This window comes from Sander vitreus, chromosome 2 (genome assembly GCF_031162955.1).
Source record: "Sander vitreus isolate 19-12246 chromosome 2, sanVit1, whole genome shotgun sequence".
Classification (NCBI taxonomy): domain Eukaryota; kingdom Metazoa; phylum Chordata; class Actinopteri; order Perciformes; family Percidae; genus Sander; species Sander vitreus.
In genome coordinates, this window is record NC_135856.1 from 26,571,889 (window position 1) to 26,643,977 (window position 72,089).

The following is a 72,089-nucleotide window of genomic DNA, read 5'->3' on the forward strand; positions in this document are numbered from 1 at the left end:
AGGACTTTTTATTAAATTTCTGACATACTATAATATGACATATTATACTATGACTTTTTATGACATACAATACTATTACTTTTTATTACCTTTTTGACATACAACACTGACTTTTTATATAACATACAATACCATGACTTTTTTGACATAAAATACTAATACTAAATCTTTTTATTACAATTTTTGACATACTATTTTTATGACTCTTTACGACATACTATACTATGACTTTTCATTACATTTTTTGACATACTATACTTTGACTTTTTATGACATACTACATATGTTTTAACATATTACATTTTTTGACATGACTTTTCATGACATTCTATGACTTTTTATCACATAGTATACTGTAACTTTTTTGACATGTAAAACTGACTTTTTATGACGTACTATACGATGACATACTTTACTATAACTTATTACATTTGACATACTATGCTATGACTTTTATGACATTTTGAGATACTTTGACTTTTTTTTACATAATATACTATGACTTCTTATCACATACTATGCTATGACTTTTCAAGGGCAAACTACACTTTTACTTTATACTTTTTATTTTAGTTGTGCTGTCTTACAGTAAATGTATGGTCAATTGCTGATGTAACTGGTAAGAATGTGAAGTGGCGATGAGTTCTTAAAATGTATGGAAAGGGTGTAAATGTATTACATTTAAGTTCAGGATTCCTGCACATACCCTGTAAATAAATTTTTGGGTTTTGTACATTTGAAGACATTACTTGCTATGGTAAATTGTGGTGTTTTTGCCTATTTACTGACATTTCATAGACAAAACAATTCATGGATTAATTGGGGAAAATAATCTGTCAATCAATAAAAAATTATTTCAGCTAAATTCAAAATATAACCAGCTTACATGGTAAAAATTACATCAGAAACACAAGTACAACTTTAATTTGTGAATCATTTTTATTAACCATCTTAAAAAAAAAAAAAAAGATGAGATCCATGAGGTACATTTGTCAGTATCAGTGTGTAAAATGGCCAGTGATCATGTGGTGAGACAGTAACTGTAACTAACCTAGTTCAACATTTTGACTTGGACCTGGATTCAAAAACAAAAACTAATAAAGCAGGGCTACAGTGTGTAGGCACTAAATGGTGAATGGATTTGAGAAATCTAACCATATTTTGCATTAATTGAATTACGCACACAAGCCTTTATCTCAGGGGTCCCTATGCCCATGTTGAGATCACTGATGGACTCATTTTGCAAATAACATTACAGCAAAAATAACTGAGGGAAAACATTTACAAGATTGATTCAATTTTGTACATTTTCCTAATGACAGAAAAAAAATAAGATTCAGTATTTTCATCAAAGCTTTTAAGTATTCCTGAATTGTCTGAAAACCAAAACATGAAATATCAAAACAAACTTTGGTTCATGTGATTTGATAGCAGTGCAAACTGTTAAAAAAGGAACAAAATCCACTTCTGTCCCAAGAGCAGCTGAGCTTGTCTTTATCATAGCTTCTCCATGCAGATAGGCATTTACAAACTGATCAGGGTTCAGTGGTTGGAGCGTTACCAGGGCATGCAGGGATTCGGGCAGTCGCGGATATACGACTCCAGTTTTCCCTCAGACACTTGCATCAGTGTTGTGTATGTGGTCAACTGTGAAAAACAGCAGGGAAACGTTATTTACACTGAACAAATCCAACTTGCTTTTAATAAATAAATACAAACGGCCATTGAAGGTTCACCTTGTTTAGCACTGGTTTGGTGGAGAGGACATCATACATGGTCTTCAGTGAGACATTCTGAAAAAAGAGAACAGATCAAAGATGTCTTACCACTTTGATAAAAACAGGAATGTAACTTGTCAGACTTGTATTTCAGACCTAAAAAAAAGAAAAAAATCAGATGACTGGCATTACGGAGCTATAACTACATCTGAAAACATTCACAACCTCTAAATCAGAGACAGATATTTGTCCAGTTATGTCCAGGAAGTGGACTGTCGTCAGCCAGCGATGGAATGCAACTACGCACTTTTAAAAAAAAAAAAAAGGTACTTTACTTGAGTATTTCCATTTTATTCTACTTCATACTTCTACTCCACAACAGAGAATCACATATTGTACTTTTTACTGCACTACATGTATCTGTCAGATGTAGCTACCAGTTAGGTTTTACATATTCAGATTAACACAAAATATAAACTAATATTTAACAACAATCAACAACTAAATGATGATGGATTATTATAGTTTATGGTACCTGACAGTGAAGTCATTAAAATTAGCTCCACCTTTACCAACTACAACATTAGTGATGCATACATATCAATGTGTCAATAAATATAATCCAAAAATAGAATATTTATTGTTCTGAAATGGGCCTTTCTGCACTATGAGAACTTTTACTTTTGGTATTTAGAAGTATATTTTAATGCAAATGTACTTTTACTTAAATACAATTGTGAATGTGAGACTTTTACTTGTAACAGAGTATTTATACAATGTGGTATTGCTACCTTTACTTAAGTAAAAGATCTGAATACTTATTCCACATCTGTCTTAGTACTTACCGCCTGTGTGGTCTGGTTCATGCACCTCATGGCAGGAGTTCTGCGATCATCCAGGAACAAAGGCTCCTTCCAGTGATCGTAGTTTGTCTCCAGGACATACCACCGGCCCAGCTTCAGGTCAATCCTGAAATAAAACAATTAAAGAAAAAACCTCAACATGTGACATTAATCACCTCATTTGTGAAATCTGCTGTTCAATCAGATGATCTGAAACTAAAGCTGTCATAAGTTCCTAGTTGAGCAAGTTATGTTTTATAAGGAAACACGAGAAAAGCTGTGTCATTGTGACACTAGCACAAAAAAAAAAAAAACTAGGTCAGTCAGGTACAACTCAACATATACAGTATCACTCCTACGTTTCATTGTAATTGTATAGGTATGGTGTCTGAGGTTTGCTCAGGACTGTCTAAGTTTGTAAGTTTAGTTGATTAGGACAATGCACATTAATCAACATTTCTGTAAATGCGCCAGTGTTAGCCAGTCGGCTAATTTTCAACTGTAGTCCTTATTACATGCACGCATATCTTTATGGTGGGAAGAAACCCACGCAAACACGGGGAGAACATGCAAACTCCACACAGAAAGGCCCGGAACGACCTGGATTCGAACCCAGAACCTTCTTGCTGTGAGGCAGAAGTGCTAACCACTGAGCCAGCGATATATCACCAATTTTTTTTTAGCGAAATATACGCGGTGATTAAGCATTCAAATACTCCTCCAGGAACGCAAAAACATACTGTATTGTTGACATTAAATGCTGAACAAGCTCTAGTACTTACTCCAAGAGATCGATGCTGAGCAGTCTGGACCGTGTGATGATGCAGCCCTGGCCTGTCTGGTTTCCTCCGAGGATGAAGTAAGCTGGAGCCAGCAGCTTGGTCTGAGCCAGGCGACTTTTGGCTTCCTCATAGCTGAGAACGGGACAAGACTCATTGTTGGTACAGAGACATCGTCGCTGGACACGGAGAGGCAGCATTCAGTAATTATGCACCACAAATTTGGATCCAGAAAAACTGAAGTCTGCTTCAACTCTCAGTTCTTTTAAATCAAAGCTGCAACATTCTGTTTGCTACTGCCTTTTCTTATTAAACGTGGGACTGTGTATTCATATATATTACATCGCAATGTCTGTACACTGATGTCTCTTTTTCAAATCATATTCATGTCTTTTTATATTGCCTTGTGTTTCTCAATAATGTTTTATGTCTCATGTAAACCATTTGAATCGCCTTGTTGAACTGTAATATACAAATTAAACGAAATTGAGAAGCATTTTATTTTTCAGGATGCTAAAACCCTGTGGAGCTTTCAATGTAATTAAAACATGACTTTTTTCTTCACATTTGTTTGTCAGCCAATTGCATCGTCTGAGTCCTTAATACCTGACAAACATGTTCAATGCATTTTCTAACCAATTAAAAACACATTTGCAAAGCTTTTTCTTAGTCTTTTGAAACCTGCATTCTGTACATTAGCTTATGGTCTTCTTCTCTCATACATCATTTTCAGCACATTACTGCCATCAGACAGATATACATGGCTGTCCTCAACAAAAATGTGCATCACATCATCACCGCGTTTGTGCTGTGTGTGCGTGTCCCCGTATGCATGCAGCTAGAACACAACATGCAAACAATACGGGGACCTGTTCACCAGTGGCAAACATCTCCACAATGTACCTTAAATATCGAAGAGGAATAAATACCTGGTTGCATTTTCTAGGACTGAGCGAGTGAGGAAGCTCATCCACATCCCATCTCTCTTCCCCAAGATCCACTCCAGGATTCCTGCATGTGAACAGAATTAGATGATGACAAGCAGTCACAAAACAGAGACCTCGACTCAAATGCCTGGGGAAATCGTGCTGAGCAAAAACTGTTAATCTCTCACCAATGTATCCTCCATCAAGACTGAAGCGCTCATTCATAGTCAGAGTGAATGTGTGCTACATGTAAGAAAGAAGAAAAAAAATCTTTAAAATCTTTCTTACGTCAAGAACTGTGCAAGAAGCATACACACCTCAACAGCCGTCACGGGTGTGAATGATAACTGAATTGAGTTATAATACGTAATGACTTACAGGCTTGATGCCAGTCAGCATGCCAACATATCCAGCAAAGTTTGTAGACTTGAAGACGGTCTGATTATTTCTCTTGAAGTCGAGGTTGACAACCAGAGGCTTCAGTTTCTCACTAATGATCCATGACTTGTTTTTCATATCCCAGCTGTGAAGAGGGACAAGTCCATCTCATGTTAGTTTATCGCATCCGAGTCAAGACTATCAAGCTTAAAAATGTGATTTTGAGGGGATTTCTTACCCCATAAATAATCCAAAATCCAGATTTCTACCATGAATGAGGTTACCTGTAAGTGTGCAAAGCCCAAAGGCATTTCAGTACTGATACAGAATTATTTTTGAAGTTAATTAAATCAATCAGATTCTGTTTGATGACCCACCCTTATTATCTTCTGCAACAACTGATGTGCACACAGTGAACACCTCATAGAAGATGTTGAACAAGACGACTTCACCTAGATTATAAAAGATGAAGAAAATAAACAAAACAAAAAAGGACCGGAGGTCAATGAAACTTTAAACAGTTACTATATAAGGAATTAGTGTTTTCTTACCAAGAGGAATCCCTGAAGCAGCTGCAATTCCTTTGATTTCATCACCGAAAGGGTTTGGGAGAGTGTCCACCATCAAAGGCTGCAGACCATTATAAAAACACACTGCAGTCATAAAGCTTTCAATGACAATACAAAAGATATGGCAGTTATTTTATGGAACACATATTTCAGAGAGAGAAATGACACCCACCAGCGTAATGTCAACAAGCTCAATCAGCCTTCCACTGGGCACAAACGCATTAGCCAAGTCTCGGATGGCTTGGATCATGTTGACCAGCTTCAAATAAAGAGATCATAGAGTAAAAAAAAACAAAAACGGGTGACATTTCTGTGAGACTAATTTAAAGAACTTGACAACGTTCTTACATCTGTTTTTTTGTCAGTGATTAGAGCTGTCCATCTCTTTCCGGGCGGTAGGTCGAGGTCCACTGTGTACCAACCGACAGCTCCTCTGAACCTGATTAGAAAGGGAAAGCTGTAAAACTGCTCAAGCATAACGATGCAAATGACAACATCCTATTCACAACATCACTGACTAGAAATGAGTTTAATTTATGCGTTTTGAATTAACTTGAAATGGAAAATTGCAGCAGCTGAGGCCATGCAGTCTATTTCAATCTCACGAGTACAGCCTAGTAAGTAGATAATAAATGAATCACCAACAAGTTTGATCATTTGAACCATTCATGAAGCAAAAATCCCCCAGATTGTCTGACTCCAGCTTCTTAGATGTGAAAGTGTCATGCTTTTCTCTATTTCATGTCAGAGAAGATTAGTGTTACATTATTTATTGACAGTTTACAGACTGAACAATGAATTGAAAAATCAAAAATAACTTAGAAGTTAAAATAAATGTTGCAGCACTAGTTATTTCGTAATAATAATTAGGGCATCAACAGAACAATGTGCTTAGAAACATATGCTGCCTTCAAGTGCTGTTGGAAATGTGAATATATGTCTTTTATGCAACATCCCAGAGAATATTTTCATTCATAAAATATGCCTCTAATACAGCCCACTTCATCTGATGCCTCACTTTCCTGTTTATTATTTCCTGTTGTTAACACAATTGCAGATTTTAAAAAAGGAAAACAAAAAAAACACAATTTATTATCATGGGACTTACACTTTGGGGGATGTGCAAGAGACAGATTAACAATGAATGGTCAAAAATCAGTGCAGCAGAGCAGAGGCCGATATATTCTGTTTTTTATTCCCTATTATGGGTCCCACTCCAAAAATACTAGATCCTACAATTTCCCTATAACTCAACAGCGCATTCTTGTTACACCCACAGCTTTTAAAATCAAAGCCCCCAGTTTGAAATATTTTTCTGTTACAGATCTGTTCTCATGAAGCCCATTAGGGCCACATCTAACAACTTTTATCAGTTTCCATTAAACTGCCAATTATATTTTAGAATATTTGTTTAGTATAATAGAAATAGTGAAAATGCCTGGGAAATTCTCAGTGCCCAAGTTGACATCTTAAAACAACTAACACTCCAAAGTTATTTAGTTTGTGACAGAGAAAAGGCAGTCAATCTTTACGTTTGACAAGCTGAAACACAGCATAGCTTTTATGTTTGATAAATGACTTAAATGATCAATTCATTACCAAGAGTTGCAGAAGACATTATGCAACTGTTGTCACAGACACCCTCGTGATGTGTTAATGTGCTCGATTAATTGTTCAACATCAGTTAATGAATCATGCCTACATGTCCATGTCTTTTCCAGCAGAGGCTTTGTGACATTTGTTTTTTGAGCCAACAAAAAAATATAGATGTCCATGTCCATTTCTTTCCAACAGACCAAACGCAGCATATATATATATATATATATATATATATATATATATATATATATATATATACACACATATATATATATATATATATATATATATATATATATATATATATATATATATATATATATATATATGCGCAGCATCTACTAACGGCAACTTGTGAATTTTAAGGTTAAAATGTACGAGAAGCAAGTGAAGGTTGCATAGTACAGTTACAAAACACATCATCATACACAACTAACTCGTTAAACAGGGACTTTTACAGACTAATGTTACTTACGTGGGACCCTTTGGTGGATACATTTCTGCCCGACATTCTTCTGTGTACTGTAAATGAATTAATTTAAAAGGTGTGTAACTTCAGAGTAAAAACATCAATACACCTCATTCCAGTTCGATAACACACTCGCACAGCTAAATGATTGGCAGGAATGTCACTTACCGGTGGGATAAACTGTGTCGATGCGACGGAAAACAAAGCCGTTAAAATGAGGAAAAAACAGTAACCCATTTTTGAAGGATTTCACCCAGACTGTTGCTGTACTGTGGCTCTTAATACACGAAGTTCACTGCGGAAGCTGCTACTGTTTACCTCGTGACAGTGACATGACTTTTATACAAGAGAGGGGAAACCGGAAGCTCTTAAAGGGACATAAAACACCTTGTGTACAAATAACACCAGTGATTAGTCACATACGTTTTCGACTACATTGAAAACTTAACAATTTCGTTGATTATGTTTGCCATAAAAGCTAGAGCTTCCAACAAAAAGAGTAATAAAGTGATACAAAACACCCCTCGAAAGTGATCGCCAGTGGTTGTTTCCATGCGGAAGTGAAAATGAATAACATGACCACCCATTTGGTTGAGTGCCATCAAAGAGGTTATAATTAGTAACCCTCTTTGTTGCAGTTGTTTTCCTACTGTGACACATCTATTAAAATACTGTCTAAATGCATTTTTTTTTTTTTTTTTACCGTCGTTTTGCTTCACAGAGTAACTTTACATTTGGTTAAATAACAAATCATACACTATGTAATCAAAAGATTTTACACAACAAATTGTTTACGCAGGGGAAAAACAATTAAATAATCTATAATTAAAGAAAGGATATATATATATATATATGAGAATGGTTGTAGACTAATCACAGACATTAACACTGGAGGTATGCTGTGTCATGCTGTGGTCAGCCAGATAAACTGTACTATATACTCACCTAAATAATTTATACAAACCAGTGTTGGAAACAGTGACTGTAAAAGGTTGGAAAGTAACTAAGTACATTTACCATAGGGCTGTACTTAACTTTATGCTTCTATTGCACATACATTTCAAAGGAAACTTTTTACTTTATATTTATTTTAAATTGTTTTGACAACTTGAGCTACAAGTTACTAATTATTTTCAGATTGAGGTGACAAAAAAGAACTGTGTCTAGTCAGGGACCCTGGTCACATTTAGATGTCTGAGTTTTCATGCTCTTGGTGGGGGGGGAATTGTTGTATGGTCTAGACCTAGTAAAGTATCCTGAGATAACTTCCGTTATGATTTGACAATAGAAATAAAATTTAATTGAACGTATCAGAAGGTTTCATTTCAATAACTGCTTTATGCTCAACTAGGTCAAATGATTCAATAGTTCACAAAAAGCACAAATCTGAGAAGAGAATACAAATTTGTGTAGCAGACTTTGTTTTTTCTTCTTCCTTCCCATTGATCATCCCACAACCCCTCAGATTTATCTTATGACCTTTGGAGGAGGTCCAACCTCTAGGTTGGGAACCACTGGACAAAACAACCAACACTGTATATAAAGTATACAGTATTAACAAACTAACAGTGTAATATATGATACATCAGTCACATGGGCATCAGTCTGCAGAATGAGTGCTTTTTCTTTTGATCCTTTAAGTTGTTTTGCTGATAATACTTCTGTACTTTTACTTCATTTTGAAGTGACTTGGGACATTCTATAAACCAAACTAAACAGTTGCTAAATAAACATGGTGGTTAATTATTTACACAGCATAGGCAAATGGGGTCATCTGAATTCTATACATGTCACCATTCAGATGAATTCAACTGGCTGCAAACACACAAACACCAACAAAACTGACTTGACCATGTCATTTTATTCAAAATATATACATTAAAAATAAAAGAAAACTACATTAAATGTCAGATCAAATGGCTATCTATAAAATCAAGACATTTACAAAGACATTGCAGTAATCTACAAAGTTGAGTCTTCACTTGCAATACCTGTCTGCTTTCATTTTGCTTCTCCTGCAAAGAAAAGAAAGACATGTTACATTCAGGGTTACAGTATGTCTGTGCAATCAATCTATTTTCTGTTATTAATTCAATGTCTACGCCCAGAATGTAAATATTTTGAATTAAAAAAATAAATTACAAAAAACAGCATGTTTCCTTTTATATAAATTCATTTTACTGTAGTGAAATAAATAAAATGATAATTGGGGTTCTAATACCTTGTTGCAGAGTCAGTAGATATGCAGCTACGTTTCTGTTAACGCTCACTGCAATTTATGTTGCCAGGTGTGAGATATAATAATGTGCATACATTATCACATCTCCTTGTTATTAGTGCTAAAATGAGATGATGTGAATATTTCTCAATCTGTTATAATGACAGCAGGAGGCTACCTCAACTACCTGCCTGTGAGCTTTCACTGGTACAAATAACACATCTAATGCTGCAAATTAAACATACAAAAAATGAATGGAGGCTGGTTCCATTGCAGTGGGAGTGTTATGCTTTTATGTAACATTTGTGTGGAGCTACACAAATCTCTCTCATATATATATATATATATATATATATATATATATATATATATATATATATATGTACAAAGGTGTGCATAAAAGGTAAACTATATAACAATAGCAGAAGCATAATTTAGAAATGTATTCAGCATTCGGTCTTCATCAGTTTTGAATTCAGCTATATACTCCGCATTTATAATTTTTTACTCAACCTTTCAGTTGTAGCTTAACATTTTAACTGTATGTTCTTTTCTTAAAACATTTGGAACCTTTTTCAAAAGCAACTATCCATAGGTATTTCAAGCTATTCCTTCTATATTTTCTTATGAAAACACAATAAAGTAACATTTGAGTGAACTGGAAGTCAATTAAAACATTGCAAAGTGTACCTCTTTGCTTTCACATGGTTTTTGTATCATGCGTAAATTTCCTTCACACATGAAGGAACAATTAAAACAAAAAATATAAATTGGGTGTAAATATCTAGTGAGCTTATTTCCACACCTGTCAAGCAAAGCTTCGTGAAACTTCCCGTCAGTTCTGGCTCTCTTTAGCGTGGACGAGTCTTCCTCGTTAACCCTGAGCCGACGATCTTGAAAACTCTGAAACTTCTTCCTGTAATTCACACAGCAACGTTAATACTGTAAGACTATTACAAAAGGATGTGCAAAGGCAAATGTCTCACACTCGCCCTACTATAATTACTGACATTTTCACAACGTATCGTCACACTGACACTCTAAGAAGCTAAATCTTTGGGGGAAGAAAATCCAAACAATGAGCCCAAGTATTAACTAAAGCAGAGAATATGAATATTATATATATTATATAAATATATATATATATATAAATGTTGACAGTGGCAGCTGAATGTCTAAGCCAACTAGCTGCCACAAATCAACATATACTGTACTATTGTTTGTATTCAGCGGAGGCTGGAAGTGGAATGTGTTAATGAGGGTGGAATATCCTTTTTATTAATCAAAATTTCAGTTTGAATCTATACATGCATCTAAATCTAAATAAGCTCTGCCGGAAATGTTGCAAGGTATGTGTCATAGGCAGTGAGGACTTTATCCTCCTCCTTCTGTCAGTGGGAACCTACATGAACATTTCCCCTTCTAAATGTGCATGGGCCAGTTTAAAATAATCAGTTATTTTAATGTAAGCTATCTTACCAATATGTTGAAATATCTAACACAGTAGCCACAAACAACCAAGGCATGTAGTCAGAAAATGCTTTCATATTTAGTCTCTCTTTGTTCTGCCTGTGTTTTATGATTCCCGAGCTGCACTCCATCCTGAAAGGCATTTTAGACACTAAACACTCCATCAAGACACAGGCTCAAGGGCAGCCATTATCAACATGTCAACATGATGAGTCCATTTCCCCAGCATTCATCTAAAACAAATAATAGAGCGGGAACACGAGCCAAAGCACGTCAAGCAAAAAACAGCTTCAGACATATGGCCTGGAACTTAATAGGCCACAGACGGGCCGTTTATAACACTTGCAGCATCGTAAGCCAAAATGTGGTGTTGTTGCTTTCTCATCCCACTCGAACAGCAGACCATCAATTGCATCGTTAAAGGCGCGGGACTGATGAGGCGATAGCTCAAAAGGCATCTTCTCAAATCCAGTGATTTTGTTGTCAAAATCTTGTCGTATAACACAGTACACAATGTGAAGATAATGGGGGGGGAAACCACCCTTAAATTCCTTCAATCAGAATAAAGTGCTTTAGCACTCAATTTAAAAGCTGAGATGCATACTGATTAACTACAAAACCTCAAGCTGTTGTGAGACACAAGTATAATTTTTGATACAATGTGTCAATAGCTTAAAAGGAAAAGAGCACTTAAAAAAAGTCACTTCCATGGTTTAAAACATGAGAAACAAGAAAGGCAAGAGACACGGTATGCGCTACACTGACAAAGAATTCAATGTTTCTGTAACCAATAACCAAAAATTATTTTCAGTGCATGTGCACATCATTTCACTACCACATGTAAATGGCTAGATGGATTACTGATGAGACATTTTAGTAAACCAATAAGGTTTGTATAAAGTATAAAAACTGTTATGACATGACTAAAATTACTTCGTAGGTCATGTGATAACAACTAAACCATCTCCATGACAACTAACAGCTCATCTTGTGACCAAGTGAATTAACAGAAAACAACAGTGACCAGAAAAATAGAAACCCCCTACACATCACAATCCAATACAGACTATTTAGTTTTTGTATTACTGTTTGTATGCATGCTTGTTTATACTGTTTGTATCTGTATGTATGCAACACTGTGTGGCTGTATTCTGTGGATACCTGTTGACTGGAGAGCTCTAGTGGCATTTTAATGCCGATGACAATACATTTGTTGAATCCTTGAACAAAAGTCGAGGAACAAACACTATGTTTGTAAAACCTTTAATGGTTATTGACACTCTATCAGAGGACGTGATAAGACTGGTAATTCTAGAGGATGTGGTGTTTTTGTACTGTGGAATGGTATGATGGTGCATTATATTGTGGGGCAATGGTTGCCAACCTTGAATATATGTTTTTTTTTTTTTTTTTATTGAGTTTATCATCTTACGAACCCTCAGATCTCTCTTGTCCCCTTGTGGATGTATTGTGTCTCTAACATTTTTAACAAATACTGTATTTATTACAGGACTGTTGGACTGGATTGCATTGCAATGTAGCAGGGTTTCTATTTGTCTGGTCACTCTTTAATTTACACACAGCCAACTCCTCCCACTGCCCTAATTTGAAAGTACTTGGCCGAAAGAATATCTGATTGGCTCTGAAATTTCACATTGAATGCAACACAAAAGGGTCTACTGGACCTACAGAGACATTTAATTTGAAAGTTATATGAGAGAAGCCAACTTGGGTTTGCTTCATTTGTTGTTGATTGGGCTGCTTGTGTATTAAGTCAGAACTGAAGTTGTACACAGTGGAGGTTACGTACACATAATTGACCTCGCAAGACTTCACGTTGCCCCGGTCCTCTTCTGCAATGTCATCTTTACGCTTGACCTCTCGTTCCGCACATGATCTGATCTGCTCATCATTCAGAGGGGAAAAAAGAAAAAGAAAAAAGTTTTGCATTAAATATCATTGCTGTGAACCCCCCTGAAGTGAGGTCACACCTTCCATCTCAACAGTGAGGACCCCACAGAGATTGCATGCTTAAAATGAAAGGATTAACATGTAACCTTGTGGAAGAACACCATTTACACATCACCTTCACTATCTCACCATCCCCTGCTGTCTTGCTCTTGGCCACGATGTCTCCACTGTCACTGTAGGAGATGAAACAGCTATTTGCTGCCAGGAGAGCCATTTTGCCCTGAGGCAGAACAGAAAGAAAAACAGTGGAGGAGGCAGTAGATTAGATAGAATTGCAGTGGGATTGGTTGTTGTGACAGGCATGAAAGGTTGCCTGATATGTGATGTAAAAGGGTCTCAAGGTTGTGCCAGGCAGGTTGTTTATAGGTTCAACAAAGCATCAAGGCGAGCAGTGCGCGACAGTGATAAGGCAGACGCGTTCTGCATAATGAATGAGTTGTTCATGACTACAGCTAAGTGTTATCTCTCATGGGCTAAACGCTATCAGCCATGAGGTGAGCTGTGAAAGGCGGGGACAGCGGTAAAAAAAACAAGGTCCCTTTTACATGATGTGCCACTACGGCAAAAAATATGTGCATTTATTTCAAATACTAATATTTGTTTTTATGGGCATTCATGGAAATATTTGTTTACTTACATACAATTCAAGAAGTATAGTTATTTTCTACATTATCTATACAGTATGTATTCCAGCATTCTTTGCACTGTCATGTAGTCTTGCACTATTTGTACCTACAGCTGAAACTCATTTTCATTGTCGATCAATCTGCAGTATTTTCTCAATTCTGGATTGCCTGGTCAAAAAACTGCCCGTCCCAATTTTCTAAAACCCAAGTTAATATATTCAAATGTGTTGTTTTATCTGACCAACAATCCAATACCAACATAATACAGTTAATTATCATACATTACAAACAAAAGCATTACATTTGAGAAGCTGGAACCAGTGACATGTTGGCATTTTTGCTTGAAGAATGACTAAAGTAGTTAATAGTTGCCGATTACGTTTCTGTTTATCAACTTATCGATTCATCAATGAATTGTTTCAGCTCTACTTGTATTGAAGAGAAGATGACTGCACACTAAGCCACAATCATTTTGTTGCTTAGGCTTACTGATAATACTTCAACATTTCTATCCGTATATCCATCTAGAATATTGACACAGAGAGACACACCATAAAAGACTATTCCTTTAATAGTGTGTCCCAAAAAAATTGCAGATGTCTCAATTACCTATATTAAAGATAACAATCTAAAAGGGCTACAAAGAAATTGGCACATGGGTCTGTGTGTGTGTGTGTGTGTGTGTGTGTGTGTGTGTGTGTATGTATGTATGTATATGTATATATATATATATACAGTGGTGTGAAAAAGTGTTTGCCCCCCTTCCTCATTTCCTGTTCCTTTGCATGTTTGTCACACTTAAGTGTTTCTGAACATCAAACCAATTTAAACAAAAGTCAAGGACAACACAAGTAAACACAAAATGCAATTTGTAAATGAAGATGTTTATTATTAAAGGAGAAAAAAAATCCAAAACCATCATGGCCCTGTGTGAAAAAGTGATTGCCCCCCTTGTTAAAACATACTATAACTATGGTTGTCCACACCTGAGTTCAATTTCTCTAGCCACACCCAGGCCTGATTATTGCCACACCTGTTCACAATCAAGGCATCACTTAAATAGGAGCTGCTTGACACAGTAAGGTCCACCAGAAGATCCTTAAAAGCTACACATCATGCCGAGACCCAAAGAAATTCAGGAACAATTGAGAAAGAAAGTAATTGAGATCTATCAGTCTGGAAAGGGTTATAAAGCCATTTCCAAAGCTTTGGGAATCCAGCGAACCACAGTGAGAGCCATTATCCACAAATGGCGAAGACATGGAACAGTGGTGAACCTTCCCAGGAGTGGCCGGCCGCCCAAAATTACCCCCAAGAGCGCAGCGACGACTCATCCAAGAGGTCACAAAAGACCCCACAACAACGTCCAAAGAACTGCAGGCCTCACTTGCCTCAGTTAAGGTCAGCGTTCATGCCTCCACCATCAGGGAAAAGACTGGGCAAAAATGGCCTGCATGGCAGAGTTCCAAGGAGGAAACCACTGCTGAGCAAAAAGAACATCAAAGCTCGTCTCAATTTCTCCAGAACACATCTTGATGATCCCCAAGACTTTTGGGACAACATTCTGTGGACCGATGAGACAAAAGTGGAACTCTTTGGAAGGTGTGTGTCCAAGTATATCTGGCGTAGAAGGAACACTGCATTTCATAAAAAGAACATTATACCAACTGTAAAATATGGTGGTGGTAGTGTGATGGTCTGGGGCTGTTTTGCTGCTTCAGGACCTGGAAGACTTGCCGTGATAAAAGGAACTATGAATTCTGCTGTCTACCAAGAGATCCTGAAGGAGAATGTCCGACCATCTGTTCGTGTACTCAAGCTGAAACGAACTTGGGTTCTGCAGCAGGACAATGATCCTAAACACACCAGCAAGTCCACCACCGAATGGCTGAAGAAAAACTAAATGAAAGACTTTGGAGTGGCCTAGCCAAAGTCCTGACCTGAATCCTATTGAGATGTTGTGGTATGACCTTAAAAAGGCCGTTCATGCTCGAAAACCCTCTAATGTAACTGAATTAGGACAATTCTGCAAAGATGAGTGGGCCAAAAATTCCTCCAGGACGCTGTAAAAGCCTCATTGCACGTTATCGCAAACGCTTGGTTGCAGTTGTTGCTGCTAAGGGTGGCCCAACCAGTTATTAGGTTTAGGGGGCAATCACTTTTTCACACAGGGCCATGATGGTTTGGATTTTTTTTCACCTTTAATAATTAACACCTTCATTTACAAATTGCATTTTTGTGTTTTACTTGTGTTGTCCTTGACTTTGTTTAAATTGGTCTGATGTTCGAAACACTTAAGTGTGACAAACATGCAAAGGAACAGGAAATGAGCAAGGGGGCAAACACTTTTTTCACACCACTGTATATATATATATATATATATCTCTCTCAGATGGAAAAAGAATGCATCTCCAGTATCACCCTCTTATTCAAATTGACCTGCTGGCCAACAGGGTTAAATAAACACATGTGCACCAAGATTAGAAGAAACTTTAGAAGATCCACTCACCTCCTGGAAGACTGTTTCCCACTGTTCCCTGGAGCCAATAGCATCAGAGCGCCCCACTACCAAACCCTCAGAGTTGATACCCAGGTACTTGCCATATCCAGACTTTAAGGCTATCCTGCAACAGCAAAAACAGCCAAACGGAATTCTACGATGGCAGAACACTCAAACAGTCTGCCTCAAAAAGACGGAACATAAAAAAGGCTAATCTTATGTTTACTGATGTTATTTATTTTTATGGCTTTCCAGAATATTCTGATTTAACAGGAAAGGTTTAATAATATTAGTAGAGAGTTAATCTGAGATCCACAACTGAAGAAATAGCTCCAGAATAGGCAGCACCTCCACAAGGAGTAAATTACTTTTGTACATTTAGACACTATGAGAAGTCCCTGCTGAAGCAGAGTATCAAATCTGTTGGAGGAGGATTCGCTGTTGATGCAAATACAAGGTGCAGTTTGTCTTTGCGTACTCACCTTGTGTCTGAGACCTTGATGGCAGTAAACTGTTCTGGAGGGTCAGGTCCTTCATCATCTGAAACATATAAAACAATGTTTACCTTTTAAAGATTTTATGGTTGTTAGTATCGCATATAGTATTACTCTGAAGGAGCTGATGGGATTACATTTAGCTCATGTGACAAATAAAATTGACATTGCTTTTCAAATGGCTTTATAATGGTTCACGTACAGAAGTTTTCATTCGTTTAGATTTTTTATTAATGAGTCTCCTCTCTACCTGTTAAAACAAAACGTTGCAGCAGGCCGACAGCCAAATTAAATTATTCAGTGATGCAAGCTGTAACCCAAAACCAAATTTTGGGCACTGATCTTTTAGTTTAGACAGAAAAAAGCTTTTGCCACACAAAAACAATCGTTTAATATTTGATTAATGAACGTGTAACAATTATGTGCCATTATTTAAATGTGCATTATTTCTTCTCACTGCAAGTTTATACTTGAGACCTGCTTCATGTTTTAGTAATGCATTTCTTGTAATTAATCATGCAAACCCTCTGGCAATGTAGTGCTGTGTTGATCTGGGTCCATTTCACCAGCACTGAGACATTTGGAATAAGATATGGAAAGGAACTGTCGCGTTGCATTTAAATGCTTTATTTTAAAATGAGGTCTCCTGAGTTCCTCATGATTTTATAAAGTGACCTGCCTGTGATTAGGTCACTCCCTGACCTTTACAATAAATCAAAGTTTTCGCACAATTTGTAGTGCGTCATACAGGCACCAGGTCAAGGTAGAGCACGGCCTGCCAGAAATTAGGTAAAAATGTGACAGAAGCTGCTTTTTCAAAAGGCTGATTATCTTTGGAATATGTCAGACGGTGACCTTTGGATTTGGCTAAAAGAACATCAGCATGTTTTCTCCGACCTGTAGATGAATGTGAACACCTTCTTGCAGTCTTTTAAAACGCTGTATCACCCACACAGTCTCTTTCTATACTGCTAGCTCACATCCTCTTTCATCTCCTAGAAATGAGCGTATGTGCATGCAGAGGATGAGGACCCACTAAGGGAATTGGGATGTTTCAGTCTCCCAGCCATTTTCACCGTTTCACACAAAACGTGGGCGGAATTAATTGTTAGTAGTGTCTCTTTCTCGGTCAGACTGTTTCCCTGAGAAAAACTCCCTCAGAAGTGCCTGGAGGCAGAACTAAGTGAAAACTCCGCCCATACCCTCAACTCAACCCTTGTTCAGCCTTTTCAGTCTGGTGTCTGGATTTACTACTTCAATGCTTAGTGCTTTGTGGACTGAAGGCAACCCGTTGTCGGGATGATTGGGGGGGAATCATCCCAACAACGCCTGGAGCCTACAGTAGATGTATGCTCAAAATTTGGTTTTTAGTTCTTTAAGTTTTTACAACTGTGGCATAAGTGAGCAGCATCTCCATCTTAAATGGAGACGAACTGAAATGCAGAACAGCTTACAAACATACATGCTATTTTTGCATCATAATCCTGCTTAGCCATTTCTCCCAGGTAAAGTCCCACTTTTTTCTTCCGTGCTGATGTAGATTCATCCTCCTGGGTATGGCTGGGTGATACGGACCAATAGATTCATAAAAGATTTTTTCAATATCCAAAAATGGCAAAAAATTGCATTTAATTAATCAAATGAATAGTTAGGTTCAATGAAATTGAATGTGTTCCTTCCTACGATAGATCTCTTCAAACTAGGGTCGCAGCTAACTATCATTTTCAATTTAATGAATCTGCCAATTGTCTTCTAAACTAATTGTTTTGTCTATAAAATGAAAATACTGAAAGATTCCCATCATAATTCCCCACAGGCCTAGGTGATATGGTGGTATTAACTTATTTTATTCTTCTCAGGCCCGGTTTAAGGGCAAAAATATTTTTTACTTACTAAAATCTGAATGGGTCAGGGGGACAACTGTTCCCCATGGACACCTGATAATAAGTATGGAGAGAAATGAGAGAAATCTGACCTGAAGCAATAGAAATGATTGCCATCATACTAGGCCTGCACAATATTGAAAAAACCTTACATTGCGATATTTTTTCTCCCTGCGATATATATTGCAATATGAAAAAAAGACTAATTTTACAAGAGGACATAAATAGCCCTATTTAGAAATACTAAAATCATTCTGAGTGCATCTACAAAGAAAATAAAAATGAAAAAGGAAATTTTCTTATGTGAACCAGTCTTTGTTGAACTTTAATGCTTTACAAAAACCAAAGCAAGTAAGCGCTGTGATTACTCTTCTGAAGTGATTTTGGAGAGGGAAATTAGGAAGAAATACACTGGTTGACTGACATGACACCATTGTATTCATATAATATCAATCCAGGCTAAAGTGAATAATATTAATAATGCATGCATGTTGCTTCCTCTAAATGTCAGGTTGTGGTCGACTAGCGGGGCCTGCTTTTGTTGTTTGATAAATTGATTAAAATACTGTGTATCCAAGAGCACTTAAATCAATGTAAATTACGTTATATCAGAACCAGACTGCTGTTGTAGATTAGTGTTACGTTTCCATAACGTTAGTTGGGACAGACGCCTTGTTTCTTTAGGCTAACTATGTTAGCTTTAGCCTGGCTAGTAGCAGCTTTCTGCGGTGAAAAATGGCCGGGAGACTTCGTGATTACGTGATTTAGTTTGTCAGCGAACATAAAACACTGACTACTGTAGCTTCACTACCCATGGAAAAGCATGTGCATCACTGTGTCAGCGGCAGCTGGCGCTTACGGTCCTTTTCTACACACGGGAGAGCCCCACTTCCCATAACAACCCCCCCCCCCCCATCGGACTAACGTTACGTCACACGACCACGTGTCTTAAAGGGGAAGGGTCGGCCGGTAACAATCATGGAAAAGGAGAACGGTGAAAGTTTACTTTTTTTAATCAAGCAGCAAAGAAGTTGTAGCGTCAACATCGCAACGTCCTGCGATGTGAATATCGCGCATGCGCACATCGCGATGTAGACAATGAAACAAAATATCGTGCAGCCCTACATCATACAGCCAGCAATAGCAGAAAATGCCAACTGAAAATAACTCAAACTTTGAAATCTTGGGTGTAAATTAGTACAAACTATTATTTCATGCCCATAAATAAATGCTTTAATGCTGAAAAGCAATTAAAGAGTACAGCTAAGTCAAATATACCGCCTCAATAAAGAAATATTCTACTGTGCTAAGAAGAACTGATCAAATTGAGTAAAAGTCACCAGAGCTGTTTGAATGACCTCACTCATGATGACCTCACTGTCACTCCACTGTGTTTTCTTACCTTTGTGTGGTGCACCGAGTGTGAAGAGCCCGCTATCCAGGGCATGGATGTAAGCGTTGTTCTGCATCTCTATGGCAACCGTTCCAGTGATTTCCCCAAAGCAGCTGACAGACCACCAACCAGCTGGTGAGCAGAAAGGCCTACGTCACAAGGTGTAACAACACATGGCAGCGCTGTGTGCTCGAAAGCCACAGCAATCTTAAGGTGCCTTATCCACTCAGGAGAATTTAAAAACTTTAGTTATACAACATACTAGGATTTTTTTTTACTTGGAATCAGCTGAAAAAATGTGTATGCAATGGATTCCAAACTCTGTGATATACTGTACGAGCAAACTTGCGACATTGCATTAGTACTGTAAGTTTGTCAGTGGATTAGATGTCGCAGGAGGTTCTTGTCCGTTGTATCGGTAAATGTATCATTTGTAACTTGACCACTACACGTTTTTTTAATCACTTTGAATAAATAAATAATTTCTTTTCAATTAAGTTCGTAAATATACCTTACATTTATGTGGTCACAAAAAAGAAAATTCAGATTGGGCCTCCAACGATTTTGATATGCAAATACCACAATGAAAAGATATTTGTACTCATTCTGCTGAACTTCTCGTGATCATTTCATCCCGCCATATTGCAAAGAGCATAAAACAGAACTTCTGTCGCCCTGATTGTCTCACCCATCTACAGTACATGCCACAAGAATATCCACTGCTTATGGAAAAATGAATGAGATATCGTCGAGATATGTCTTTGGTTGGCTTCTATAATTTAGAAATACAGTAGACCTACCAAAGAGTACTTACCAATTATATCAGCTTTTTGTTCTTCATCTCCTGCTTTTCTCTTCTTATCTTTATGCTTTCTCTTTTTCCTGTGAAAAAATATAATAAAATGTCAAAGAACGTGTTCATTAGTAATTAGCTCCCCAAATGTTTAATAACGCAGGTAGGCCTTGCAAGTCAGGCTGGCAGGTTCATTTCTGGAAAGTGAATACATTTTTCTTGATAACGCAACTGCAAGACTTTAGGGCTGGGTACAGAATTCAATACTTTTTAGGCACCGACCAAATTACCTCCTTAGTATAGAGTATCTAAACAATGCCTCGTCATTCAATACCAAATTTGAATACCTATAGGGCAAATCTCATCAGCGTCTGTGAGCCAATAAGCATGCAGCACGGTTCTACCAAGATCTAATAATGCTTGTGATTGGCTGTCTAACGTTACAAGTTGTAGAGGCAGGCAGTAAAAACTCTACGTTACGCACAGAGACGGGGCTCATGTAGTAGGAGCTGACAAATAAATAAAAAGATTTGTGGCGTAATGTGTAATGTTGTAATTTCTTTTTGTTTTATAAAGTTGGTATCGAAAAAAGTATCGTTCAGGAACCGGTATCAAAGTCACAGTATCGGTACCGGCATCAAAAATTTTTGAAAGATACCCATCCCTGCAAGACTGTTAAAGTCAAAAACTAATCACGGAGTTATCAGTGTTTTTTTTTTAATTTTTTTTTTTTTTTTTTATAAATGATGGTTCTAGGACACGGGCTGCAGGACCCTCAGAAGACATTCAACCTTGTTGACTAAGAGTAACCTAACACCAGGCGGAAAAGCAGAGTTTCACTGCACTCTCGGATTGAAAGTTTCAAGCCACGTCCAACAGTGATGTCACAGTTAGGGATGTAACGATTACCGGTGTAACGGTAAACCACGGTCAAAATGTTGACGGTAACAATTACCCTTTTCATTTAAAATATCCTTATATTCGCGGTGGATAACCACGGTGTGGAAACCCTGCGTTTAATCCTTCCCAGCCTCATCTGAGGCTCCTGAAGTTGCCGCGCAAGCGCACTGCGCTCAGACAGGAGGAGGGGGACAGAACGTAGCAGCATGTTAACGGACTTTTTTCTATGCCTTCAACATTTTTGGACTTGTTGACGTGACGTGGGTACCACAGAACGTAAGTTAAAACTATTCTGTAGCTTGCTAAACTGTCATGGGTTTTGCTGCCTCGTTATCTTCATTAAGTGTTCTGTTACGATGTGGAATTAGCCCGTGTTACGACGTGACATTTGGAGAGAGAGAGAGATTATTGCATTAATAATAATGCTGTTGCTGTGTTTCTTATTGCATAGCTAATAGATGTGCAGATTGTTTAATTATTACTTGTGCAGCCACATGTTGATATTCAGGTTGTGTTAGGGCAATTTGCTAGCAAGGTGCAATCACCAGTAAACAGACTAGCGCGGTGGAGCTACGTGCTTAGCTATTAAAGGTGTATTACACTGTTTGCTCCGTTATGGATATGTGTGCTGTAATATATGTGGCTTATTCTCAGTTTATGTTACTGAGCAATATGTTACATTTATGTTAATTATAACAGAGAAAAAGAATGAACTGTAATTCTTAGTATTGTTTCTTGTTATATGCTGGTGGCTATAACATTTAGTTTTGGTAAATAATGTTCATAGTAAGTCAGATGCTTATTAATGTGCATTATTATTTGCTTGTATTTCAGAACCACATCCAACTTCAAATGTAACGTCAAATACAACTTCATAGTTAACTTCATGTTGGAGTTGTAAATAAATCTTCCTGGATCTCAAAGTCAGACATCTCTGGTTCAAGTTCTTACCGGACACCCTAAAGCGGGTCAGTGTTTCAGTAGCCAGTGTTCAATAGTTTTTACAAGCCTATTACATATATTTTTGTAATATAATAAACACTATTACACTTTCTGAAACTATTTCAGCTTGTGTAGGCCTATCAGTGCTTTCGGAACATCCTGAACACACTTTTAAAAATACCGCGATAATACCGAAAACCGTGATAATTTTGGTCACTTTAACCGTGAGGTAAAATTTTCATACCGTTACATCCCTAGTCACAGTACACCTGTACATCACTCACTGTAGCCAGGTGAGAGATAAACCACTGGAGGCCAGCAAAAACAAGATGTTTAAAAGGAGTTATGTTACTCTTTAAATACATTTTGATGGCCTGCAACATCAATTAAAGACACATTTAGATGTTTTTTTTTTGTAGAAAGTATTCAAGAAAAACACCCCACAACAACAAAAAGAATAATGCTTTTAAGTTTATTTATTTGTAAATGATTACCTGTAAATATGAAACCCAGAATGCCTCAATATGAAAACAGGCTAAAGTTTCTGTATTTTGGTTTGTGTGGTTCGTAATTATTCTCTCTTTTGCTAATTCACAGTTTGCTTTATAACAAAGTAGTCCCTTATTATGTTTACATTACACAATGATTAGCCTTTAGTAATATTTTGTAGTGTTATCACTCTCTTTCTTGGAAGTTTTTTTCTCTGAACAATTTATTGTGTCTACTATGAGGTTTTCTACATCTAGGCCTACAATAAAATCAATAGTTTGCCATAGCTATACTCTTGAGAATTGTTGATACCATGTTGATTAGATTTGGAGTGGTTTTTTTCCTTAATCTTTGTCAGGGTTTTAGTTTGGGGTTGATCTCATGGTGTGGGTTTTGTAAATAATTTTGAGACTGTGACTATGTTGGATTTTAGTTTCAGAAATGAAAATATTTGTTTTCTCCATTGGGCGTGATTATAAACGGAATAACGTTGACGTTACTATGTGTATTTTCTTTTGCTCAGGCATCTCCACGACTTCACTTTGGCCTCTGGCATCTTGTAATAACGGTTGTATCTATCGTCATTTTTAACAGGCTATAGTTAAATAGTTAGATACCGTTAACAGTTAGTATTTCATGCACCTCCGCGCCAACTGTTTGAGCTGAGGTTATCTAACGTTTCTGCTGATGCTTAAACTAGCTAGCTAGCTACATTTGGACAAAAGAGTTTGTTTCAAATTGAACCACGGTTGATATGTTCAGCTAATAACGTCACCTATTAAAGGGGCTCACGTGTTTGTTGGCTAGCTAGTTGCAAACAGCCTATTAAGATGTAAGATATGCGGCAACCTTTGTCGCTATGCGGATAGTTAAAAGTGTAACGTTAAGCATGGCTTAATCTGAAATAAACAGTAGGATATTTCATGTAACGTTAACGCTGACGTTAGCTTACAATAACGTTTAGCATCAGCTAGCTTTAGCATAACGTTAGGTTACAGAAACCCAGTTAGCTAGCTAAATAACAATGACGTTAACTTACTAACTTAAAGAAACACTTACCCTTTGTTAAAACCTTTCAAAACCAGTTTGGTTGATTTTACGTGAGAATATTCAGCCATCGCTTTAGTTAGCTTGTAAAGTAGTTAGCACGGCTAACGTTATACAGTTTCCCTGTTTTACTGTCTATGGTTCGAAACAACAAGTACGGCGGCCGCGAAGGCGCATTCAAATTCTAGTCCCTTACAGCTTGCATCACTGACCTTCGCTGAGCCCCGCCCTCCTTAGTTACTGTTGCTACGCCTGTCAAGCTTTCGTACCTGGCACGTCTATTACAGTATGTATGCACCGGTGTCAGACATTCCCAAAGAGATAATTAGTATTTTTTGGCGAACAGGTGAAATATCTGAAAGAGCAAGACAAAAGGGACTGCAGTATGCATTCGAGGGATATATCCACGACATAATATGCAACCGATGAGAGAATAATTTCATCAAAATTTAAGCTAAAGCCTATAGGTCATGCAATAATGTGAGCCGCCTCATACTCTGACCATTCAAATGGGAAACACACAAATTGAGGAACAGCTATGTTCATGCACAGCAGGGTAAGTGACATTTGAAAATAATCTAATAATTATAAATCAAACAGCTTATCCATAAATCTTGTGGAATAAACACAAGACATTAGCTTGAACACTTTGCAGTGATAACATTCTCCTGCTTATATTTTTAGCGATTAACAAATGCTGAAATATATTTTTAAAGTATGTCAGTGAGCCTCCGTCTTGCCTTTAATCCTCTTAAGGATGGGTTAAGAACAGATGTGTACCCACTTGATTGCTCTCTGGGACATGTGCTAATCAAATGTGTTTGGAGCTTGAAACAAGCTAGCGCGGACCGCTGATTAGCTTACAACGCTAGTATTCGGGGCAGAAAGACAGTAGCTCCCAAGATGGCGGCCGCCTGTATACGAGAACGCGTCTTTATAATCTATCTTTTTAATAAACTCTCTGTACACTTACAAAGTTCTCAATGCTTCGGTTAACATTTAGGGACCCTCATTATGCTACCGTTGAAGTGTGGTGATATTTTGAGCCTTTTTAGTGGTATAAATAGCGATTTGTTTTTACTTTCCCTGTGCCCCGAATACTAGCGTTATAAGCTAATCAGTGGTCCGCGCTAGCTTGAAAACATGTCCCAGAGAGTGACAGAGTGGGTACACATCTGTTATTTAACCCCTAGGTTCGTTTTGCGCCAGAATTGTCTTTATTTTACGTTCGAAATATATGCATTATGAACAAAGAACCGTCATTATTTCCAAGCAATGCTGTGCTGAGTTAGCTAGCTAGCTAACATTAGCGTGTTCTTGCCTTGGAGCAAACGTATGTGTTTTTGTTAATACTGTCGACATTTAGCTAGTTGTGAATGGGGCCTCCCACACTGCTTGATCCACGCCCAGCCTTTCTCCCCTTGGGTTTTAGGTTTCGGGAAGGGAAAAATTCCACCCCCCTGTCCAAACTTTTAGGATACCGGGTATCGGATTTGCACAACGCTTCGGCGTACGGTGTTTCCCTCGCTCGAAAGCTTGACAGACCTCCCACGCCTAGTTACGGTTGCTAAGCCACGATTGGCCTGTGGCGGTTTTCGGGCGTGGCTTAGCGAAGGGTCAATTCCCACATCCATTTAGTCTATGCTTCCAACCTAAATCTATCTCACTACCTACTACCAGATTTTTAGGGTATCCTACACCGAGTGACAATATTAGTATAGTGTATAGCATAAATACATATGAAGTAGAATCAGGTTTATTGTCAAGTAGGTTTAATGGGTCCTTTATTGTCATTTCTCAGCACTAAGGCAACATATCACATACAAGGAATTTGCCTCGGTGCATAACAATAAACATAGTGAGAGAAAAGACATGGAAAAAAACAAGCACGGCAAATGTCAAGAATCATAAATAAAAAATTTGAAAAACATACAAAACATCTGAACAATAGACTGTATATCATTTTTTTTTTTTTTTTAAATATATCTGTTTTTAGAAAATGAAAAGAATTGTATAGCGTTTGAAACGAAAGAGATGGAATGTGCTGGAATGTGCAAAAAGATATCCTCATCAAAAACGTTTGTTGGTGTTAGGACTTTGTTAAAGTTAAAAAAAGAATATTGGTTGATATAATCCAATACAGGATTGGTTGGGCTTTAGTAGACAGAGAGGGTCGAAAAAAGCAGCAGAGCTTTGATGCTAAAATGTGAAATACACCTCATTGCGACTGTTGGGTGGAATAAGGTTGGCAAAAAAAAGGTGTTTCAGATTCAGACCTAAACCGGGTAGACACAGCACTTTTCATCAGACTCAACCAGGGTTAATTAAGTCTACTGCTAACTCGCCATAATACCCCCGTGAATCAAATCCCCTACTTCACCGTTAACTGTCAAGCCACTAAACCTGTATGGAAATTAACACCTCTCTCTCTCTCTGCGCGCACACACACACACACAGTCTGGTTCTGGTGGTTGATTAATGCAGATAGGTACTGTTTAGCTCTCATAACGGGCCAGGTGGGTAGCGCACTGCCATGAGTCCATGAGGCTAATGTCTGATTACTCCACATTTTTTTTTTTAAAGATTATTTTTTGGGGCTTTTCTGCCTTTATTTGACAGGACAGCTAGGTGAGAAAGGGGAGAAAGAGGGGGAAGACATGCAGGAAATCGTCACAGGTCGGATTCGAACCCTGGACCAGGCATAAACCTCTAATTATATGTGCGCCTGCTCTACCCACTGAGTCAACCCGGTCACATTACTCCACATTTTCATTGTGATATTTTGTGATTACATTCTGAATCTGCCATGTTCTCTGTCAGGTAAATCAGTAAGTTAGTAATAAGGTATACAGGGGAGTTGCATATGACGTGGTTGGGGTCCTTCTGTAAGTAATTCTGGGCTACAATTTTTTGTTTTGATGGTTTTGATGGTTTTGATGAATTCTACAAGCAGCAATACCACAGCCCAAGCAATCGGCCCGTTCCAAACAGACATTTTCAACGGGCACTGCACTAGTATATTATATATGTCAGGATTGAGGTCAGGGTATGAAGTAGTGGCATTTGTCTCTTTTTGCAACACATACACACACACACACACACACACACACACACACACACACACACACACACACACACACACACACACACAAGAAATGTTAAATGTTCTCAGAGTCAAACCCTCTGAGACCTCAACTGGTAAAGTAGGCAGAGGGGTGACCTCTAGGATGGTTTCCTCATATAACTGTTTACGCTAATGTTGCCTCATTTAACATCAGGAATGGCCCAATCAGGAGCCTGTGACAGGAGGTAATAAATCATCTGTGGACAGTGTCAAGAAGTAAAATAAATTAGACAGTGGCTTATGTTATCTGCTCAGTGCAGTAAAACTCAACTGGTAAGAACTCAATCATCCAATTGAAAAAAAGTGTCCAGACAGGAGAAAAACTAATGAGGGCTGCCCAAAACTCAGCCAGACTCACCATAATATTGGCACGAAACGTCCTAACTGATGCAGGAGAGAAACTACTGTAATACCTTCAAGTGAGACTCCTGGTGTTGCTGTGCTTGAGGAGAAGTTGGTTTAAAGTACAGAGATTAATCTGGTCGGAAAAGTCCTGTAGGCTTTAAGGAAGTTAGCCGGTGGGGTTTTCAGAAGTCATGAATCAACATTTTACCCTGCCTGAACTGAATCCCGCTTGTACTCCTTCTCTCATTTGTCAAATTCAATGGTACTTTGACAGCAATCCCTGTTGTTGATGGGATTAAACAGTCATAATTTATACTGAGAGAGCTGAGTGGTTAAACCCATGTACTTTAAAAGAGCTGAGGGAAGAGTGTCAAGCAAAATGGAGCTAGCACCTGATTCTGCAGACTATTGATATAAAGGTACCATCTCTAATACAATAATGCCTTAACTAATGTATTAATACATGTTTAATGAATATTAAACTAATCATCAGTTATAAGATCTTAATATGGGCAACACAAGAGTTGCCAGGTTGTGAAAACTATCCTTTTGATGGTGTTTATCCTTTCTAGTGGGTAATACATGTTTATACTTTACTCTCCATCAAATCTCTTGTCATAATTTTTAAAGTTACAATTATTGAGATTTCATTGAAATCAACCTGTTCTTTTATTCTATTTAGCAATAGTTATTCAATGTATTTATGTTCTGTAATTACCTCTCTTTATCATAGTTGTCAGTATTAGTGGCCAAAAGTGCCATTCCCACGCATGACTGCAATTGCCTGTTGCCTCAGGAAACTATGCATGCATGTAAGCCAGTGTTACTAATTTGAATTTTTATCTCACTCATATCAGCCTCACTGTTTAATGTTCACTCTCTTTCCTAACGCCTAAAACCACATCAGAGTTTTGTACTGTTGGTAGTTCACATAAAATGCATTTAACTGATGAAACACAGGGTGGCTTTTATTGTGAAATAGTCTGGGGGAATATATTTGTTAATAAGCAGCCACACAAGGACTGTATGCTGTAGTATTAAACCAAACTTGCTGTTACCACCAGTAAACATGGGTGTCACCAAAACAACCCGGACTGAAATCTTAAGTATTATAACTTTATAGCAAGCCTATGTAACTTTTGCTGTACAGCAGACACTGTTCCCACAAATACCAAAAAAGATATTGTAAATTACATAAAAAAATGTAAAATGTGGTGTAACAGTAGTCATTAAGATGGCAAACTGACTCAGTAATGTCAGTGATTCAGCAATATCTATCTTAAGTTTGCTAACATTAGCCACCATAAGCTACTTGTCATACTAGTCCAATTATTGCTGTAGTTGCCAACTCCTGAATGCATTGAATTAATTAAGTCTACATTCCAACTCATTTGAGAAATATATATATATATATATATATATATATATATATTTGGGCTGTGAGTGTTAACGCGTTAATCGCGATGCGAAGAAAACCTAATATTCTACAGCTTTTGCCAAACCTCTTGTTATCTGTGTATTTATTGCTTCACTGATACATCAATATACAACAACATCAGCGGTCATGGTTTGCCATCACAAAAGCGACCTTGACGGAGTACTGTAACTGAAAATCTGCCTCACAATATTTTATTTTAAGCAAAGAATGTAACTGTATATACCGCACCTCTCACAGTCTAAATGTTAGATCCGTCACATTATGAAGGATGAGTAAATTCAGGAACACTACTATGTCTTTTGTGTCTTTCGTGTCCTTGTTAAAGTGCCTTTTGTCTAACAAGTCTGCCTGGTCCATTAGCTGCCTTTCAACTGTGAAAAAGCACATTTATCATCCTTTATATATACTGTACAAAAGCCAAAACAGTACTGACAAGGAATTAACTCCTTATTGTCGAGGTGAACTACTCTTCTTAATTGTTTGTGTCCCTAAATCGGCATCACAAATTATGATAAAGTGCAGTTTTATTTTTTTCATTTGAGGTAACTCATTTTAAGCAAAAGGTTTTGTCGGTGAGTCGACCATCCACCACTTTGATCCAGACTGAAATATCTTTGACAATAAAGTATGGACTGCCATTAAAGTGTGTTCATGTTCATGCTCTCCTGACCTTTCCTCTTGTACCACCAAAAGTTTTGAATGATATATCTTGACAACTGTTGGATGGATTTCTATTAAATTATTATTTTATTTTTTATTATTTATTTTAATAAATCATCAAAAAAGAATCAGCCTGGCCAAATTATATGTCAAGCTCTAATTCTAATGATTTTAGTAAACCCTTGACATTCATCTAACGCACTAGCGGTTCAAAAATTTCAATTAACAACAAACATCTTCCTGAAGGATTGGCAGAAAAATATTTTAGGCATTTATGGTTCCCTGAGCATGTTTCCCAAAAAACTGGAAAATTGCTGGAAAATGTTGCTTCTACCTGGCTTAGCCGGTTACCACAGCGACGCGGGCCTGGAAAAGCAGCAGAAAATGGATGGATGGATGAATGGAAGGATGGATGAACAAATAAATGTGTGTTATTATATTGTAAAAATGAGGTCTCTCGGTTCAACACCCTCCTCACACATGCCTCTCTTAGCTCCTTCTCTTTCAGCTGTTTCTCTTTCAGCTTTCCATCCCTCTCCAACAAACTTTTACTTATGAAGTCACTTCCGTCAACCCACCTCCACCTCACCCTGTCACCCCCTGACAACAACCCCCCCCATGTCCTATATCTGTCACATATAATCCTCCAGTGGGGATTTAGGTGATAGAAGGTTAAGTTGCTGACAGTGTGGAGCAGGTGTTTTCATAAGTGGCAGCGTGCTGTTACATTGCACTATGGCCGCACTCTCACTTTGTCAATGTCACCGCTCCTTCACGATGCGTTTCCTCGGCTTTCACGGTGTGTGTTTGTACAGACTGACAAAGCTTATGATGTAGATGACATCTGAGAGAGGGAGACAGATGAAGATGAAACAAGTAGCTCAATGCCCCGTGGCTTCTTACTTAAAAATGTTTTAATGATGTAATTTCATGAGAATGACACTGGGGAGGAGAGTGATATGTTGGACAGGTGGAGAATTTAAATGTATGGCCTATTTAAGCTATTTAGTGTATGTAATGTGGTTATTTTCACTCTATATTTCATTAAATTTGATGACAATATTTAGGTAACAGAACATAAATGTACATGTAAGAGCCTAATTAATGACAGTTATTCAATCTTATTTATCATCCCATAATGGCAGTTTTTTAATAATACCATGACGTTTTCTGCAATGTATTCAGGCTTCCCTTGACTTAACCTGTCACACAGTAATTATGTAATGGAATTTACATATCAGGTTGTGATTGAACAGAGTGAAAAGGAAGGCTATTTGGAAAAGAAAGTGCCTAACAAGGATATTAATTCTTGCATTATTAATTGGAGGGCGCAAAAACATTTATCATCAAAAGACACATAAGAAAGGAGATTAACTTAAAAGTGCAAGGAAAGCTATTTATCCTCAGATGAATAGAGTGCCTGCCCTAATACTTTTCATGGTGGACTGGACTGCGGTATTATTTGACTTCATGGAGCTCTGGGTCTGGAAATTGACTATAGTCTACAGTCATTTAGAGGTCTTATGGCAATTTCGCTGCAGGTTATGGAAGAGAGGAGTTCAGCGAATTGATAAACACCTGTGACATTTCCTTTTAGGACTATGTTCAAGGTAACACTTTCCACACTTCCCTTTTCTTTCTCCTCTCTTGCTAGATTTTCATTGCCTACTTTCAGGGAAAATCTTTCCGTAGTGGATGTTATTTCATTATTTTAGTCTGTATAAATCATATGACATACTGCTTTTGACATTGGCTTAATTTGAAATGTGGACTTCCTGATATAACTGAATCACAGTTGACTGATATCGCACTACACAAATGTGATCTGAATCCATTCACATTTCCTAAGTTGCCATAACGTAATGCTAAAATGACAAACACGTAGTGTGTGCTGTCTAGGTGAAATTGTACGTTAAATAGTCCAAAAACATAAACTGCCATGCTATCAATGGCCTCTTTCAAACATAAGATATAAGAAATATAAAATAAAAGATGTTGAAAACTTTTACAGTCCGCTGCCCTTGAAGGGCCAGCGGACCAGGTTTTAAAAAAAGTACACTGGCTCCTGTCTAATTATAAACTTTCTGAAACCAGTCATTTTGTGAGCCACTGAAAATAAACTTTTTTTTTTTTTTTTACATTTTTCTGTGCGTGGATGCAGAATTGTTGCAGGCGTGTATTTTTCCAAGTTCAAAATAATGACCTGCACTCCCCTCTGTTCCCATTGACAAACGCTTTGGTTTTTACTCTGTATGGTTAGTGCTTGCTGTCTGTGCCTCAGCTCCGTTGGCTAACGCAGTCTTGTTTCTTGCTTCAGAGCACCCCAAATCCCTGCTTCCCTCCTTCTGTCACCCCCCACCCCTTGTCTTTTCAATCTATGCTCACCATCTACACAATCCTTTCAACCTCATCTTCACAGACCTTGAGATTGCCTTCCGTCAGTTGTGAATGTTAAAAGAGACTAACTTATTACCCAACCCGGGTCCCTCTGCAGCAGGGCCGAGAAGGCAGTCAGGCTGCAAGAATGACTCATCTGGGCGTGTAGTTTTGCACAATTTCACTTGGTGGCAGTATACACGCACGGCTCTGTGCATTCAGCACAAGCCACCTAAAGCCCAGCTTGGCATGCTCCCCACTGATTGCAATTTGCCAATGTGAATTTAGGCTGCATTCTATAATAAATCAAGATGAGATATTTTTGAGTCATGCATATATGTATGATTCAGATGAACAGAGAAGACAGTCGTAAGATTTTATTTTGTCTTTAGAGTGGGGTTCTTGGTTAACATGAAGTGGATCTTAGCCAAAAAGATTAAAGTAAAATTATATTAATTAATTTCTAGATAGTATACAGGATCATTTTATTTTATTAAAAAATTGTAAGAGTCACTTGCGGCCATTTTAAGGAGTACTTTTTACAGAATAGCACACAAGAAGAAGTTTAGCTGCATGGAGGCAAATTAATTGCCTTATTTACACACTCCATGGGTGGTATATTCTCTCCCCCTAATTATTCCACTGCTCTTAATAAACTAATAAACTAATTGCCCCCTTTCTGTTGAATTAAACTGCGCTGAAGGTTTTGTAGTTCTTGAACGCAAATGCAGTTTCACATCAAACATTTCACCTCTAATAGCTAACGTCACTGATGGTCTACTCGGCTATTTGCCACATTACACGCTGTGGCTGTGCAGCATCAAGTCAAAAAGCCTCTCACACTGTGTGAGGGGAGTGTCTGAATAATTCACAGTCTTGTGTATTTTTAAACTCATCCTTACATTTATAATGCAGAAAAATTTAAATCATATAACACTGACACGCTATTAATCTTTCAGTGACTGCACATCTCCGTAGGCTTTTATCTGTGAATCACTGGCAGTTAGTAAATACATGGGATGCACGCCTTACCACGACGATATGCAGATATCAGTTCAGAGATTACCCTAACCATAACCACTACTAGCTTTTTTCCTAATTGTAGAAGCCATCCCAAATTAACTGCTCTTGAATCTAAAATGTGTCCCCGAAGGTACCCTAAGTCAGGAACACACACACACACACACACCTGTACAAAGTTCGATTTGTAAGACAAAAGCACAGATGGTCTCTTGTTTTCTTCTCCTTTTTCTAAAAGAAAGGACTTACTCTATCTGACATAACCTGCTTCAAACTGGCAGGAGTCCATCAGTCGAATGTGGTCCAAAAATGACCAGTGCTGGGAAAAGATATTTTTCGTCATCATTCATCCTAAAAAATTTAGAAGCCTCAACGATTCAGTGTCTCTGTAATTGAAGACACCTCTGATTACTCGGCAGTGTACAGCACACGGTGGAGTGAGAGAAGATGGAATTAGATGGGACATGAATCACCAGCTGGATCTGAACCAGGTTTGAACCCACAGTCTCACAAGCATATGATAATCATGCAATAATGAACTGTTGTTTGCTGCGCTCTCTGCAAGGTATTCTCCCGAACATATTGCAAAGTGTCTGCTCATACCGTGGTGGCATTGGCACTCTCCAACACACACACACACACACACACACACACACACACACACACACACACACACAAATAATATTTTTATGGCATTGTATGCCTTTATTTGACATTGATAGTGCAGAAAAAGGAAATGTAGGGAAAGAGAGTAGGGTAATGACATGCAGCACATAAATTATTGTTTTAACAAATCATACTGAATCACATACAGATTCGATCGCACACAAGAAAGGGCAGGGTGCTGTTTGATGGCTTGCATCGCTCTATGAAAATGTTGGTGTTATTAAATACATTTGTCAATGCCAATGAATATGGAACTTCTTGTAGCACATTCAAATTACAATATGAAGCCTTTTGTGAAACTATACAGGTCTAAATGCATTGTGGAAAGTGTAATGCCTTTGTCCCATCAATATATAGACAAAAAAATCATTTTGAACACATAGACAAAACATTTTTGCAGATGCATTCATACTGACCATTTTTCTAACTAACCTGGCTTATAGTATGCTCTTATGGCAACTAAAGTATTATTAAAGTATTTATGAAAATCAACAAAGTAGGATTGCTTCTTAGATACCTTACCAGGTGCTGATGAGAATAGGACTAATATCAAAAGCAAAAGTGAATCGTGACACTCTGTGAGGCTGCGTGCCAGTATTCTACAGAAGTTCTTATTTCTAAAATCTCAAGTGCTGCTATATGACCAACTGGTTTCACCACAGGTGGCATTTATGGTTATGTTTAGGCAAGTGAATTTAGTTGAAGTTTGGTTAAGATTGTGTTCATGGTTAAATTTGGAAACTGAGTTGAGGTACCAGACAGGACATTAACCCAGGCTTTCAGTGTTGAAGCACTTTGTAAATCCATCTGTCACTCCACTCACTAGTTTCATATTGATGTCATTTTTAGGAGATGGGGTTGCATGAGAGGGATCTAAGATGCCATAAAACTGAGTTCTAGAGCATGTGGTGCTACTTATATTTGGTGTTGTGAGTTTTAAGGGCTATCTCACATAATCAGAAATGTCAAAGCAAAGGCAAAAAAGGTAAGTTGGGTAGTTCTTGTGTTTGTAATGCATTATGTAAATCACTTGACTTGATTTTATGTATGAAATGTAATTAAACTCCCCATTGCTTGCCTTACTTTACAGACTTTCACTTCAGTCATGACTGATGCCTGTTGAACTCAATGGTTAAATCAAGGCCACTGCATGTTTGTTAAACAGGACTTAAGTATTGATGAGAGCGGGCAGCTTCATGTTGTTCCCTGCAATCAGACGCACTGCTGTTAGAAAATAATCAGCCACACTGACATAGTTCAAGTAGAAAATCAATGCAGAATTCCTTGCAGAATTCTTGAACTTATTAAACGCCATTTTCTGTGCCAGTAGATGTGGGACTTACTATGCTAATAACTCAAATCATTGTGAAATACAATTTTACAATTTGCTCCAAGTGTTTTTTTTTCTAATTAGAACGTATATGGCACACTTGAATTGTTAAAATAATGTTCAGAAAATCATGGTGTGGGTTTTATCATCTCTGTGTTTGATCTTATATCAACACCACACACACTTAAAAGATAAAGTCTTCTGTACTACAGTATGTTTAGCTATGTGCTTGCAGTATGTTACTGATACTGTATTGGCAACCAGTCCTTTTCTTCTTGCCCCATCCTAATCCCATAGAAATGGTGTTAGGATTATGCACAAAGGGCACCTTTTAGACACAGATTTGCATGTTTGGATTAGTAAAGCCCTGTAATGGAGGCTTGCAGAAAGCCACCATCTTGTTCTGACACACATACAACCAAAGCCGCATAGTTTCTTTCCCTTTTAAGTACCACACATTACTCATCTGTCTGTCTGCCAGCTCAGATAATTTCTTGCAAGGAGAAATTTGTTCTGTTGCTTGTAAATGTGGGAAGCAGAGGGAAGAGTCTCCCTTTTTAAATTATCAACCTCAGTAGCCAATCTCTCCGGCTCTACAATGTCTTCTGAACAACAACCACTAGATCAAATACGCTCATTTGCATTTCAGGCATCCAGAAAATTGAGTGAGTGCAGCATGGTGTTCTGTATGCCTGTACCCCGTAGTGACACCCAACTCGTTTTTAATACATCTGAAAACAAAATTTGCATGAATATATGGAGGAAAAGACAAATTATAATGATAATTTAAACTTTTAGTTTGACAGTCAGCTCCTCAAGATCGTATCCTGGTTGTTTTTTTTTTAATACACTTGATAGGAAAGGCAGGTGTCCTCTGGGATTACTGTTAAATTTAAAGGCATTTTGTTAATCCACTGGAAGACACAACTGTAAACGTGTGAAAGCAACACATCTCAGTAACACTGAACAGAAAGACATTGCAGTCTCTCTTTGTCTGTCTCTTCCTTCTTTCAATCCATTTCAATTTAATTTATCCTTCAAAAATAACCATGAGTTATCATGGCTGTACCAGACAGTTAAGGTACAAATTGTATTTATAATAGATATACAACAGTTAATGTGTGAAAATATTAGCAATGCTTTTGCTTGTTACAGATAGCGTGAGTAAATTATTCTGCCTTTGACATAAATGAATTCTATATTGACTGTTACATTTTTTACAAATCTATGTAGTGTTTCGAGACTGTAGATACATTAGCTGTGATGTGCTGATCAGGGGAGCAAATCCGTGCTGTGAATGGCAGATGTTGAGAAGGTGATGTGGGTCAAGACACCATCAGCGTGTAGTGCCCTTAATTCTCTATGGGTTTATAACTACAAATAACCACCGTCATATAACGCACATTGATTTACTCCATTGTTAATATAACATATTGATTAGTGCAGCTTTAGAGACTAGTGTGATATGGATCAGGTGTTTATAGTTTTTACACTAATCAACACATAACTGGGGGGGGTTTAATTGCCTCCAGTGTGAGAAAGCTGCAGTACAGGAGGGAACTTCAGAATAACATATTCTGAGCTCAGAGAGACTTGCAAATTCACATAATGTTTAGTCTTGCTTAGTTTAGTACTATGGTTTAAAGCATCTCTGTGGGTACCAGCCACAGTGCATTTGTATTCATCACAGCACAACAAATGCACTAAGGGTTATGGGAATTCATAACGATGATGTTGTGTTTAATTTGTGTACAATGTGGCTCACTATCAGAAGAGAGATAAATAACCAGCATCTTTAAAATACGATATAATTGACTCATATTCAACATGAAATATTAATGGGTGCTTTAACAATAAATACACAGTGATGTATTGAAACATATTCATGGTTGGACGTACGCGCGCGTGCACACACACACACACACGCACGCACACACACACACACACACACACACACACACAATTAATTTCCTCCCATCAGCACACATTAATACCATAATTATACTAGAATTAACCAATAAACAAATACACATTACAAAGCAAACAAAATGAATAAAATGAGCTTTGAGTATTTTCCTCCAAACAATTAACCTACCATCACACAGGTGGTGTGACCATACCAGCTTGCCATTTTACCACCATTCACAACAATGGAAAAACACAAGCTTATTAAAAGGGTGGATTCACACGGGCATTGACAGGCTGACAGAGAGAGGAGCTGTGCAGAACCATATGGCTCTGTTTACACAGATCACTTCAGCAGCATGGTCTCGTTATATCACCAGTATCATGATGCTTTGAAAGTAATCTTGGTTGAAATAACTTTATACACACACACACACACACACACACACACACACACACACACACACACACACACACACACACGTTCCATTCATTCATCAGATATCTTCACTTCTTACGGGCTTCCACACCTGGCACCTTGGGTTCGTTTAGACAAATCAATGTAAGCCGCCTAGCTTTCAACCATACATGGTCATGAATATTCTCATCAGGTCCGGACTAGTGGCCGGTCAGGACCTTGCTCAGAGGACATCCACGGGGCCAGAGAGGAGGCAATCAAGCTTTAGCATGAGCGTCACTGGTGATTACGATGCAGGGCATATTTTTCATTACATCCGCTGAGGCGAGACAGCATGACACAGGCCACAGGTTGCTTACTCCTTCCTTACAGTTTCTCGCTCTTTACAATTTCAACTCTGCTGCATTGAAAAGGAAAGATTTTACCATGTGGAGGAGTGTAGCAAAATGTACATTAAAATGAAACGTTTTTTTGCAGCACAAGTGATTTTGAACCACATCTTTTAACTCTATCAGAGCTAAAATGCAGTGAGGAGTAACAACTAAAATCCTGTGAACATTTATTTTTCATGTACAGGAGATAAATTTAACAGCAAGTCAGGTGCTATAATTTGAAGAAAATTTAAACATTCAATTTATTTACTTTCTTTATTAGATTTACTGTAGATGAGAATATCAATACTTAGCCAATTAGCTTGACTTAGCATAAAGCCTGTAAACAAAGTGAACACCTCTACATGTAGCCTGAAAAGCAAATACATATCTTTCCCAAAATAGGTATGGACAAAGCCTGTCTATTGTACTGTCTATGTACCGAGTTTGGTTGCAGTTCCACCAGAGTTCCACTGGGGGTGATCGCGGTCCAGTGCCAAATGAATGGGACTCTATGGAGCTAGACGACTAAATTTGTCTCTTTCGCCTGATTGTCGTTGAGAAATCTCAGATTTGATTGTAGTTTTTGTAAGTTCAACATGGATTATAGGTCAAAAGTTGAATGAACGAGTACTTATGTCCTTTTGATTTCTTACAGGTTGAGTTGTTGTTGCCTATAACACGCTAGCATTCTGCTAATGAATGCTGATTGGTCAGTGAAGGACTGATTACGATCGGAGATCCCACTTGACGGCATCTAAACCAGAACTAGAATGTCAGAGTGAATATTTCGGCGTGGTCTTTAAAACATTAGCAAACCTCTTTCTAGCACGTGTATTAACAGGGAGAGCCTAACCTGTCAGCTGTGTTGTCGATGCCTCGAGAGAGAAAAGGAAGTGACTCAGAGTCCCGGTCCCAGTTGTCAGCGATTACATAGCCGACGTGGTCTTATTATAGCCCGACCATTAACTAAACCCATGTAGAAAGACTAATAAAGCGTCCAGCGTATGATTTTAACAATGTGTGTGTGTGTCAGTCAATCGTAGCGATCTGTGTCTGCATAATCTGTCCCTCCAGCGCTACAATGTATATTTGTAAACATTGTTGCAATGCCTCTTCCTATCTGTCTCGCGACCTTTTTTGAGATTGTTGCGGCCGAAAATGCCTGATTTTGCGGGAGCTGTCCTTAATTTAGGTCATTGTGTCGTCTCATCTCCGGTTTTCCTGCATCCACCGTGTGTGTGTGTGTGTGTGTGTGTGTGTGTGTGTGTGTGCGCGCGGCCCCGGCCGCTGCAGAGAGCCGACAGGATTGAAACAGCAGCAGCTTTCAGCGGCTTTAGAGTGAAAAAACGTAACAGCGTACATTGATATGAAATGTATGCAGGTTGCACAGTCTGAAATGTTTTGCACGGTCTTTCGCTGTACGTTTTGTTGGTAAATGTGAGATGTTCGGGTCACACACGTCTCATCTTCATATCAGAAACAAGGAAATGAGTTTGGCGACGTACGCAAATTCTGATTTGAACACAACTTACATAATGCTTTAGTTGATGTGTTGTTCATGCATGAGGCAGGGCTGGACTGGCCATCTGGCATACCGGGCATTTTCCCGGTGGGCCGACGCACTTCAGGTCTTCTTTTTTTGAACTCACAGCGGCCCATTGGTTAATTTTCTTTATTAGCACTGGCCTGACCCAATCAAATCCAGGAATTCCCTTCCCCACTCTGGGCCGCAAATTTACAAATCCCACTATGGCCACGCCTCCCGGCCCTGAGACACAAGCTATAATAGTTATGCTGGAAGTTTAGCATCTACGTTTAAATGGACAAACGACCACCAAAGCGCAAGGGAGGTGCAGAGAAATTACGGGAGAAAAAAATTAAGAATCTACAGGCGGATTCCTCAAAATGTGCCAAAATGTCAGACATGTTTGGGGCTGTAGTAGCTGCTTCAACATCAGCATTACCTGAAGCCGAGGAGGAGGAGAGGTGGCTGGCTATGCAGAGAAACAGAAACAACATCATGACAGGGAAGAAGCCGAAGAGGAGGAGAGTGACCATGACAGGGCCATGGGAGCGAGTGAGGAAAAGATGGAAGAGAGAGTAGATGACGATGAGGTAAGGAATAGGCAAATTAACAGGGACTCTCAGGAAGGGAGGGAAGCTGTGCGTGTGCGTGTGCGTGTGTGTGTGTGTGTGTGTGTGTGCGCGCCTCACGTCATAACGACAACAAGCAGTTTGGCTGTAACATTAAAGTTAGTGGCTGTCAGGTAACTTAACTGCTTAAGCTTACACTGAAAATGCTAGCAGTTGGCCTGTTGGGTAGCTGAAAAGTGTGTGTGATCTATAAAATCAGTGTTGATACAAGCATCAGTGTTCCTTGAATTGCTTAATTAGCTTATCTTGTATTGGTGCTCTTTTCCAGGGCATATACTACTCTCAGTTTTATTGTAGCTTTTGGGAAGGGTTATGGTTATTGTATTTAGCAGACACTTTTAGTCCAAAATGACAAAATATGAATCTTACAATAGTTAAAATTAACAGTAAACTGTTTTTAAAGTTGCTAAGGCAATATTAAGCAAAATAGTAATAATAACAATAATGGCAATACAATATCAAATATCAATAATAAAAAATAATAAAAATACCATAAATATACAAATCATAACTCTAAGAATGAATTAATTATTTAAGGGTAAGATCAACAGATAAGTCTTGAGACCCCTCTTGAAGGATCCAAAACAATCACATGAACGCAGAACACTAGGCAACTCATATCATAGAATGCACGCATATTTTAAGAGGACTGTCTGCAGGGAATGTGTCTGACCCATCACGGTGGGTGTGGGCCGCCTGGGCCAAAAATGCCAGGGCCAATTTGTTGTCCCAGTCCAGCCCTGGCATGAGGTCATGAATGAGAGGCTATGAACTCATGTCAATTCATTGATGATTCATAAGATATAAAGGAATGAAGTAGCCTAATGCACAAATCATGAATTCATTCATGCATGAATTCATAATTCATGTACCCTTACCGTTAAGTGTTACCATAACTTTAGTTCAAGCCTGTGGCAGCAGTTCCAAATAATTCGTTTTTTTTGCCATGCAATGAAAAATACCTTTTCACAAAGTTTTTCACAAGTTCAGTGGGTGCATTTTCCAAAAGAATACTTTAATTCTGAAAAATAAAGTTGGTCCCACTCGAAACTCACTCAATGTCTTTTAATATTATTTCTTAGACATGTAGGCTACATATCAAGAAAATTGATGAATATTAACTGAGATACCCAATTATGTTGTGAGCAGTAGGCCTACGTGTGCTGTTGGCAAAATTGTCTAATCTGTCTGTGTCTATGTCTGACCTGGGCTGGCATATGTTCACGTTAAAAAGCGTGTGCGTGCACGAGCACTACGGTCACGCGCAAAGTGTCCCGGTTTTAGTCCCGGGAAATCTGGTCACCCTACTCTAGCTTCATAACTTTCACACGGCAAGAAAGCAAAATAAGGCTCAGGAGGTTGAGTGGGGTTCTCTAATAAGCCTTTGAGCAAGACACTGAACCCCAAATTGCTCCTGATGGTTAAGCCAGCGCCTTGCATGATATAGTTTGCTGTTGTGCGCATGAAACACATAAGAAGCAAAAATCTGTACCTTAGTCTGAATCACTCTCTGATTTACCTCAATCACTTACCAATTATTAAACTCAATTTTGGGCTTAAATGTCTCGGAGGGCAGAGAATGTATTTTAGTAAATCCATTTATTGTTTGTCTCCACCTCCCTCGCCCATAAGCAAGCACAAAATGGCTCATTCATCATCCGTGAATGAATTAGCAACCAGGCTCCAGATGTCCTCTGCCTCTTTGTGTCTTCTGCGTCTCCCTGGATCTGTCTTGTCTTGTCTCCCACGTCTCTCTCAAAGCCCTCTCAGTATGCTGATGGTGCTGCTCTGATTGGCAAGGCATTAGACAGACACAGATGAGAGATGAGAGAGGGAGGAAAGAAGAAGCAGGAACGGTGACGGTGAGGGTAAGTAAAGAGGACAGAGATAAAGTATAAATGTGTTTGTAGTAAAGCACCAGAGAGAGATGATTGAGGATAGAAAGGGCTGAGAAGCGTAGAAAGAGGAAGAGAAGAGAAGAAAGTTTTACATTAGTAACTGAAAGAGTAAGCGCATGTGAACTCATGGGTGTATGAAATATTTGCCCTGTCCTCTCCTTCACTTGTTATTATCCCTCAAAGAGCCAGTTCTCGACTCGAGCCAGTGTTTTATCAACACGAAGCAGTGCTGGGCACCTTCCTTTTGAGGATGTGATGAACGTGCAGGTGCAAAGCCAAACAGCCCCACGTTGGGTCAAACATTACGCTCATGTGCCCACTCTTTTGGCCAAAAGGGAAGCTCTGAATTCATACCAGCGTTTGTACAATTTCAGGAAATGCATCTGAGCTACTGAAGCCCTATCTCATTGAAAATAATCCTTACAAATGGGATAATTGTTTTACTCTTACTCTTCTTAAAATGTGTACATTAGGGGGCAATAAAAACACAAAAAGAAGCTGAAAGAAACCCATTTTTTAGGTGCTTATCTGGGTCTGTGTCATGGTGGCAGCAGGCTAAGCAATGTCCAAACCTCCTTCTCCCCAGCTACATCCTCCAGCTCCTCCTGGAGGATCCTACGGTGTTTCCAGGCCTAAATGGGACATGTAATACCTCCAGCATGTTCTGGGTCTGCTCCGAGGTCTACTACCAAATGGATGTGCCTGGAAAACCTCTAAAGGGATGTGTCCTGGAGAGATCCTTATCAGATGCCTGAACCACCTCAACTGGCTCCTTTCAACAGGAAGTAACTCTGAGCTCCTTAAGCTATCTCAATAAACACACGCACCACCAAAACCAATAGAAATGTTAAAGGAACACGTAGACTTATTGGGACTTTAGCTTATTCACCGTATCCCCCAGAGTTAGATAGGTCCATGCATACCCTTCTCTTCTCCGTGCATGTTGTAACTCTGTCTGACGCACCCACCGCTAGCCTCGCTTAGCACAGATCCTGGAGGTAACCTGCTCCATCTAGCCTACTGCTCCCAATAGACAGTGGAGATGGTTGTGGACTTCAGAAAGAACCCAGCCCCACCTGCCCCCATCACCCTCTGTGGCTCCACAGGACCTATCATCTCCCAGGACCTCAAGTGGGAGCTGAACATCAGCTCCCTCGTCAAGAAAGCACAACAGAGGATGTACTTCCTGCGGCAGCTGAAGAAATTCAACCTGCCAAAGACAATGATGGTGCACTTCTACACAGCCATCATTGAGTCCATCCTCACATCCTCCATCACCATCTGGTACGCTGCTGCCACAGCCAAGGACAAGGGCAGACTGCAGCGTGTCATTCGGTCAGCTGAGAAGGTGATTGGCTGCAATCTGCCGCCGCTCCAGGACCTTTACGCCACCAGGACTCTGAAGCGTGCTGGAAAGATTGTGGCTGACCCCTCCCACCCCGGCAACAAACTCCCCTCTGGCAGGAGGCTGAGGTCCATCAGGACCAAAACCTCACGTCACAAGGACAGTTTTTTCCCCTCTGCCACTAGCCTTATCAACAAGGCCCGGAAACCACCCTGACTCTCTCCACACCCCCCCTCTGGCTCTACAAGCCACTGTACTTAATCTGCTCTTTTTTATCTTAACTATTACCCTCTTATTTTTTAATACATTCTGTGTGTGTGTGTGTGTGTGTGTGTGTGTGTGTGTGTGTGTGTGTGTATATATATATATATATATATATATATATATATTTATATTGTTTGTTCTGTTTAACCTGCTTGTTATTTTAGAGAATGTGTGACATGCACCTACAACACCAAAACAAATTCCTTGTATGTGTAAAAAACGTACTTGGCAATAAAGCTATTCTGATTCTGATAAGTGACAAAATAACGCCAACATTTTCCTATTTACATGTTGTGATTTGTATAGTCACAGTGTGTACAAATAGCAAGGTCACATGAGACACAGTCATCTTCTAACTGTATACAAACTGGGAACTATATTCTCAGAAGGCGAAGCACTGCTACACTCTCTGTTGCTTGGGTGGAGTGATTTGCTTCAGCACCTGAGAAGCGCCGTGGTGAGGAGCAGAGAGTAGTAGTGCTTCGCCTTTCTGAGAATATAGTTCCCAGTTTGTATACGGTTAGAAGATGGCTGCGTCTCATGTGACCTTATTTGTACACGCTGTGACTATACTAATCACAACATGTAAATAGGAAAATGTTGGCGTGTGTGTATAATGGTGTATATGTGTGGATAGTCATATAATTGCAACAAAAAAGGCTGGAATGCTAAGAGAAAAAGAAGTGAAACACGCTCAAAACAGTAGTTGAGGCTTTTGACTGAATGAGGGCCGAATGGAGAAAGTGAACTTATAAACAACATAAATTTGGACCTTTGAACATTTTCCTTAACTTATCCATCCTTTAGCAAAACACTATGGTTGTGTCAAATTACCTTCTCCCACACACAGACACACACTTGAACACACTCCACATTCAAAGAGAGAAAACTATGCTGCAGGTACAGCCATTAGGGAACAACACCAACTGAACAAGCACTTCATTTTGAGTGTTCCCAGGAGAGTGAATAAGCCTCTGGTGTTGTTGAGAGATGCAACATAATTGATGATTGCTAACAGTTTGCTATGGTGCTCTGTAATGTGACTGTACCGGTATCAAAATGCTATGACGGTCGACTCCCTGCAGAGAGAGGCCAGTCACTATTTCTGTCAACAAAACAAAACCCCTCTTTGTTATTTTCTTCCCTGCTGGCTGAAAATAACAAGGAAAATATTCCCTTACTTGTACCTTACAGCAAGTAAAAAAAAAAAAACTTTTCTCACACTCCTGCTCTAGACAGAAAAATAATGCCAATAGGGGAATATTGAACTGGCTAACGTACTATGACAGTGTTGCTTCAGTAAAGTGTGAATGACATTAGAGAGGAGGCAAGTGTATTGGTGGAAAAGTAAATTTGAATCTGGTATGCAGAACAATCCTACAGACGCAGAGTGAATAATTTGGACTCTTTGATCGGGAGGAGTCATTTCTCATTGTGGGAGAAGGAAGAGCGCGGAGGTGAGCGTTGCCTGTAAGTGGGTTATATGAGTAGGAACTTTTGAATGACTGTCTTTGTATTTTTCCATAACATGATATGTTAGCACAGGCTAACAGGCCATTGCAGTCAGGGAATCTGCCAGCCTGTCAGAGCCGTGCACAAAGTCTGAAAATAACTGGATGACATATAAAACATCCATCATGGCTCATTATTTGATTGCTTTGTCCATCTGCTAGTGCTCTGCAGATGGGCTGAGTGATAAAATCTTAATCATTCAGTCCATCCACAGAAAATGAGTGATAGAGGGCTACGAGGTAATGAGAAATACTGGAACATTTTGTAAATTTTAAGAGCCTACAGAGTTCATTCTCACACAGAGTGGATGAGTGTTTCTGCTCATTTAAACGTACAATACTTAATTTTCTGCCGCTAGGGGTCTCTCAATCCAAACCATGGACGTAAACACAGACTTTTGATGACATTGTGAAGTTGCGTGGGATGATGGGAGTTGTTGACCTTGAGAGTGAACTTGAGACTTGGTGACTTGGACTCGAGCCAACTTGAGTCACCGTTTTGATGACTTCCGACTTGACAAAAAAGTAAATGACTTGAGACCCGACTTGGACTTGTAAATTAATAACTTGAGACTTGAATTGAGGCATAATGACTCAGATTACTTGCCTGTATTCATAATATAAAATAATTTAGTGTTGTCACGTTACTGTCTAACTATCAAGTATGCTATGCAGCCGCTGCAGCGCAGGTAGTGTCTGGGCCCCTTTACACAAGCTTTAAATAGCTTACCAGGGTGTCCCATTTCACATATCTGCATTATGTCTAATGATTGTACTCGTCTTTTAACTTTTGTAAATAAATTGTGAATGAATTGAATAAAAAAAACAAAAAAAACAACTGTGATTCATGATTGGACGACTCAAAAAGCTCCCCAGTAAATGATTGTCATGATTGGATGACTGGCTGTCAGTCAAACTCCTTGCTATGGCAACACGTATCATCAAAGACCCCTGAAGATACTACAAGTAAGAGTGCTTTATCATGGGTTTATAAAAAGCGACTTGATTTGGGACTTGACTTGTCTTAACTAAAAGGACTTGACTCCCAAAAAATAACTCAGGACTTGCTTGAGATTTGAACCAAATGACTTGAGATTTACTTGGGACTTGAGCAAAGATGACTTGGTCTCAACACTGTTAACCACCATTGCAGATTAAAATGTACAGTATATGTTCATGGACGAGTTAATCTATTGAAGTTTTAATCATGTTACGTTTATTCATGTCATTCTAATGAAATAGCTACAGTTTCCCCACATAATTACTTAGATTTTTAGAATTTTGTCTGCTCTCATCCCCATTGAAATCTCTTGGCACCTCTCAGGCTCCCAGGCCTCTGATAAAGGACCCAAGGTTGGAGGAAGAAAAAGACAGCCCAGTTTGAGGCGAGTGGGGGCTTAAAAAAAGAAAAAAAAGAACAAACATCTCTATACGGCTCATGAATTAACGTCGGACACGTCTAAGTGTAAAGAGATGATGGCATTTACAATATGATCAAAACAAATGGACCGAAACACTCTGTAATGACTCCCAACGTATAGAGTAAGATTGATGGAAGAGGTTAGAGAAGTGAAGTGACTAATCTCCACACACAGCAGTATTTCTCTTAATTAAAATAGGTGTTCATATAAAAAGGGCAAGATCCTTGGCTTGATGTTACGCAAAAGAGTGCTAATTAATGGCATACTGGGCATGTGGAGCAGGGGACACATGCCACCCTGATTTATCACCAGAATCTATTTCCTGATTGCTTCCTGTATGGATGCCAAGCAACACAATATTTTTTTCAAGCGGATTGAACTTGAACAAATAACTAATTACCACCTATCCAATGTTAATACTAATTAGCATTTAGTTGAAGGTTATGTTGATGGCTGTTCTGTTTGATGAAACGCAGAACACTTGAGAGAGACAATGTTACATTGTCTTTGTTGTATTATTGTAACGTTTTATTTATTGTTACCAGGCTGAATTCAAGGCTGTAGGGATGAGTCTAAATCCCTTCAATGCTCCAAACAAACAAACAAACAAACAAAGCATTGTTCTCCTGACCTGGAATCTTTCATCATAAACTGTAAGCCTTTTTATTCACCCCGTGAGTTCCATTCATTCATTCTGGTCGGTGTTTACATGCCGCTGCAGGCCAACGTGCAGGACGCACAGCGCATGCTCGCCGACCAGATACTGTGTGTGGAGCGGACCAACCCGGACTCCCTAGTTATTGTCCTTGGAGACTTTAACAAAGGAAACCTCACTCATGTACTACCTAAATATAGACAGCATATTAAATGCCCGACCAGAGAGGAGAACATTCTGGATCACTGTTACACCACAGTCAGGGATGCTTATTACGCCGTCCCCCGTGCTGCACTGGGACTATCTGACCACGTCATGGTCCACCTGATCCCCGCCTACAGGCCGAAACTTAAGCTCTGCAAACCTGTAGTGAGGACATCAAGAAAATGGACCAGTGTAGCTGTGGAGGATCTCCAGTCGTGTTTGGACTCCACTGACTGGGATGTGTTCAGGACTGCAACCAACAGTCTGGATGAGTACACAGAGGCTGTGACATCATACATCAGCTTCTGTGAGGACTGCTGTGTTCCATCATGCACCAGGGTGAGTTTCAACAATGACAAACCCTGGTTCACAGCCAAACTCAGAAGGCTAAGGTTGGATAAGGCAGACGCGTTCAGGAGTGGGGACAAAGACAGACTTAAAGAAGCAAAGTACAAGTTTAGCAAGGCGGTGAAAGAGGCTAAACAACGGTACTCTGAGAAACTCCAACACCAGTTCTCAGTCAACCTGGCCCTACACTACATCCTCCGGCTCCTGGACTCCGCAGGAACCTACGCCAGGATCCTGTTTGTGGACTTCAGCTCTGCCTTTAACACCATCATCCCCGCTCTGCTTCAGGAGAAACTCTCCCAGCTTGGTGTGCCTGACTCCACCTGCAGGTGGATCACTGACTTCCTGTCTGACAGGAAGCAGCATGTGAAGCTGGGGAAAGACTTTTCCGACTCACAGACCATCAGCACCGGATCCCCTCAGGGCTGTGTTCTTTCTCCTCTGCTCTTCTCCCTGTACACCAACAGCGGCACCTCCAGTCACCAGTCTGTCAAGCTTCTGAAGTTTGCGGACGACACCTCCCTCATCGGACTCATCTCTGATGGAGACGAGTCTGCCTACAAGTCGGAGGCTGACCACCTGGTGAAGTGGTGCAAGCAAAACAACCTAGAGCTCAATGCTCTAAAGACAGTGGAGATGGTTGTGGACTTCAGAAAGAACCCAGCCCCACCTGCCCCCATCACCCTCTGTGGCTCCACAATTAACATTGTGGAGTCTTTCTGTTTCCTGGGACCTATCATCTCCCAGGACCTCAAGTGGGAGCTGAACATCAGCTCCCTCGTCAAGAAAGCACAACAGAAGATGTACTTCCTGCGGCAGCTGAAGAAATTCAACCTGCCAAAGACAATGATGGTGCACTTCTACACAGCCATCATTGAGTCCATCTTCACATCCTCCATCACCATCTGGTACGCTGCTGCCACAGCCAAGGACAAGGGCAGACGGCAGCGTGTCATTCGGTCAGCTGAGAAGGTGATTGGCTGCAATCTGCCGCCGCTCCAGGACCTTTACGCCACCAGGACTCTGAAGCGTGCTGGAAAGATTGTGGCTGACCCCTCCCACCCCGGCAACAAACTCCCCTCTGGCAGGAGGCTGAGGTCCATCAGGACCAAAACCTCACGTCACAAGGACAGTTTTTTCCCCTCTGCCACTAGCTTTATCAACAAGGCCTGGAAACCACCCTGACTCTCTCCACACACCCCCCCCCCCCCACTGTACTTAATCTACTCTTTTTATCTTAACTATTACTCTCTTATTTTTAATACATTCTGTGTGTGTGTATATATATATATATATATATTTATACTTATATTGTTTGTTCTGTTTAACCTGCTTGTTTAACTTATTTTAGAGAATGTGTGACGTGCACCTACAACACCAAAACAAATTCCTTGTATGTGTAAAAAACGTACTTGGCAATAAAGCTTTTCTGATTCTGAAAAAAACAAATAAAAAAACTTATTTTTGTTGTTTATTGCCAGTTTTTCAGTTAGCTGTTCAGTTACATTGTCTGTAAAGTTGATCTCCTAACAATAAGGTGTTTAAATGCGGTTTCAAAGCCTAGTGAGTTTTCGGTTTCAAAGCCAGTACAATTCTGGTTGAGACCTACTGAGACCTTTATAGTGCTGGGTATCAAATCTCAATACATAGACATAGACGAAAATGAATCCAAAAAGCATTGAGGTGAATATGGCTTTACTAATATGCTCCGCATCACCAATGTTGTAAAGAAAACTGCCGTTTGCCAAAAAACGTAATGCGACACAAAGAATCTGCTGGGATGTAGAGCATATCCACGATGGGTGATGTTAGTGATATGAGAACGGATAAGATTATGTAGGCTACATATAGATATACTGTAGATAGACTGGGAAGAAAAAAACGATACCGCTCAAATAGGTAGGCTAGTACCTGGAAATGAAAATGCATCTATAGTTGGGGCCTCAATATCATCTCCCGACATATGTTTGTTACTTCCCTGCGAAGTAATACAGTTTACTTGTACTTCTGATGTACTTCTTCATCAACGGGATCATTGACCAAAGGAAATGCCATGTTTTGAGAAAAAACACATTTTATAGTCTGCCTAACACAGTTAATAAACCATCACTGTTTTTTTATTCATGCAGATAACAACTGTGCTAAAATACGCCTGATACAGACTGAATGAATGAATGAGGAAATTAAAAAGCGCTGTGTCAGAGGGAGGAGGCTGAGAGAAACTCAAGGTTTATTGAAGAAAATCTGCTCCCGACCAGGGGCCTGTTTCACAAAAGCAGAATATATAAATCCAGGATAACTGATAAAGTGAGGCTTGACCTGGTCTAATCTGTGCATCCTGGCTTGGTGCCTTTCACGAAGGCCAAGCCAGGCTGAGGAGGAGCAACTAGGTTGAGCCAGGCTGAAGTAATTCAGATAGATGCGCGTTCACTCAAAAGACCGCGAGGTCGATCACAGATTTACTGATGCCAAAATGGAGAATACGCATTGCACATACTTTATACAGAGTGAGCAGCAGCTTCTTGTGGAAGTATGATGACGTAAAACACTTTATTTGTATAAAAATAAAAGAAACAGCCGCTGTAATGAAACAGCGAGAGAAAGCGTAGCAGACAATCACCGACTGAATGCGTAAGCAGCCTAAATATATACATTAACTGACCACTGCTCTGAATTGAAACCGTCATAATCATTCCATTCAAGGATTAGGCTACTAATCATTTGCACAAATTAACAGTTGTACTCTTTACCTTAAAAGTAAGCAGAAGATAATGTTACTCAGGAAATTTACCATGAAGATCAATTTTCTACAACGCTAGAGTATGATGTGTAAATATCTCTTTCACTCTGTTCCTCCCTCTCTCTCATGGGCTAAAATATAAATGTCCTAAGTCATATTAACTTCCACTGCTCGCTTTTAAGTGTACAACTTTTTGTTTTTGCAAATGACAGTGACTCATTGAATGGTTTCAGTTAAGAGCAGTAGTTCATAAATGTATATTTTTAGACTATCATTCAGTCTGTCCGCTATTATATGCCACGCTTTTTCTCGCGTTTTTTTTGTTTTTAATTTTTTATAGAGTTTCCTTCTCTACATATTATATGCCTTGCACCCTTGTATATATGGACATAGAAAATAAAGACACTGAAGAAATTGGACTCTAAAATGTATAAACTATAAAGATAATTAAGTGATAAATTCCATGCACACTGTAAACATGAATGGAACAGAGTATATTCATCAGTTATTCCCCCCCCCCAGCAAAATATAAGGTCAAAAACCATTGAGGTGTCCTCTCCCTGTTGTTACATGAATGTACAGTAGCCTACATCACTAGATAGTTACTGGTCCAGTGAACTAAGACTATAATTTGGGAGGATTGTACAATTAGGATATGTTCTTTAAATTGTACAATCCTCCCAAATTATAGTCCCACAAATTGTGTGCTAAGAATGCCAAATACAATGCACATGGAAGCAGAACAAACATGATCCTTAGTGTTAAATCAACTAAAATAATTCAAGGTGCATTGCTCAACTATAGAAATGTACAGCACTGTATGTATTGCCTTTAGTAACAGACTTCATTTAAAACACATTTGAAATGTTATCAGCCTTTTCTACTTATCTCAACAACTGGTCATAATATATTCATCAAACTTACAACTAACAACAATATGAACAGCAGTCTTCATACAGCAATATAACAGTAACAATGACTGTCACATGAATAATTATAAAAATAAATAATGGTCACAACTTTAAATCATAACAGTACTTAAATGAACAGCAATATGCACTTGTTGTATTTTAATCCAGGCTGATAACAATAGGATAAAACCACTGCTGGGTGATCAGAAAAGGCTCCAGGATTAAATAAATCCTGACTGTTAGGCTGGTCGGATAACTGGAATATCCCAGTTTAATCCCTTATCCTGGTTTTGTGAAACAGGCCCCAGGTTAGGTTCATAGACTCAGTTACCATAGTAACTGACTCTGAGGTTAAGTTACCTCTCTTTCTGAAACAGGCTGGAGTTACCTCTCTTTCTCAGGTTTGATTAACCTCCCTTTCTGAAACAGAAAACCCAGAGTTTCCCTCATCTCAGGGTTAACAAACTCAGAGTTTTCACTAAACCAGCTTTCTGAAACGGGCCTCATCCACCAGTTCCGTTTGTCAACAACACACTCACTTCCGTTGTCACTCACTTCCGTTGTCGCTTATGTATTTGTGTTGTGGCTTTTGAATTTATGTTGTGGCTTTTGAATTTATGTTGTGGCTTTTGTGCTTGTTTTGTGGCTTTTGTATTTGTGTTGTAGCAAATAATTTCTAATAAGGGAAGAAGTTCCACTCTCGGGATACTTCCGGCTTCTGAACTGGTTGCAGTTCCACTCTGGTTCCATATAGGGGGCGCTCACAGGCGAGTGCAGAATGAATGGTGGTCTATGGAGCTATACCCCTCAAAATCCACTTTTCTCAGGATATAATTTTTTTGTCTAGTAATTTGAATGTTGCATTTGAAAGGGGAGGCTAAGAAAAATACACACTGCTGGGTGTTAGATTATTTTGTTCTAAAAAGCCTTTTAAAATGTCAATGTCGTCATACACATCATACGGCCAAAGATACCGCTTTACAGCAAGCTCACTTCCTTTTCTCTCTCGAGGCATCGACAACACAGCTGACAGGTTAGGCTCTCCCTGTTAATACACGTGCTAGAAAGAGGTTTGCTAATGTTTTAAAGACCACGCCGAAATATTCACTCTGACATTCTGGTTCTGCTTTGGATGCCGTCAAGCGGGATCTCCGATCGTCCTTCACTGACCAATCAGCATTCATTAGCAGAATGACTCAACCTGTAAGAAATCGAAAGGACATAAGTACTCGTTCATTCAACTTTTGACCTATAATCCATGTTGAACTTGCAAAAACTACAATCAAATCTGAGATTTCTCAACGACAATCAGGCGAAAGAGACAAATTTAGCCGTCTAGCTCCATAGGGTCGCATTCATTTTGCACTCGCCTGCGATCACTCCCAGTGGAACTCTGGTGGAAATTCGGTACAATGGGGCTAAATAGGGAGTGAACTGGCTCTCCGTAGACCGGCTCTGGTTGTAGCTTTTGTGTTTGTGTTGTAGCTTTTGTATTTGTGTTGTGGCTTTTGTATTTGTGTTGTAGTTTTTGCGTTTGTGTTGTAGCTTTTGCATTAGTGTTGTGTCTTTTGTATTTGTGTTGTAGCTTTTGTGTTTGTGTTGAACCGTCTTGGCCACCATACCGCAGTGTTTATGGCACACATTTTTTGCAAGATGTTTACTTGTGAGTTTTATTGGTCTATAATTCTCTTTTATTAGCATATACATCTATAAAACACCACATGTGTATCTTTTTAACTGCACTGTATATTCCCATAACCCCCCTACACACATATGAGTCGTGTTTGTGAAATCTGATGGATGACAAGTTTTGCTCAAAGCTCCTCATCTTTGTTTGAGTGTGTAGGTTGTGTGGCGGGTTTTATAATGATGACAAGTTCAGGTGCCGCTTCACAGACTCATCTTATCTCCCAGAAGATCGCTATCACTGACTGCTGCAGTGAAAAATGTCTAATAGGATGTTACTCATTTCCACAGTTGTTAATTTTGTAAATGAAACCACTGGAATATAGCTAAGGGACAGACTCAAATACAACTAATAGCAAATGCAGAGCATCTGGCCAAGGAGAGCAGGCAACATTGTTTAGTGTGTGACAGGTACATACAGTATTTACAGCTAAGTTTGAATTATTATAGAGAATTACAATGCATCGTGATAAGGGTCTATATAGGCAGCTTCATATCAAAATAACAAAGCCACATAATAAGCTTGACTGTAATGGATTTTCTCATTCACACCTTATTTACCATCCCAGCGATCTCATTTGCATTGTAATGATTAGACTGTATGCATGCAAAATAGCTTTTAAAAAATGGTTTAATAGTCGTAAATATATTCATGAGATTCCCGGGAGAGTCGTGCAGACCTGCCAGAGTGGGAACCCACTGCTAGCACAAATACAAATGACTGCCAAAAATCCTCTATTCTTCTTTCAGTGTAGGAACACAATGCTCGGCCAAATGCTTCAGTTATGGTTTATACTGTATGTGGAGTAAAGACAGCCACATATCTGATGGACAAGTCAAAGGCAAATCTATGCTGTGAATGTTATTCAAAAGGCCCGGCTAAAACCACAAAAACCACAACATGAATCTTCAAGTCTTGTCTTCAAGTGAATATGGAAGTATTTGAGAGTAACGAATGCATGTTAGATTTTATTTATAAACTTCCTCATTTACTTTCAATGAAATGGTAAAAAAAAAAAAAAATGAAAACATAAAAAAACTAAGACTTGTAAGATAACACATTTACATTACATTGTAACAAATTGCTGTCTGAAATATAGACAAGAGGTTTCAAGTAAGATCCCTCAGTGGTTAAACTTCCTAGAGCATCTGTTCAGCATTTTTTAATCCCATTTTTATAAACCTGTCTCTTCAGTAACGTTGACCAGGGAGAAATGCGCTGCAACTAGGGGCTGCTTATAGTGAAATAAAGCTTTGATAATGTCATTGTCTTCCATTATAAAGGCTGTAAAGCCTTCAGAGCAGAGTAACAGGGTACTAACTAAACGCCAAGGTCAGAAAATAGAGAGAACTGACGAGACTTGTGCACCCTTATCTCACCTCCATGATGTCTTTAACATAAAGAAAAATGCTCTGTCCAACCTAGACACTTCCATGCGTTTCTTATTTTTTTATATAAATGTTTCTTTCCTCAGATACATCATCCTAGGGCAGTAGCTATCACTGAGGACACTGAGGTCCTGTTTTTTTTTTAGGAGAATTACATGCTACAATTAAAATAAATATACACCTGCTGGGTATGTTATAGGCTATTTGCAGTGCTTTTAGACTCAATATGTTAGCCATTATAGTGGAATAGAGTTAGTTGGTAGGTCCAGACTAAAATATCTCCCAAACTACTGGATAGATTTCCTTGACATTTTGTACATACATTCATGGTTCCAAGTGAATAAAGCGACAAAAGTGACATTAGTCATGACTTTACCCTTAACCTAAGTCAATGTTATTAGTCTTCCTGTGAAATATCTCACCATCTACATGATGGGTTGGCACAGCATTTTGTACATGTATTTATGGTTCCCATATGGTTCCCGAGGTTCCAGACTCATTTTGCGTTAGCGAGGAGAACAACAATAGCCTAGTTTACAGACAGGGCAACAGGAATTTTGAATTAGAACAGATGATTATCAAATATTTAATATTTTTCCTTGTGTGGATTGTAGTTTGAATTTTGAATACAAAGTGACAAACCTATAAAGGATTTAGGTCTAATTGTAACTAAAACTTGTAAATAAAATATACTCATACAGTTAACTGAATAAAATACAAATTTGTCCAAAAACAAAAATTTGTAGGGACTTTATTTTGGGTGTATCGTCAAACCTTTCCGAGGCATGGGTATCGATTGGGGACTATTACCTCAATATCTAAAATCCTGGCTATGGCTCTGTCCCTATTGGATATGCATGTTTTATTACAAAACCTTTATAATATGTCATATATTGGGTATTTTTGTAGCTCTCACAGTTGTTTGCAGTTTCTGAGAACAGCTTTGAGTGTACATTTGTAATTTCAAAGTCTCTATAAAGTCAGACCCACTAAAGAACAACTGGCAAAACTTTAGCATGGTGTTCAACTTAAGCTACACTGGAAGTTAAGTATAGCATAAGAGACTTCAAACTTCAAAAACAGAGCTGAAGAGGTGTGATTTAAGGGAGAGGGGCAGAAGAAGAAAGCGGTGGTATTTAATTCACCCAACAGTTCTTAATTGGATTTTGCTTTGATGTCCAATACCAGTCACCATGGGATGGTAAAGAACGGGGGATTTTTCTTAAGGGAAATTTATTTTACAGGCTCTAATGTTTCATATTACCTTTATAACTGGAGACTGGAATTGCAATTACTTTAAAAGACAACAGTGACATTCGTTCCAAGAATGTTTTTGACTTGTTAACCTTGCATTTGATAATATTGTTCTGTCTTTTTGTCTGTGGATATCTAAATTATTTTCAAATGGGATGTAACAGTAAGTGATGCTGCAGAAAGAAATAATAAAATCTGTCAACTGGATGCTCTCACTGGGAAAATAGACACTGTGTCAGCTCTTACTAAAACAATTGATTTGACTGAAATTCTTAAATCCCACACCCATCTAAGATACTCTTTAGTTTGGCAGGTTCAGTGAAATGCTAGAAGGCATTTCTGAAAATAATTAAGTCACCATTCAGTTCTTCTGCAGCTAACCTTATCAACAAGGGCCGGTACCCCCACTTAAAAAGACTCTTACCCCCACTTTGACAAATGACATGAACCTTGCATAGGTTTGTTGCAATGTTGCATCACGGGAGGATACATTAGGTTTAAAAACATTGGAGATGTTGTGGATGTGAGTTGTGGAGTTTTGACAAAGATAATCCCAATGCTATTCATTGATTGCATTTAGGGCCTTCGTTTTTCTTCTGGAGTTGGTAGAAATTAATTGAGTCCTTGTGGCTCTGTTTTTCTGAATCAAAGCATAAAGCACACTAAGCACGGTTAATGGAGCATGATGCAGGTGCACATGTGTGGGATACATTGTTTTTGTTTTATTATTGCTGGGCATACCCAGAGTTGGGATTAGGAGATACACAGTACATGTATCCCAAACTGCTACAATGTTTCATGCATGTTTCGAACAAACATTCAATTTTAAGTGCAAATGAACAAACAGCAAGGGACTCGACAGGTGGAGACAAGGTTAGTCCTTGTCAATCAAATCAGTACTTTCCCTTCCTTAAAAATCCACTACACTCACAGTTTCGATCCTGCCACGAAAATATCTCCAGAGTGAAATCTGATGTCCTTGTATGGAAAGTACAGAACTGCCAGGAGGGAATATATGGTGCAACAAATCAACTTTGGGAGAGATAACACATTTTGTTACAGTATTGCTCTGCTCCAAGGAGAATCATTGGCTAATGTAGGAGACAATTTAATGATATCAGGTAAAGAGCTACACAGAAACTGAAGGCAAACTGTAGGGACAGATTGGCTGACTCTGGACACTCACCAGTCAGACCTTGATATCTTTAAATGACACACCCCAGGCCAGGCGCCAAAAAGGAGTGACTGACAAAAATATCATCCCTAAAATGGATTTATATATACATATTTTGAGTAGGATTAGTTCACACCTACATAACTGATATTCATGACATGATTGCGCATTTCGCACCTTTGACCTGGTCTGAGCAGGTGATGACATAAACTCAAACAATGATAATCCTTGAGATTAAAAGGCTGCTTGTGGTTGACAGCCAACCACTGCGCATCTCTTCTGACTTTGGTGCAGTGAAGGTGACCGAATACTAAACATCCACAGACACTGTGTCAGTTTTGTGGTGTGCAAAACAGGCAGGAAACAAAACGTATTGTCCTTCAGCTGCCACCAAAGCCAAACCCCCAAGTTCTTCGAGATTCAGTTGTCTGTATCAGAGACTACAAATCACACTCTCCACAGTGCCTTGGGTCCCTTTACCAAAATTTCTGTTGTATTTCATTTATATCTTAAAGAGAATAGATACAATTCTGCATGAATATATTATGAGCTCACTTTACATCTTTCTGCCTGTGTATGTTTCATTATTAGGGCTGTCAAACGATAATTTTTTTAACCGCGATTAATCGCTGAATTTCTATAGTTAATTGCGATTAATCGCATATTTTATCACATGATTAAAATTGTATTATTTTGCATTTCAGAACTGTTTTTAAGTACATATTAACAATGGAAAGCAATTCTTACCAGTGTATCTTGATTGGGAATCAAATGAATGCAAAGAAAGTTTTGTAATTATTTATTTACTGTGTAAACAAAATAAAAATGTGTGAATCTATGATTATTGCACAATTCCTCCAAGTACCTAACTAAAAATCTAAAAATCCCTATCCTTAGCAGAGTCAATATAGTGTTTAGTAACTCCTAAATAATTTTGATTACTCACTGACGTCCAGTGATCCCCGGTTAATGAGACAGCGTTTGCAGCACCTTGCAGCAGTTCCACTGTGGCTGCTTTCTCCGTGTCATACAGGCTGTGTGTGGAGCTGCTGTCCCTGTCGACGGCAATAAGACAGGTCAGAACATGCCAACCATAGTCTTTGAGACCCGAGTCCTCTACGATGCTGACAGGTCTTCAGTTAGTTGCCACCTGTTTCGCAAGAGCTGTAGTAATTTTTTGGGATTTGGTTTTTGGTTTTTGAACAGGTCGGCAAGTAGCACTCTCCAAAATAGTGCTTTGCCTGAGTGGGTAGCATGCTAGCGTTAGCATCACGTTAACTGAACTATATGCTTAGCTCCGTAGGTGGTAGCTCAAGCTTGACGTGCTTTGGTGATATTTTAATTTGGCTTTACACAACGTGCATATGGCTTTCGACTTGTCGACTTGCCGTCCGGGAGTTTTGGAAAATAAAAAGCTCCATTCAGAGTTATTGCTACTGTCTTTCTCCATCATGCCTGCAGCCTGCAGCAGCAGGAAGGTGTTAGGAGGAAGTGGCAGCTTGATGATAAGTAACGGTGCTGCAAAGGGTCAAAATAGTAGCCCGTTAGGCACGACGCCAAGCCCAGTGAAGTGTAAAATAAATTAATAAATGCCGGCATGCGATTAATGCAATTAAATGAACGTGTTATGCTCGACCCTTAATCGCATCGCGATTAACGCGTTAATGCTGACAGCCCTATTCATTATAGAACAAAATTCAATATCACATTTTTATAACCTATTTTGTCAGAAACTTCATCCAACATCTAAATGCTCAAGTCCGATATTTATATATCCTCGAGTCCAAGTACAATCCAATTTTTTTTTACAAACTGTACAAAATATGACAGCATTAATCTTTAGACCTTCTATTGACATAAGGACAAACTCAATACGTTTGACAGGATGAGTAACTTTTATAATATAACTCATCTCAAGAAACCATCTGCTATTGGAAAATAAAGAAAAGCTCTAAAAAGTGGGAATATCAGTTGTCTGATTATATAGTGTGTTCCAGCAACGGATACAGGTTGTCTTATTACCTGTGATTTATGGAGTTGTCCATTCCTTAAATTCATTTGAACCGTAAGCTACATGTATGCAAATCATTCACACCACCTGCCTACAACGTTCGACTGAGTAAAGGATTAAAGAACTGGAAAAAAGCAACTGTGTGAAGATGATAATAGTAATAACAGTCCGGTTGTGCAATATTTCAAGGCACTGAAAACAAATTAAACACTTTGTGTAAGTCTTGAAATGATGTGTAGTTTCCAATATGTCTTTTAAAAAGAAACATCTCTCTAAAGTACAGTAACACTTTGTAGTTTTACAGTCTGAGCTGGGAAGTGATCAGCTACACTTGGGAAGCAAGTAAGCCTGACATTTTGTGAAGTAAGCCGCCTGATAGAGTGCTCACAGAGCTGCCCGCCCTGGGATTTAAGACATTTTAAACTAATACCCTGTCATATATTTCCCACGTCCCACCACATTCTTGTAGGATATCCTTATATAAGACTCCACTCCAAAACTCCTCATTTTATAAGAATTACTTTTGGTTCTTTAGAGTTTGTCCTAAATCTGCTTTTTGCCATGTTGACACTGTAGGTCATCTTGACCTCATCTTTGTTCCCTGTATTTTAGAAACACTTGAGTTCCCTTGTGTACGTGGCAGAGGAGTTGAGTGTTGCATAGAAACACTTATTTGCCTGGATGTACTGTTTGACTTGTCTAATGGTATATATATATATATATATATATATATATATATATATATATATATATATATATATATATATATATATATATATATATTTTATGAATACAAGTACTTCCATACAGGTGGACTACATCATAACATTAAAGTGCCCATATTATGCTCATTTTCAGGTTCATAATTGTATTTTGAGGTTGTACCAGAATAGGTTTACATGGTTTAATTTTCAAAAAACACCATATTTTTGTTGTACTGCACATTGCTGCAGCTCCTCTTTTGACCATGTGTTGAGCTCTCTGTTTTAGCTACAGAGTGAGGTATCACACTTCTATCCCATCTTTGTTGGAGTCGCACATGCGCAGTAGCTAGGTAAGGACTACTAGCTAGAAGCTAGCGCTGCTAGCGGTTAGCCACCTCGTTCTCAATGGCAAAACACTGCTACAACACACACAAGTTCACCCTAATCTACAAAATAAATTGTATAGTACTACTTACATGTCCCTCGTCTGCAGGTATTCCATGCAAAGTTGGAAGTGCGCCCTTGTTTAGAAGAAGTCTCATTAAACATATAATGGAAAGTATGTTGTTACATGTCATTTTTAAGTGGGTATATGGAAATCCTGGAGCTTTCTTAGTGGGTATACTGCTTATACCTGCATATTACGTAGACTACACCACTGCTCTGAGTGTACTTGATATGCCAGTTAAGTAATCCAGTACCTTACTAAGATACTTCATGAGCGGTTTTACTTTATTTTGTTACATATAGCAAAAGTTTATTCTTAGGGAAGTGGAAAAAGTCAATAAATTAAATGCAGTAAGTGTAATGGAAGGCTATTAAGTTAATTTCTGCTCATTAGAAAAATGCAATTGTGCTCAAATCCATCTTTCAGAAGAAATGGAGAACTCAGTGAACTAAACTCAGTAATGAAATGCTGCTGATAGTGCTGTCATTTGAATGGAATGAATAATTTGACTTTTAAACATCTGCACTCTCACTTTAGGAAATAAATGAATGCCACAAACAAACAAAGAGTCTTTTCCCCCCAGACACCCCATTATCACAGCTCTTCTCGTCAAACTTTTTGCATGTGAGTCACTTATAATAATCCACTATTATCGCCATCCTCTTCTCTATGTATTTTTCTGAATACAGCAGTGACTCATTTATCACACTTTATTAACTGGTTTTAACTCAACAATGTTTTCTTCCATTACCTGAAGCACAATCTCCTCTAATTCACCTAATAACATTGGTCTTGTTTTTTAAAAACACACAAGTTTCCTTCCACTGATATGGTCAGCCTCCAACTTCCTATCAAAGGCTGTGAATAGCATCTTCGCCATGATTCTTGACCCTGAAGCTGTGTATTTGATTAGTATACTTAGTAAAAGACTGTGCTGCCTCCCACTGTTTTCTTTTAACAGAGAAAATATGGCCTTCATTGTTTGTTTCAGCAGTCTCCCCACCACTTCACACTGCCTAGAGCCAATTTTCAGGAATTAGTAGTGAAACACTCTCGAGTAGTGCCAGCAGAAAGACTGGAGTGGCTTGATGGGAGTTTCCACACAACATGTCTGATTGAATTTTGTGCCCTTATATACTGTACCTCAAGTGGAGACACAAAGAGACATGATTAAAGAAAACAAATGAATACAGTGATATATATATATATATATATATATATATATAGCACATAATATAACATATTTACATAACAGGAGTGTTTTCTGTGCAGTGAATTCAACACCGTAACTGTGGTGGATCAGGAGATAAAACCTAACCTCTTTAAATTCACTGGATGTTCAATCACACTTCACTCATTCAGCTGTCATGTGTCGTTTATGTCTTCTCTGCATTCAGGGCTGTAGCCAAGGTTTAGAAATTATTATTATTATTTTTTTAAAGGGAGCGCATATACTGCATTTGTGGACGAGCAGAATTCATACCAAAATGACACCTACAAACAACCCAAGCTCTACTCTACACACAAACTCATTTAAATACAGAGGGACCTGTTGACAAAAAATAGCAAACTTTTATTAAAGCTGCAAGATTTGTCACAATCAGTGGTGGAAAGTACCTAAGCACATTTAGTTAAATAGCTACTGTATTGTTTTCTTTATTAACAATATGTTTATTGCTGATTAACATTGGGTACAGTCTGCACTGTTTCATACAAGCAATATCATTTTTTTTTTCCATTTTCTTATTCATACAATAACAACAACACAGCAGCATCCAACAATATACAATTGTAATTATTTATTGGATTCTAAATACATCAATGGAGAGGTAGCAAATAGCAAGATTTCTGATAAGAAACTAGAGAGCAAACCAGGAGAGTCAAAAGAGGAAAGAAACATTTCCTTTACAGCTATCACTATTTGATATTTGATATTTATTTATTGTACGAGGAATACCTCTTGAGATGTGTCATCTCATTTTCGAGAGGGTCCTCGGTTGGACTGGACAGTACAGAAGACAAGACATTGCAGTACAACATACACATTCACTCACATACGAGCTCCCCCTAAACCCCCCCACACCCATGCCCAGACATAACTAGAAATGATCATAACAAAAATGTATGAATAGCAATTAATAACAGATAGATAGAGAAATAACAGAAAATTGTGAGAAATCAGACACACCAAAAACAATTACACCAAAAAGCAATCAAGCTTTAGGGAAAGGATTTACAACAATTCTCATCTCAAAGATGTGATTGATCTTAGTGACCCAGGCAAGCTATTCCAATCAAGGGGGGCTTTAAATTTAAATGAACGCCTACCACTTTCTTTGGAAATGTGAGGCACATTAAAGGATAGGTATTCGGTGTGTCTTAAGCTATAATTTGTTTGGTAAGGTGTTAAGTATTGTTTCAAGTAGGGTGATAGTTAAGATATATGCATTTGAAAATGATCTGGAACCAGTGAAACTGTCTCCTAGCGTTAGGTGACAGGATATTCAACGAGGAATACAGGACACAATGATGTGTTCTGTAGGGGCATCTCAACACACATCTACAAATACTATCAAAGACAACAGTCAAAGGTTTAAGGCTATTACAGTATTAATATACATGACCCCTTATCCCACACAGCTATTGTTTAGTTAAGTACAGTTTTGAGGTACTTTTTCACACCCTGCCTAAAGGATATTTACACCAGGCCACTAGTATCCTAAATGAGGACACTGCCTTATCACCGTTTTTAATGCATACATTGTAGGAACTTATAGGATTACAATTTACCGAAATTGTATTTTATTTTATGTGACAAATAAAGTTGACTGATTGATTTACTTGAGTATTTCCTTTTTTTGCTTTACTCTTCTACTCCACATCATGTCAGAAGGAAATATTGTACTTTTTTCTCCATTTGACTCTTTAGTGTTTACCTAAAAAAAAACTTATAATATGCTTTGATTGATATGATGATGTACTTTACTACTAATCTACCCAGAAGTATACAAAGTATCTAAAATTGACTCCACATTCACAAACTACAACATTAAAATGCTCTTACATGTAATTGTTTGTGATAAAGACAGCATAATATAATATTCTATAAAAATACACTTTGAAAAGGAGCCATTCTGGTTCATGATCCCTGGTATGCGATAAATAGGCCACAGTTATGAGAAACATCCCCATGACATGATTTTTGCACCATCATGCTTTATTGTCTTCACATTGTACTGTGGCTTGAATTCAGTGCATGGGGGCCGTCGGACAAACTGTCTGCGGCCCCTAGACCCAGAAAGAACAATTTTGCTCTCATCAGTCCACAGAATGTTGCCCCATTTCTCCTTTGGCCAGTCAGTGTGTCCTTTGGCAAATTTCAACCTATTCAGTACATGTCTTTTTTTCAGCAATGGGACTTTGCGGGGGCTTCTAGCTGATAGCTTTGCTTCACATAGCCTTCACAAAGGAGCCATTCTGCATAATGAGTAGCCTACATTTAATGTTGATACTTTAAGTACATTTTGCTGATTATTCTTCTGTACTTTTACTTCAGTAACATTTAGAATTCAGGACTTTTATAATTAAGTATTTTTGCACCAATGCATTCCACCACCACATCGTAACGCTTGCTGTATGGCTGCTCTAACCTGTTACCATGGGCGCTGAAATGAAAAGCAAGAAGTCCGTGGAGCACCCACGCTGCTAAGGTAGGCCCGATCTCTACAGCACAGAACAAATAGCTGTCAGTTTGAAGCGGTTTTACGTCATTCAGATGCAGGGATAAAGTGGGTTTGTTTAGGAAATAATTACTGAGGTCCGGACCTCGCTGACCTCATAGCTGGCTGTAGGCCATGTCTGCATTGCATTGGATAAACTCACCAAACTCCTCTTGATGCCCGATCTATAAGCTGTTTTCTTTTTCAATTTTTGCAACCCATGGAGCAGGCTTTGCTCTCTTGACAATGTTGAAATCTGATGGATTGCTATGAGGATAAATATATTGCTGGGATCATTCATCTTGCCAAATGTGACACATCAGCACAACAAGGCATAACTCAAGGTACATCAACAGCGGTCGACAAAAGACATTACCCAAGGGCAAACGGGCTAACATCAGCTCTCAGAGCAAAAACATCCACCAATCCACCAATTATGGCATGATAGCTCAATGCATCCTGGATATAGTGTAGTTTAAGTGTCTTCATTCTGACAGTACTGGTGACATTTAAAAACACGTTAATTCCACTTACTTTTTCAAAGAGCAAGACTTCAGATGAGCTCAGTGGCAGGACCCGTGGACGCTGCTTCTGATTAAAACCGAAGGTCAATGGGGTGGAGGTGGGTCTCATCCATCAGACACTGACATGGCAGCTGATAGAGGCAAAGAAAGGAACAGCTTTAAAGTTTGACAGCAACGAGATGATCGACTCACAGAGGGGAGAAAATATAAATAAATAGAGCAGGCATGAATATAGTCTTCCTGATGTGGGTTACTTTTTAGCTAAATGTAAACATGGGTCACTCTAAGCGACCAACGCCGTTTCCGTTTGGTGAGCATGTCTTATATCTCTGTAATTAAGAAACATATGTTATCAATGTGTCAAAACCATTCACAGAATCATAGCTACTTGCTACCTAGCAAAGAGCAAACTATAAAAACCTCTTCAAAAACAAAGTTCAGTAGCCGTAGCATGTCTGTTTGATCTATTTTATTTTGTCTAATTGTGGCTGACTTGTAGCTCAGTTGCCTGTCAGTTTAATCATTGTTTCCATGGTAACAACTACCTCAACGTTTTGTGTGTGAACATTGCCATTCTCCACTTTATGGGACTGGGAAACACTTCTTTCAAACATGCTGGTGGCTGAATGTGATTCATATCAGGCTCTCTATTGCAGGAGATAGTCCCTTGTATCAGCTCCCAGCATGTAAACACAATTTTGTTGCAATTTCTTTTCTTATCGAGAAAAACTTCTTTGGCAATCAGTGTAATTCAGGTTATATTCTGAGTTCTGTCAGAGCTCCGTGTGTATGTGTGTGTGTGTGGTTGTTTGCTGTGGCTTGATAACATTAGACTACCGGGAATACTCTTTGTGTGCGCGCCTGCTGAGCTCAGATTAAACTTGAATTATCGGTGTAGGGACTGCCTGCTGCTTGCTCCTCCTCAATCATAACGGTTCATCTCTTGGGTGTTATTGCTGTTTTGCTCTGTAGAGAAGGAACTGCAGCAGTCCACCGTGTCTCCCAGGACACCTAAGAAACATGTCACTCACTATATAAACATTGGATGACAACTATTGTATTATTCTGCTTATTCCTTCTATTATAGTTTGACCCTCATGACTGTGTACATATCCACAGTAATCTGAGCTTTCATAGTGAGGGCGGAATGTGAGAATGTGATACTATTTGTAGGGCAGGAGATGAACAGAGCTGCCCTACACTGTCTACATGACATCTTCACTTAGCAAATGCAAGAATCCAAATATCTAAAAAAGATTGTAATTATCAAACGTTCTTTCAACATAAAATCTTTTATTTTAGATTCCTTACAAGCAAGTGCTGCTACTGTATGCCACCCAGTGACAATTCAATGGTTTTTCTCAACTGTGTATGATAAGAAAATCATCATCCCTTTTAATGTCATGGCAGCAGTGTCATTCTAGTATATGATTATAATGACATGCTCCTCTAATTGAATTATGTGTTTTCTTTGCCTGCCTTTGTTCTTAATTTTTAAAGATTCGTCGTGCATACAGTTGTGTTCAGAATAATAGCAGTGTGTTTAAAAAAAGTGAATAATGTTCAAAATCCTTAGAATAGCTTTTCATTCCATAATATCAATGCATTGGGAACATTGCACATTCAATTCCAAATCAAAACATGACCAAAATTGATCAAGTTTGTGTTATACCTTTACGGAAAGTGAAGAAAAAGGAATATTAGGCTGTTCAAAAAAAATAGCAGTATTTGCATTTTTCTTTACAAACTCAAACATTTACTGTATAAACTGAAAAATGTCTCAAGGGTTTGCTTTACTTTGTATTACTGCACTAATATTTAGTTGCATAACCATTATTTCTGAGAACTGCTTCACATCTGTGTTGCATGGAGTCGACTAACTTCTGGCACCTGTGAACAGGTATTCCAGCCCAGGACGATTGAATTACATTCCACAATTCCTCTGCATTACTGGGTTTTGCCTCAAAAACAGCATTTTTGATGTCACCCCACAAGTTTTCTATGGGATTGAGGTCTGGGGATTGGGCTGGCCACTCCATAACATCAATCTTGGTCATCTGGATCCAAGACTTTGCTCGCTTACTAGTGTGTTTTGGGTCATTGTCTTCTCAAAAGACCCATTTCAAAGGCATTTCCTCTTCAGCATAAGGCAACATGACCTTTTCAAGTACTTTCATGTATTGAAACTGATCCATGATCCCTGGTATGCGATAAATAGGCCCAACACCACAGTATGAGAAACATCCCCATAACATGATTTTTGCACCACCATGCTTTACTGTCTTCACAGTACTGTGGCTTGAATTCAGTGCATGGGGGTCGTCGGACAAACTGTCTGCGGCCCCTAGACCCAGAAAGAACAATTTTGCTCTCATCAGTCCACAGAATGTTGCCCCATTTCTCTTTTGGCCAGTCAATGTGTCCTTTAGCAAATTTCAACCTATTCAGTATGTCTTTTTTTCAGCAATGGGACTTTGCGGGGGCTTCTAGCTGATAGCTTTGCTTCACATAGCCTTCTTCTAAGCGTAACAGTACTCACAGGTAACTTTAAGTCTTCTTTGATTTTTCTGGAGCTGATCATTGGTTGAGCCTTTGCCATTTGGGCTATTCTTCGATCCATTCAAATGGTATTTGACCGTTTTTTCCCACGTCGTTCAGGCTTTGGATGCCAGTTCAAGACATTTGAAATCATTTTGGCTGAGCAGCCTATACTTTTCTGCACTTCTTTATATGTTTTCCCCTCTCCAATCAACTTTTTAATCAAAGTCCGCTGTTCCTCAGAGCAATGTCTGGAACGACCCATTTTGATGAGTATTTCAGTGTGAAATGCACTATAACCAGCATGCACAACATTTGCTTCCTTCCTTCCTTAAATATGGGCCATAATTGACACCTGTTTCTTCACAGAATCAATCACCTCACTAATTGAACACAACACTGCTATTATTTTGAACATGCCCCTTTCAATTACAGATTCAATTACACAGAATGAGCAGCATGCATGTCATGACTGTTGGGTCTGTTGGTTTTCTATGACTCTACAACACTTAAACATGGTAAATTATTTGCCATGTAGAAATATCACTTCTACCAAAAAATTTGATTTACGATGTAGTGATGTTTAACTGCTATTATTTTGAACACAACTGTATATGGGTTTAATATAAGGTGACCAGATTTCTGAGACAAAATCCGGGGACATTTTCAGCTCAGAAGCGTAAATACCTCCAAAAAAGGTAATGTTGTTATCTTTGTAAAACTTAAAACGGGGACACTGCCCCAGGGGCATCACAAGACCTAGAGCTGCACTGGGGCACGAGCCTCCCTATATGGGCATGCTCCCCTGTAAGAACATTTAGTCTATTTTAACGTTTAAATGCATCAATCTGGTACACTTTGAAAAGAAATTCAGAGGTAAGACTTGATTATTCTTATCTATGGATGTAAATACTGTATTTGTGCTGTAGACTGAACTATTTTGCACTTCAGAATTTGAACCATGTACACACAGGTTGAATAGTTTTTTCTTCATATTTTTGCATTAATATCACTAGGAAGTATTCCAGTATAAATATATATTCATATTTGTAAGTGGGATATATATATATATAAGTAAGTGGGATTGTCTGGAATCTGGCAATATAATAACCATTATGGTGGGATACACTGGCTAAGCAATTTACAAAAATGTCTGTACTGACATAAATAGTTTACATGAGAATGCATTATAATTTTGGCCCAAAGCTGGAGACCATGTAGAAATTTTGTTGCAATTTCAAAACCGGATTACCTGGGAACCGCTTGTTGTACTGACGCATGTGTTGAGTGAAGAGTTTGTGAAATATTTCAGAGAGTAATGTTGTGCAGAGATTTATGCAGAATGCAAATATAATAACATTTCATGTAAGTTCAATGTTAATTTTCTCGCAAACCTGGCACTAATATCATTGGAAAGCTTAGATTCTGGTTGAGGTGGTTGTGCCAGACTCACACCTTTGGCTGAGTCAGAGGGAGAGCAGGTGTGCGGATGTGAAGAAGTTGGTAATTTCATGGCACAGATTAACACTTTTGCATGCACCGTATCCGTGTCACATTCTCATTAGGGGCTGAGCCACCCTAAAGGTCTGATCCTAGAATCGCCCCTGCTGCTACTTCATACTTGTACTCCACTACACCTCAGAGGGAAATGTTATGTTTACTGCACTACATTTATCTGACAGCTTTTGCTTTATTGCTTCACGCTAGGCTTGTTTCTGCAACAGCTCATTGAGTATTGGATACAGTTAAAACTATTGAGGAAATATTTTCCTTTTACATTAGTCCAGTGTTAAACGAGATCGCTGCAGTCGGCAATGGCGAAACAAGCTACAATGTAAGTTAATGGACGTCAATTGTCCAGCTTGTATTTACATTCATAAAAGTGCTCGTTTTGCCGCTGACAGGCTCAGATTAATATTCTAAGTGTCTGACAACATTATGGAAAGGATTTCTAAGGAGGTTAGAGTAAGATCCTTTTTTTAAAGATAAAAAGCCCGCAGAATTGCGTTCGCTAAACCCACCAGACTCCATGTAAATAAACAGTAATTTTAGCATCGTAAAATATGGACATTCTAGAACATATCTGAGATCTGAGCAGCGCTTGCTCTGGCTTGAGTTTGCGCGTGTAGGGTGCGCGAGTCAGCGCGACTATATGTTTGGTCAATGTTTTCTTTTTTTCATTCCAATTTCGGGTCCGTCAGTCACAGTGAAAACCGGGGACATTTCCAGCCGGGGACAGGTCACCGAAACCGGGGACGTCTGGTCACCCTAGTTTAATATTTTTAAGTAATGCTTTCAGCCACACTTTGTGTGTTACTTTATGTGTTCTTGTACAAATTAAGACACTATTTAAGGCAGGGTTGGTAATGTTGAAAAGCTAGCAAGATTTAAAAGTAGCATCTTCTCAGGACTCCGTCTAACTCCTAACTGCAATTTCACTTAATGTCTCATTCAACGGTAAGCAAACACCTAATATCATACCGGATGTACTTAAAATAAACATGACTACTGCAATGCGGTGACGACGCGCCTTGAGCTCAGGCTTGTACATAGGAAGGAAAGAGTACTCCCAGCCGGGCAAGAAGGCATTTCATCGGTCCTTTCCAAGCGGAGCGCGAGGCAGCGATTGGTGGGCGTTTTTACAGGATTACAGCAGCAACAGATGAGCCCATTCGTTTTTTATTGTTGCCGGGGTGTAAAGACCATCTCAAACAATATATAAAAAGTGAATATTGGAAATAGTTCCCAACCCTGCCTTTAAGTTATAAATATTGAATACAGTCTTATGTGGCAAATACATTTTACCATAATTCATACCTTATGTTTTTACACACTGGTAGCCTAATGATCGGACTACATTGTAATTGTTTTATTTTGTTATCAGTCTAACATTGTGTTCATAATTATTAACTATTTGCACTTTTGATTACACTGTTTGTTGGATCAACAGTCTGAAACTCAAAGAGATTCAATTTCCAATCATATAGCAGGGAACTTGCTGTATGATAATAAGCGACCTAAACAATTCATCCATTATCAAGATTGTAAGGTTTAGCCCCATGATGGAAGGAGGAGACATGGACTTCATGTCCATGGAGTTCATGGACATGGAGTTCTTCACCAGGTGTTGATTTATTTCTTCCCCATTCACGGGGGAAGTGCAATAGTGCAAGGGTGAATTATTACAAAAATAACAAAAACAACAAGGAAACTAAGTACAAACTATTCAAATTATCATACCAAACAAATAAACAACACAAAAGCCTAAATCGGGCCCTGACTATTGCACCCGCACCCTTCCAGGCCAAAACTGAGCCTCTGCCTCCTTCCTTTATAGAAGCCCCTCCTACAAGACAAACCAAAGTTAATTGGAAATCAATCAAACCCCATCATGTTACCTCAACATTCCAAACATTTCTGGCTACATCAATACACAATATATCAACTATAAAACCAGAAATTAAATGTTACATGCTGAACCAGCTTCTCAAAACAGAAAACTTTAGGCACTCTAGTACCCCCCTCTGTACTGGCTTACACTTGGACCGTTCCAGGTTGCACCCCCCTATAAATTACTCCAGACTCTGTCACCTCCTGTTTGCCGCTTCGACCCAGATCCCTGCTTGAAGATGAGAACAGGTGAATGAGACATGCAAACATTTGGATGACCTTGGGTAAATCCAATAACCTAAAATAAATGACTTGACATTAACTGTGTATGTGTCATATTTATCAAATCATATCTACTCTTTTGACTAGTACTTAAATACACTGAAAGGAAATAACATGAATTGAAAAGCCATGTGTCCATTGATGCTAGCCCACATGTAATGGTAATGGTAATGCTAATGCTAACAGTCCTATGCTAACACTTATGCTAGGGTTAGTTTAGCATGCTAGGACCAATGCTACCACTGGCTTAAATGAAGGCATGGGGTAACCCCATGACAAAGATAGTTGCAGAATAACTTTGTTGATTGACCAATTCAATGATGGATTAATTAAATTATTTTAACCATTTTCTGTTGTATTATCATTTTGCCCTAACCTGTCAGGCAGGTGAGTGTGAGCCAGAAGGGGAAGGACCCACATGCAGACAATCCGTGCAGCAGTTCAGTGATTCTTTGAAAAAAATGGGCAGCAAGTCAGAACAGGAGTAACTGAGAATCCACGGGTGAACAGGAATGGGGCAGGGAAAAGGTGCAGACAGGCAGGTATAGATTGGTCCAGTTTCATGTGGCTGAAAAGCAAGGCACAAAACAACATGAACAATGTGGCAAGGAGGAGGTGCAGATGGGCTGGTATAAATACTGTGGAGGGTAATTGGGGAATGACGAACAGGTGTGCAGGTCGATGTGAAAGTCACGTGACTGAAGGTCAATGGGGTGGAGGTGGGTCTCATCCATCAGACACTGACATGGCAGCTGATAGAGGCAAAGAAAGGAACAGCTTTAAAGTTTGACAGCAACGAGATGATCGACTCACAGAGGGGAGAAAATGTAAATAAATAGAGCAGGCATGAATATAGTCTTCCTGATGTGGGTTACTTTTTAGCTAAATGTAAACATGGGTCACTCTAAGCGACCAACGCCATTTCCGTTTGGTGAGCATGTCTTTACTCTATAATTAAGAAACATATGTTATCAATGTGTCAAAACATTTCATGTGGCTGAAAAGCAAGGCACAAAACTATATATATCTACATGTTAAATCTAAATGTTATATCTAAATCTAAATGTTAAATATAAATGTTAAATATATATATAAATGTTAAATCTAAATGTTAAATTTATATCGAAATGTTAAATCTAAATGTTATATCTAAATCAAAATGTTAAATTTATATCTAAATGTTAAATGTTAAATCTAAATATATCTCAATCTTAAATATATATCTAAATGTTATATCCAAATGTGTCGCCAAGTGTAAAGCTAACTGGAAAGATTGTGGAGCAGCTTAACTAATCAAAATAATAATTGAATTATGATTGATTTAAAACAATACATCAGCTAAAAGAGCTCAACACATATGTTAAAACATAAAGCGAAGTAATCAATGGTAGAAAAAAATAGCTAAATGTGGCCTTAGCTAACAGTTGAAATGATTAGCTAAAAGTAATGGATGACTTTTGAAACATTAACCACACTTCAAGTAAAAGGTCTAGTTAGTAGAATTTCTGACCAAACCAACCTAAATGTTTACAGTTCAACTGCATGAAAATGTAAGAATATTCACTTTAATATGATAAATAGTGTGAACACATTGGGAATTGATAGGGCGGGGTATGTGAGTTTATATGACAGGGCTGTGGGGGAACCTCAGACCAGAAGGGTTGGAAAGCACTGATCTACAGTATTTTATATTATTGACCGACCGGTATATTACAGACATGCCTTAATAGTTGTGTTAATCACAATACTGTTGTTTGAATTACATATCTCCGTGTGTGACTAATGTCATCCTTCCCAAGCAATCTAACATTAGCCCAGCATGGATAAAGTCCAACTATGCATCCAACATATTCATCC

At 38.7% G+C, this 72,089-nt stretch overlaps 2 protein-coding genes across 2 annotated transcripts; both read right to left on the minus strand.

The window, feature by feature from the left end:
• Nucleotides 1-920: 920 nt before the first annotated feature.
• Nucleotides 921-7,602, minus strand: asah1b (N-acylsphingosine amidohydrolase (acid ceramidase) 1b). Its single transcript, XM_078263321.1, has 14 exons — nt 7,449-7,602; nt 7,287-7,333; nt 5,561-5,651; nt 5,385-5,471; nt 5,195-5,273; nt 5,021-5,095; nt 4,882-4,927; nt 4,644-4,788; nt 4,454-4,508; nt 4,269-4,350; nt 3,343-3,474; nt 2,564-2,687; nt 1,737-1,793; nt 921-1,647 (listed from the first exon to the last, which is right to left on the minus strand). Exons 1-14 carry the CDS (start codon nt 7,515-7,517, stop codon nt 1,558-1,560), a joined length of 1,179 nt encoding a protein of 392 aa, XP_078119447.1. The 5' UTR covers nt 7,518-7,602; the 3' UTR covers nt 921-1,557.
• Nucleotides 7,603-9,122: 1,520 nt separating this feature from the next.
• Nucleotides 9,123-24,175, minus strand: frg1 (FSHD region gene 1). Its single transcript, XM_078263331.1, has 9 exons — nt 24,019-24,175; nt 20,650-20,717; nt 19,845-19,967; nt 16,548-16,605; nt 16,075-16,189; nt 13,055-13,159; nt 12,779-12,870; nt 10,304-10,414; nt 9,123-9,295 (listed from the first exon to the last, which is right to left on the minus strand). Exons 1-9 carry the CDS (start codon nt 24,075-24,077, stop codon nt 9,259-9,261), a joined length of 768 nt encoding a protein of 255 aa, XP_078119457.1. The 5' UTR covers nt 24,078-24,175; the 3' UTR covers nt 9,123-9,258.
• Between the last annotated feature and the right edge of the window lie 47,914 nt (nt 24,176-72,089).

Bases quoted from the DNA above. Each gene is read 5' to 3' on its own strand.
- frg1 (XM_078263331.1), bottom strand. From the start codon at position 24,077: ATGGCTGAATATTCTCACGTAAAATCAACCAAACTGGTTTTGAAAGGT. The intron at 19,968-20,649 runs GTAAGTACTCTT...TCTGCTCACCAG, and splicing joins ACAAAAAGCTGATATAATTG to CTGGTTGGTGGTCTGTCAGC. The intron at 16,606-19,844 runs GTAAGAAAACAC...TATATGTTTCAG, and splicing joins ACTCGGTGCACCACACAAAG to ATGATGAAGGACCTGACCCT.
- asah1b (XM_078263321.1), bottom strand. From the start codon at position 7,517: ATGGGTTACTGTTTTTTCCTCATTTTAACGGCTTTGTTTTCCGTCGCA. The intron at 5,274-5,384 runs GTGGGTGTCATT...AATGGTCTGCAG, and splicing joins AGCTTGTTGACATTACGCTG to CCTTTGATGGTGGACACTCT. The intron at 4,351-4,453 runs GTGAGAGATTAA...GTTCACATGCAG, and splicing joins TCTTGATGGAGGATACATTG to GAATCCTGGAGTGGATCTTG.